The 72,089-nt window shown below is 32.2% G+C and overlaps 3 protein-coding genes and 1 pseudogene across 4 annotated transcripts; 2 read left to right on the plus strand and 2 right to left on the minus strand.

Moving 5' to 3' along the window:
• Positions 1 to 5,975: 5,975 nt before the first annotated feature.
• Positions 5,976 to 7,120, plus strand: LOC123198098 (annotated as a pseudogene).
• A 5,790-nt stretch (positions 7,121 to 12,910) lies between these two features.
• LOC123197334 (condensin complex subunit 1-like) lies at positions 12,911 to 20,532 on the plus strand. Of its 2 annotated transcripts, XM_044611584.1 has the most exons (17): positions 12,911 to 13,166; positions 13,270 to 13,592; positions 13,717 to 13,877; positions 13,976 to 15,164; positions 15,323 to 15,514; positions 16,167 to 16,829; positions 16,934 to 17,110; positions 17,810 to 17,877; positions 17,976 to 18,198; positions 18,283 to 18,382; positions 18,484 to 18,599; positions 18,671 to 18,728; positions 18,983 to 19,134; positions 19,217 to 19,418; positions 19,696 to 19,860; positions 19,933 to 20,023; positions 20,401 to 20,532. In XM_044611584.1, the coding sequence occupies exons 1-16, from the start codon at positions 13,022 to 13,024 to the stop codon at positions 20,019 to 20,021; spliced, it is 4,023 nt and encodes a 1,340-aa protein (XP_044467519.1). In that variant the 5' UTR covers positions 12,911 to 13,021; the 3' UTR covers positions 20,022 to 20,023; positions 20,401 to 20,532. The 2 variants fall into 2 exon arrangements, with proteins under 2 accessions (XP_044467519.1, XP_044467520.1); XM_044611585.1 differs by lacking the exon at positions 20,401 to 20,532 and having other exon boundaries at positions 19,916 to 20,026.
• Positions 20,533 to 20,718: 186 nt separating this feature from the next.
• LOC123197218 (mitochondrial fission 1 protein A-like) lies at positions 20,719 to 30,703 on the minus strand. Its single transcript, XM_044611404.1, has 5 exons — positions 30,499 to 30,703; positions 25,593 to 25,731; positions 21,337 to 21,458; positions 21,190 to 21,253; positions 20,719 to 21,096 (listed from the first exon to the last, which is right to left on the minus strand). The coding sequence occupies exons 1-5, from the start codon at positions 30,589 to 30,591 to the stop codon at positions 21,011 to 21,013; spliced, it is 504 nt and encodes a 167-aa protein (XP_044467339.1). The 5' UTR covers positions 30,592 to 30,703; the 3' UTR covers positions 20,719 to 21,010.
• A 35,592-nt stretch (positions 30,704 to 66,295) lies between these two features.
• On the minus strand, positions 66,296 to 71,955 carry LOC123197463 (glycosyltransferase-like At3g57200). Its single transcript, XM_044611779.1, has 11 exons — positions 71,446 to 71,955; positions 70,521 to 70,670; positions 70,334 to 70,386; positions 69,649 to 69,757; positions 69,414 to 69,548; positions 69,249 to 69,293; positions 68,751 to 68,938; positions 67,972 to 68,113; positions 67,425 to 67,471; positions 67,125 to 67,212; positions 66,296 to 66,980 (listed from the first exon to the last, which is right to left on the minus strand). The coding sequence occupies exons 1-11, from the start codon at positions 71,779 to 71,781 to the stop codon at positions 66,681 to 66,683; spliced, it is 1,593 nt and encodes a 530-aa protein (XP_044467714.1). The 5' UTR covers positions 71,782 to 71,955; the 3' UTR covers positions 66,296 to 66,680.
• Between the last annotated feature and the right edge of the window lie 134 nt (positions 71,956 to 72,089).

The raw sequence follows: 72,089 nt of genomic DNA on the forward strand, positions 1-72,089 counted from the left end.
GAAGGATAACCATCCTTTTACACATTCTGACTTCGACAAGTTTGAATTAGATGTCCAACGGTCAAATTTTTGAAATGCACTATTCGAGGGATGGACATCCATTTTTCTAAGATAGGCATCCCACCTTGCACCTTTAGAATTTCACAATACTTCAAATGTGAAGGGATGGGTGTTCTAGTCATAGGGATAGGCATTCCAGTCATGGGGATGGTCGTCCTTATTCATTTGATAAAAATTCCCAAGAGCTCCAAACTTGCAAGGACTGACATGAGACAAGCAAAGGAATTGGAGTCTTATTAGGGATTAGTATCCCACATTTAAGGATGGGCATCTAGTATTTGAAAAGTTGAAAACATAAATTCTGCCCATCTTTCGATCATAAGAATTTTGCCACAGATTTAATTAGCTCATTAAATATTAATTAACAACTTTAAACTTAGTTTTGACATAACCGAAACACTAAGAGGTCCTACAATCTCTCTCTTTTTTATTAATGACAAAATTTAAGTTTAGGTATTGAAAAACAAGTAAAAAAGATTTGAAAAACTTTTGAAAGATTTGGAGCTCCCCCTTACTCAAATAATTAATTCAATTTGCCATTCATTAAAAAAATCTCCTCCTTTTTTCATTTTCATTTTATAAACCTATTTAAATTTAACATAAATAAAAAACAATAATAAAAAAAATAAAGTAAAGCTCAATTTTTTTCAATTGATTTCCAATTTAAGGCTAAAATAATATCAATTTGAAAACTTTCTCCTCCTTAGTCAATGTCTATATACTTTCCCTTACTTTAACATATTTTAATAAACATAATGACCAAGTTTTTGTGTTAAAGCAAGTTCATATGATAAGATTTTAGAAAACTTTTGGCATGGTGTCCTTATATTTTTTATAAATCTTTTTTTCAATCAACAACAAATACATTTCAATATACGCATTTATACCATCCAAACTTCTTTCCAACCCCAAGCTACAATCAAGCAAGCAACGTAATTTCAAATGCAATTACCTTAATATCAATATCCCATAAAAACATTATGTATCATCATCAACCAATTCAATTCCAATATCCAAATGAACACAAGGTGTTAAAGCAATTTTCAACTTCATTCAACCTTAAATCCATTCATCAAACATTCGGTCCAAAATAATATTAATCAATTCATCATAATTTAATACAATCAAACAACTCAATGTCCCAAAAAAAAATTATTTTTGCAAAAGCTATGTCATCTAAAAAAAAAAATCCAATAAATCAACATGATTAATATTAATAGTAAAGTAAAATATCATCAATATGTCACAAGCATCAACAAAATGTCATAAGTTATGCCAAGTAGGTATCTATACACAATTTTAAAAAATATACCTAAACATTAATATCATCCACAAATATAAATATAATAATCAATTAAACATGATAACCAATATGAGAATAAATTTGAGTACTATAAAAAAGAACATGTTTCTTAAAGAGTCATGATATGCAAAAATTTAAATTTAAGAAACCATTAGCATTTTGCATAAAATAATTGGCTAAAAAAAATCATGAATAAATATCTATGTAAAAAGACACATGATTTTTAAAAAATTTTAAGTTGAAAAACAATGCTATGTGCATTAAATCAAAACATCATAAGAGACAAATCTTAGATATTTTAAACCATTTTTTAGGAATATTTACATAAATCAAGTCATGATCAACTTTGAACATAATTTTGGATCGATTTGACTTGATTTTTTAATAAGCATTAAACACATTTAGATACTCATGCTTATATCACATATTATGTATATATATTCCTTTCAACTATGTTAATCAAGTAATATGCAAATATGTAAAATATATCCAAAGCATCACATATTAATCAAAATGCACATGAAAACCTTGAATCAATTTAAATGCATCATTCAAATATTATCAACATCATATTAATCAGCATTCAACCAAAAGTATATCAAAAAATATATAGTCATGTGAACATGTCAATTTACCTATAACATATACAAAATTTAAAACATTCCATAAAACATATTGATCAAATATCAAAAGAATGTATCAAAGATCAAACCTTAAGAGCAAAATTTGATTTAACTTTTAATTTCAATAAATCAACCAAGCTTAAATACACATATTCAACTAGCCAACCAATAGTCAAATTCAAATCATATTGGTATTGAATTTAAAGGAGAGTTTAAGTATTTACTTAATGTCCCAAGCTTTTAACTTGAAGAAATTTAAACTTTCAAAGTACCTTGGTGCTCCCATCTCCATTACCCAAATATCGGCCTTGCATAACCATTTATTTTGCATCATTTGATTCTAATGCTACAGGGTACACCTACAAAGAAATTCAAGCTTTCTTTGTTACCTAACTGGTTTTGGGTCTATTAAGATTAGTCTTCAATGTCCCTTTAGAAACCTAAAACTTCTTTATTTTAAATACTTTGTTAATCCAAATTGAACACTTTCTAATATTATGATCAATAAAAACACAAAATTTGTATTTTAAATGCAATGAATGATCATTTTATAAAAAGATTATTTCTATTATACCATAGACCTTCTTTATTTAATGTACATCTTTGAGATTCAAGCATCTCATTTAATCTTTTTGTGTCTATTTTGAATTTATCCAAAATCTCATTTGAGTTAGATATTTCCACATGTAATGCAATTTTCACTTTTGAGTTTTTCTAACTCATTTGATGCTAAAATCTTTTCATTTTTAGCTAATTCAAGTTCTTTCTTCATCTTGGCATGCTCATTCATGAGATTTTCATAATAATTTTAATGCATGTCAATTGTTTTTTCAAGGATTTATTTTTAGCACACATGCATTTGTATTCATCCATGAGAGAATCAAATATTTCTTGTAATTCATTAAAAGAGTAAGAGTTAGTGTTGTTACCCTTTTCTTTTGATTCACTCATGGCTATGAAGCATTAATTGACTCTTTTGTGCTCTAACTCGGTTTCATCACTTAAATTGTTGCTTTTACTCCAAGTGATTGTAAGCACAATCTTTTTAAGCTTCTTCTTCTTCCTCTTCTTCATGATTTAGGACATTCTTATCAAATGTGACTGGGCCTCTTGCATTTGTAGCATATAACTTCATCATCACTATCCTTCTGTTTTTTTTTATTTGGAGAAGTTTTTGCCTTTGTTTCCTGAAAGGAATTTTTTCAATTTCCTTGCAAAAAGATTCACATCTTTTTCATTCGTTGAAGAATTATCATTATCATTTTTTATCTTCAAGGTAGTATTCTTCTTTGGTTTGGTTTCCTCTTCCTTAGGCTTTTTCTTCATCTCAAATGTCAATAGGATTCCAATAAGCTTACCCATGCCCATTTGCTCAAGTTTGTTGATCCTTCAATATCAGTCACTTTTATGTTCCATGATTCTAGCAATGATTGAAGAATCTTCTTCACTAGCTTAACAGTCTCAAACTTTTTTGCAAGTTCTCTAAGATCATTTACCAAGTTTGAGAACCACTTATACATGTCAGTTATATTTTCTCCCAAATTCATTTCGAGTAACTCATATTCCCACAAGAGAAGCTCAATTTTGGACTCCTTTATTTGACTTGTACCTTCACATGAGGAAACACGATTAAATTTGATTGAGTCTAATGCACAAAACAACATACTCATAGACCTTGTATTTAAACTCATCAAATTTTCATCTTTCTCATTAAAATCTTTTTCATTCTTAGGTAAATTTTGGACTCCTTTATTTTGGCGCCATTTAATGATTTTTCACTATTTATAATCTATTGATTGAATGTGAAGTTTCATCCTAATTTTTTATTAAGTGTAATTTAACCTACAAAACAATAGTGGTCTAGTAATGTTATGTTCTTCGCCAAACATAGTGATAGATGCACTAGCTATTTTAAAACCAATATTAAACTCTAAAAAATGTTAGATTTTATAACTTAGAGTTCAAGCTCTAATACCAATTGAAAAACACCAAACAACTAATAATCCTAAAGAGAGTGAATAGGATTATTTAAAACTTTTTAACCCAAAAAAATTCTATTAAACAAATTTATAAACAATCACAACCAAATAAGTAAATTCAATGATATGATCAAACAATTAAGCAAAAACTATATTAAAAAACTTATCAAGCATACAACATATATGTAAGCATAACGTAAAGAAAATAGGGAAAGAAAATGTTTAAGATTTATAGTAGTTCCGAGTTTTCTCTTCTAAGCCTGTTATGTCCGCTTCTTTAACTAAACCACTTGAAGTTCCACTAGTAAAGGATCTTTCTTTATAATAGTTTTTTGGAATTTTACCTAGTACACTAGTTGATTTGGGATTACGACCACCATAATAGATTATTTGAGATTTTGTTCAAAAGAGTTTGAATACAAGAAATAATGTTTGTCAATGTCTCTACAAGGCTGATACAAGAAAATGAGCACAAATGTGTCTCTTAAGAATTTGAGTTATAAGCTCGTGACAGAAATTAAAAAAGAAAATGAGTATAAGATTTTATATATATGATCTCTAACCTATTATTTATCAAAGAGTCTTCAATTTATAGTATTTGATGGCTGAAATAGCTTAAATGACTGTTGATTGAGATAATATATCTATTGAGCTTTGATAATGATGTTTTGGCCTTGAAAACATGAGGGGACGGGTGTCCAATTTTGAGGGACAAGTGTCTTCTTACATATTTTGATTTTAGTGGCTTTGAATTAGATATCCAATGGTCAAATTTTTGAAATGAACCACTCAAGAGATGGGTATCCTATCTTACATTTTTAAAATTTCAGAATACTTCAAATGTGAAGGGATAAGTATCCCATGAAAGGGGATGGGCATTCCAGTTATAGGGATAGATGTCTTTGTTCATTTGGCAAAAATTTTCAAGAGCTCTAAACTTGCAAGGATGGACATGAGACGTAGAGACTAGCAAAAGAACCAATGTCCCATAAGGGACAGGCATGTGGATTTTACTGGCCTATTATATTCCAAGACACTTAGAGGTTTATGAGTAAATGTGATCAACGCCAAAGATTTGGAACTATAAAGAGGAGAAATGAGATGCCCCTAAGTACAATACTAGATGTTAAGTTATTTGATATATAGGGGATAGATTTTATAGGACCATTTCTAGCCTCCTACGAGAATCATTACATACTCATTGTAGTTGATTATGTATCCAAATATGTTAAAGCACTTGCAGACCCTACCAATAATGCTCAAGTGCTTGTAAAATTTTTGAAGAGGTTTATCTTTGGAAGGTTTGAAACTTTAAGGGCAATAATAAGCGATGACGGGTTATATTTCTACAACCATCTTTTTTAGAAAGTTTTGAAGAAATATAAAGTCATGCATAAAGTTGCAACATCATACCATCCACAAACAAGTAAACAGGTTTAGATATTGAATCTAGAAATATAAAGCATCATAAAGAAGACAATAAATTCATTACGAAAAGACTGGATTATTCAGCTAGATGACGTTCTATAGGCATATCAGACTGCATATAAGATCTCTTTTGGTATTTCTCTTTATCGGCTCATATATGGGAAATCTTATCCCTTACTAGTTGAATTAGGACACAAAGCTTACTAGGCCATTATATTCCTCACATTTGTTCTCAAGAAAGCAAGAGAAAAAGTCATGAATGAAGGAAGAGTTTGAAAACAATGACAACCTTTACAGGTTACGCTAATTAATGCTAAAAAATTTAGAAGATTTAGGGTGGGTTGGCCCACTTTTATTCTCTTTCAATTTTGTTTTAATATTACAACATTTTAATTTAAAGCATAATGAACAAGAATATCTAATGACATGAATGCCAATACACACACATTCTTTCATCTTTTAATCACATTTTAATTGGGTGAAAGAATAAGCATATATTGGTTATATATGAACCAAAAAACTAACCTAACATAACATAACATGTGTAAGCAACATCTCAAACTAGAATTAGTTGGCAGATGAATGGATAGGCATGAGAGGCAAATGTTAAAAGGAATCAATCAATGAAAATTGGTGAGTGAGTGTCATGACTTTCCACTTACCCAAGATATGGTAAGCTCCCACATGATTTAATGTTAAGAAAAAAAAAAGCCAACTTTGCTTACATCACTTATATCTCTTGTGAGGATTTTGTGTGCTTAGTTGCCCCTTTCTTTTTTAAAATCCTCATTTACATTTCTTTCTTTCTTTTGTTTAATTTCTCCATTGGTTCCTTTCTAATTCAATCTCAATCACCTTTGACAAATTAATTTCCCATCTTTATCTTGAAACTTTTATTAGAAATTTTTTTTTGCATTCCTTTGGTTTTGGAATTTGGTCCAATAAGAGTTACAACAGTAGCTAACCTTAACTTTCATGTTTTAACAGTTGATAATAGTATCATAGATGGGAAACTTATTGAAAGGCTACTCAAGACCTCTTCATATCAAGGTGGAGATGATATATTTTTCTATTCTTTCTAGTTTTACTCACTTCTCACTCTTCCATTTGATTGCAATTATTATTGTTGATTTTGGGAGTAAGGCTCTTGAATTTCTAACAATTAACCTAAACAATCATTAGGTTTGCTTAATATGTTTCCATGTGTTTTCTTTTATCAATTTTAAAAATTCCCTCTAAATTTTTTTTTTCAAATCTTACAACAGGAAATGGGTGTAAATCTTATTATTACAAACTGTCATATGCTTGACGTGATAAATTATTATTTGCTCAAGAAAATGAAGGTATGCATTGTTAATTTATGATGATTGGGTCGAAAATCTACATTGGTTTGGTTAGAATTGAGTGGTTTATTTTGTGATGAATTGTAGGAATCCTTATTGTTAAGAAATATTCCAACATTCATCACGTCCTCTGAGAATGTTCTTTCAAGAATTAGCAAATGCCCAAAAGATGGAGCAGAAGAATTCTTTTTTAAGCCACTCCAACTTTCACATTTGAATAAGTTTAAACCTTATATCTTGAAAACTAAGATTAAACAACAAGGAGAAGAAAAATCAGCAACACAACAACCTAACAACAATAAGAGAAACCAAGGCATCAAAGAAGGGCTATCACCCGACAGAGTAGTTAGACCTATATATAATGACATCAACATTCTAGTCTAACAACATTTTCCACAAATCATTTTGTTTCTTTTTGTGAAAATGAAAAATCCAAATAGTATGATCCTAATTATCAATTTTCTTTTATAGATTGTAGTGGTGGCTAATAGTAATAGTAATACATAGAAATTAGAGTTGTTTAATGTATAAAGTTAGTCAATTTAAAATTGAAGACAAATTGTATTTGAAACAACCAAAAATCCTAACAAGGGAGTGAGTTGGTTTCATGATTGGTAATTGTTGTTTAGATAAGATTAGCATAAATGAGTTGGAAGTTGAATAAGTTGTTAATGGAAATGTGTCACCACTCCAATATGTAATTTTCCTAGTTTTGTTACTGTCTAATGTTATAAATATTTTTACAATGTTGTAGGTTATTTGGTTGCATTGTCTATTTTTTATAAAAGATCTTATTAGTTAGATAAGCATTTGTCCCAAACAAACAAACAAATCTTTAGTAGGAAGAAATCACCTACCATATCAATTATGAAATAAACAATGAGCACAATTTTGTATTTAGGCTTTTGAACCATAAAAGGTTTTATGCTTGGAGATTGAAGTAATCTCATCTATAGGACTTTGAGAGTGATAAATCCACCTATTTTTTTAGTTGTGTTATTGGAACTAACATTTTTATCTTGCTTGTCATCAGATCTAAATTTACTCTATTAAGGATTTTTAATGGATTATTAATTAAAATAACCATTTTTAAAGGTTTTTGTAATTGGTCTAATGGTTTTGAAGGTCAACTTACATTATATAATAATAATAATAAATAATAAAGTGTGTGTAGGTTATGCAGAATTTGAAGAGTCATAACTTATTTAATTAATTTTTGATAAAATTTAATAATTACTCATAAAATGCAATTTTAAATTTGCACCCTTGTTATCTCTCTTTTGGACTTTTAGGTTTGACACATAAAGGAAGTACAAATTGCACATTAAAAGAATTTGTATTTCTTGCTTATGTAAATCAAAGAAAAAATATCATATTTTTCTTTGGTCTTTGATTTATCTCTAGATATTATCAAGATTATCAAAGATTTATTTTAAAAATTATTTGAAGGGCTATTTCTCTTATATTAATTTATAATTGCAAAGTATTATTAGGTTTTAGTTAGGGAAATAATTTGGGTATTTCTTAACTATTATCTCAAGTTCATAATTAACTTAAAAGTGATTATGACTAATTTTTCTTGATAATATATTTAATTTAGAATTTTACAGTAGGGTTTTTCACATAAATCATGTATTGTTGATTATGGTTGATTTGCTTCGTTTCCTACATGTGATTGATTTTTTCTGTGATTGAATGACTTAATTAATTTGTATAATTAGATTTAGCATTTGTGACCCCAACATTTATGTGAATATAAGCAACATTTCAATCATATGCCAATGTAACCAACTTGATTAAAAAATATGGCTTTCATCCCTAACTTTCTATCAAAATTGCTTTGAACCTAAAACAATTCAAGTTGAAACTCATTTGCAACATTTTCTCATACTTCAAACCCAAAATCAAGTAGAAAACATTTTTACTTTCAAGTATGAAGATCAATCTTAACTTTAGATTGTGTTAGACCCAAGGAGTACACACATTATTGGATGTTCATGGATTGTTATTGTTAAGATTTGCTACATGTATGTTTTTATACTATTAATGTATGAAATTTTAGAGGTTTATGGATTGTTATAAGGTGTAATATGTGTTATATGAAAATCGTATACGATTTACAAGATTTAGGGATGTATAAAATCAAATTCAAACATCCTAAAAAATATATATTCCAAGTCGTGTATTTCTTCCTTTGGGGGATATGTGTAACTTTTACACAACTAAGTGTAATTGTAATTTTCTTACCTGAATGGGGGTAAAGTGACTGCAGAGGTAAATGCAAATTTTTTAGGTAAGTTGAGAATAAATTTAATTTTTCAAGCTAATATGGAAATGGTTTATTTAATTATTTTATTTAGGAAATTAACTACTTATTTTGAATTCATGCTAGTGTGTGTATGTTGAATCAATTACACTTGGAAAGTCAATTATGAGGCATTCAAAATGCAAGGTCTTAAAAGACATATTAAATTGTAAAATTGACTTCTAGCATCATTGATTTGGTACTATTAGTACCAAACAAATGTTTCATTGATTCATGGTCTCATCAAATAGTCTAATTGCATATTCTATCAATTTCACCTTATAAATAATGATTAACAAGAAAAAGGTTAGTTAACCTTTGGAAGAACTCAATGAATATATTGTATCAATGAATACTTTGTTGCAACAGAAGTAATGATGGGCACATACGATCGTCTGATGTTGTTTACATGGATGATTGGCTACAATACAAGTGGGAGATTGTTGGGGTCAGTGCTTTAGAGTTAATCCCTATGAGTATACAAATTCATTGATAAAGGTCATAGTTGACATTTCATGTGACATTCTTTGTCCATAAAACATATTAATATATTCTAAAACAAATGCCCTAAGACTAGTTGAACAATAATAAGGTGATCAGTGATTGGTACTTGATCGTGAGAACCTTATTTGCACGTTAGGTGATTGTTCTTAAAATGTTTATAACTTTGATATTACCATAACCAAAGACATGAGTAATAGTGATAGAGTTATCATAGTATTAAATGTTAAAATAATGCCTTAGTCAATTGTCACTATTAATGTTTGATATAATCTTTTATATTTAAATAATAAAATGACATTTATATTATTTGTATTTAGTTTAAAATAGATAATTTCCTTGAGAATAGTTGAATCGTGATGAAGGTATTAATACTCAACACCTAATGGTAAGAACTTTATATGCATATTAAATGGTTATTCTTAAAATGTTCATAACTTTGATATCACCATGATAAAAAGCACAAGTAATAATGATAAAATTATCATAGTATTGAATGACCTCATTGTAAGATGATGATAGTTCTCATGTGTCAAAGGTATTTGTTGACAACTTAGTACAACACATAGGTGTACGTTGTAGACATGTCCTTTAGACTAACCACCAAGAAAATTCTATATTAATGATTGCTCTAATGTTTATGAAAAAATATCCTTTTAGTGAATTAAGGCACATGTGATCTTTAGACTTGAGGTCATATAACCGTTTTTTACAAGGATCGCTATGATTTGACACTAACTTAATATAGTCCGATAAGAGGATTGTCAAAAAGATAACAATTGACCATATCGACATTTGTATGAAGACCATATTGGATCAATAAATGATTTATCACTCCCAAGCATGTGAGATGTTATCTCAGTTAAGGTCGACTAATGGTTGTTAATGATCAATTAAATTTGTGGCTATAGTGAAATTGAACTAATACTCGATTCAATATTATTTGATTATTGACATAAGTCAACTTATGTAATTCGAGCAAACTTGAAAGAGACGCTTAATCTGTACCTTAGCCTTTAAGAGATATCATATGATGAAAAAATCGAATTATATAAGTGACCAGATCATTAATAGGTTAAAAGAAGTTACATGTTGACCTCTACTAATTGAGTGAGCATGATGTCTTGTTAGATGATAATCTTAGTCTATGTTTGAATAGATATTGGGTCAAGAGTTTAACATGAATCCAGTCGCCATAAACTTAATGGAGAGTTTATGAGTTACACATAAAAGGAGTTAATAAACTCTAGAGGTGTGGGGATTGTTTGAGTTAGATTTAGTCTGAATTTTAGATAGAAAATTTAGAGTTAGGGTTTTATGAAATAAGACTATGTCTAAACTTTTCATGAAGCACACCTTTATATGTTGTTTAAATACACATCATGACTGGCTTAATCATAAGACATGGTTGACTCTCTCTTTTCCAAGGTGCACGACCGATTCCATGCAAATGGAACGAGTGGTACCTTCTTTGACATATGTATAGTTGTGCACTTGGTCAACAAAAGCTTAACTAGGTTTTCTATCCAATAGAATAAGTCTAATACATTTATGGTCTCTCACTTGTTCATAAACACCAGGATTATTAGTAAATTACCCTTGCCTCTGAGTTCGAATTAACTATTTTATGCATATGACCTAATAGCTCTTCATTGAGCTAACAGTGTTTAAATTCAAAGTGAATCTACACACAAACCAAGATTGACCTCTAGTAAGACATCGTAATTACCTAGATAATATAATGTCAAACGATATCTCATAAGCCATTATAACATCATAGTTACGTGTAATTCAATTATTTCTTCAACTAATATCTTTCGAGGTAGAGACATAAAAATGTATCTATTTTAGTGGCTTATCAATATGAACTGATGCACATCAATAACCAATACGGATCAAGCTACGACCTAATCTCATTGTGGCCATAAATTCAAACAATCATGAATGTCGTTCAATATTCTTTTTTTTTTTTGTGTTTGAGAGTGACAAATCTTTTTTTGTGTTTGAGAGTAATGAATCTTTTATTGTGGCCACAAATTCAATCTTTTTTTGTGTTTGGGAGTGACAAATCTTTTATTGATCAACCATAGTTTTTATGTGTCTTACGATATGACTAATCACTAAATTTATGGAAACACTAGTTACAACGATATGTTGGATAGTGTCAAATCATACCAATTCTTACACAAGACAGTCTATAGACTTTAAGTTAAAATATTACATGCATCTGTGGTATTCAAAGGATATATTTTATAGACACTAGAATAACTATTCATATGGATATTCCTTGGTATAATTGGTCTGGGAAACATATCTATAATGTGCACCCATGTGTTACACTAAATTATCTATAAATAGTTTCAACACAAGAGAATTGCACCATCTTTCAATGGAGTCGATCAACACTATAATAATCTCATTATTATCATACGTGCCCTTGTTCATTATAATGTCAGGATTATGGACTTTTTAGAATGACCACTAAATGTGTGTATAAGGTTCCCGTGTCAATTATCTAATATCCTCATTATAGTTCTACTATTTTAAACACATATTATTTGTGCAATCATATAATTAGTAGACATATAAATTGAATAATAATAATCATTTTATTAAGAATTAATATAAAATCGCAATTACAAATGTTAAATACGATTGACTCTAGAACATCCACCCTAACCCCTAATGCTCAAACAAATTTCATAAAACCTCCAAAGAGGAATGGTAAAAATTTGATGTTGTTACATATTATATGTATGATTCAAGTTAAGAATCTTTGACAATATATTCTCCAACATTTGTTTTGAGATTATAGCCAAATGAAAATGAAAAAGCTAAACAAAGAACAAAATGTCAAATTAAGCCTGAGATTGATAGTGAATGGATACAAGTTTAAGACTATTTTTTCTTAGACAAGGGATTACTAGATTCTGAAAAACCTCCTTCGATATTTTTCAAAAAGATGAATATACTAATTTTAATAGAAAATTTAGATGATATCTCAGTAAGTTTCGATGATGATTTCATGTTATGCATATAAAACGTTGATAATTATTTTTAGGAACATACTTTGCCATTGGATTGACACTCAGTGATAGAGATATTTTGTCTCAAGTTGTTTATCTTCATAGATGATGGAAGCTCTTGTCAAGGGTAAATTAGTAATTTATCTTGAAAACTAACATAAGATACTAATAAAAATGGATGATGGATAGGTATTTGGATTTTTCAAACTTAACAGGTGAAAATTACTACTTTAGCAAACCTTGGGTGGGAAAGAGTATTTTGGTCTCAAAGATTACTTCATACTAAATGGCCCTATCATATACCACCCATAGAGAATTAGGATCAACCCAGATGAGCTCAGCCCGGATGCAATAGTCCGATAATTATCCCGCTTCTTCTGAAAAGATTGAAAATTTGAATTTGCCAGAAGACTTAAAACAAAAGTTTCAAAGTCTGTTTTTCTCACAGACAAAATGACTCTGTCTCGGCACTTCGTTTTTCCGCATAACTTCCGAGCCCTGGAAGCCGTAGAAGAACAAGATGACAATCTTCTTTCCGTCCAGAACCCTTTCAACATCTCCTCGATGCGCCCTTCTCAGCTTGAAGAATTCGTCAAAGGTCACTTCTCGCCCTCTCACTTTCGAAACCCTAGAAAGAAATTGTTGAATTACTTTTTAATCTACTTAGGATTCAAAATCTCACTATTTAAATTGCTTAGCAGGTGTATCTTTTGACCTATCCGACAAAGAGCTCTTCTGTGTTGAGGAGCAAAATGTGTTTGATCGTGTTTATTCATTGGTTGGGGGCTTTTCTAGTCTCAGCCCGTCTTGTAAAATCAATCTTGTAGAGAGTCTTCGGTCCAATTTCAGTGTCCTCCTCCCAAATATAGATTCCCTATCTCGTGTCTCTGAGGGTGAGGATGATGAATCGCCAGTAATAGAACGCCTTACTTCACATCGTAATGCTTTTAAAATATACACTTTCTTCCTCTTTAGTATCATTTTTGCCGAAGATTCGAATATATCCCCCAACAACAATGCAAAGGTACTTATTATAGCTAATTTTCTTTACTGAATGTGTACATGTTGTTTCTTTTTCGGTAGATGTGTTTATGTTGTTTTTGGATTGATGTTGCTGTATTCTTGAAGCTTTTGGGTTATTGGTTTAGGTTACAACAACTGCAAGGAAGAAACAAATGGCAAACTCATGGAATTGGGAGTTACAAAGGGGTAGAATGCTTAATTTAATTGCCAATTCGCTCGACATCAACCTTTCCTTGCTTTTTGGTTCATCAGACCCAGATGAAAACTATTTATCTTTTGTTGTAAAGTATGTCAGATAATTGGTGTGATATATTTAGGCTTATTTTTATATTTATTTCTTTGGATTTATTCAAACTCATAACTTTATTATTTGGGTTTTTGTAGAAATGCATTTTCTCTGTTTGAGAATGCAGTGCTTTTGAGAGATACAGACACAAAAGATGCTTTGTGTCGTATAATTGGGGCTTGTGCTACAAAATACCACTACACTGCTCAGTCTTGTGCTTCAATCTTGCACCTGATTCACAAATATGATTTTGTTGTCATCCACATGGCAGATGCTGTTGCTGGGGCTGAAAAGAAGTATGCTGATGGAACTTTGGCAAGTTATCTCATCAGAGAGATTGGGAGAACTAATCCTAAAGCCTATGTTAAGGATACCATGGGGGCAGAAAATATTGGACGTTTTCTGGTGGAGCTTGCTGATCGGCTGCCAAAGTTGGTTTCAACCAACATTGGACTTCTAGTGCCACACTTTGGTGGGGAGTCTTATAAGATAAGGAATGCTCTTGTTGGGGTTTTGGGAAGGTTGGTTGCAAAGGCATTTAAGGACGTTGATGGAGAAGTGAGTTCTAAATCTGTCCGTCTTAGAACCAAGCAAGCCATGATGGAGATTTTGCTTGAACGGTGTCGAGATGTTTCAGCTTACACTAGGAGTCGGGTTCTACAGGTTTGGGCTGAATTATGTGAAGAGCATTCTGTTTCAATTGGATTGTGGAATGAGGTTGCCGAAGTTGCTGCTGGGAGGTTGGAGGATAGGAGTGCTATTGTTAGAAAATCTGCATTAAATTTGCTCATCGTGATGTTGCAACATAATCCTTTTGGTCCACAACTTCGAATAGTTTCATTTGATGCAACATTAGAGCAGTACAAGAGGAAGCTAAGCGAGTTTGAGTCCAATATTCCTTCAGAAAGTGTTGAACATGTTTTGCCATCTGAAAATGATACTTACTACGGAAATAGCGAAATTGATGATGTAAATGCTGAGGAGGTGGTCAAGGAGCAGCAAGAGAGTTTGGCTGATAGTTATTTGCCTCATAGCGAAGAAGGGATTGCTGAGAAGGATACTTCTTTGCCAGATGTTGGGAACTTGGAGCAGACCAGGGCATTGGTTGCTTCACTTGAGGCTGGCTTGAGATTTTCCAAGTGTGTATCTGCCACAATGCCAACTCTTGTTCAATTGATGGCTTCATCTTCTTCAAGTGATGTTGAGAACACGATTCTTTTGTTGATGAGGTGCAAACAGTTCCAAATTGATGGTGCTGAAGCTTGCCTCCATAAGATGTTGCCACTAGTAAGCCATTTCTTCTAGAATACCATAAACATTGTGAAGTATAAATTTTTATTTTACTCTCGAGACAAGTTGATGCTTTCTGTGGTTGAGGTTATCATGAAATTGGATTTAGTTTTAAAATAAAGCTGACATTAATAGTATGAACTGGCCTTTTTTAGGTATTTTCTCAAGATAAATCTATCTATGAAGCTGTGGAGAATGCTTTCATTACTATTTATATAAAGAAAAACCCAGTGGAAACTGCTAAAAATCTTTTGAATCTCGCGATAGATTCAAATATAGGAGATCAAGCAGCCATGGAGTTTATTATTTCTGCCTTGGTGTCCAAAGGAGATATATCTACGAGTATGGTATGTTCTCTTTATTTTTTCTAGATTAACTTGGTGAGTTTTGATTGATATTATTATTTATTTGATGTGAAAACTCAGGATGCTGACTAAAGCTTATATACCTATATATTCTGTTAGTAGATGAAATAGATATTTATATATTGCAGTGGTAAATGTGACAGCCATTGAAATTTGCATATTGTTCATAGATATATCAGGATGTGGAATTAGATTTTATATATATATTTGATATCTCTGATCCCATTTTGTTAATGGTGGTGAATCTGTTGATCACTTGATGTTTGGGTGCAAAATTTAATAGTTAATCCATTATTCTTGAGAGGTTGAGCTATATGTTTTTTCTCAAGTTATAATAGAAAATTGGCTGTTTTAAACTGAATAGACATGCTCGAATATTATGAAGAGAGGTATTTATATTTCGCTTATAATTGAATTCAGTAAAAGACAATGAAGGAACTGTACAAAACAATTGGCAGACAATGCGAGTGTTATTTAGTTGACTGTGGACCATGGAATATGTCATCTATTGTTTGATTTTGCCTTTTATTACTACAGTTTGAAATCGTCAGGTAAAGCCAACAAGTATGAAATTCTTTTATACTTTCGGCTTGATATAAACAGTAAAATTCTTATTTAGCATTTTCATTCACAGATATCAGCATTATGGGATTTTTTTTGCTTTAATGTTAGTGGAACCACAGCAGAGAAAAGTCGTGGTGCTCTGTCTGTCCTTTGCATGGCTGCAAAATCATCCAATATGATTCTTGGATCTCACTTACAAGATATTATTGATATTGGATTTGGTCGTTGGGCTAAAGAAGAACCTCTGCTTGCTAGGACAGCATGTATTGCTTTTCAGAGATTGTGTGAAGAAGATAAGAAGAAACTTTTGCTTAGTAATGGCAGCCGGGTGTTTGGTATTCTAGAAAGCTTAATTACTGGCTTTTGGCTTCCAGATAATATATGGTTTGCTGCTGCTGATAAAGCAATAAGTGCCATTTATAGTACTCATCCAGCTCCGGAAGCCAAAGCTGCTGATCTTGTTAAGAAGTCTATTAACTCTGTCTTTCATTCTAATGGGGGAGATAAGCTGCAGAAGGACATAGACAATGGTAACGATAGCATGCTAACCACAGTTCAAGTTGGAAAACTTGGTAGGTGTTTATTTGTTGTAAGTCATGTGGCCATGAACCAACTGGTATATATCGAGTCTTGCGCTCGGAAAATCCAGAAACAGAAAATCAGAAAGGATAAAATGTTTGATGATCATCAAAATGTGCATGATAATGGCTCCATGAACACTAATGTACCAATGGTAAGATCTTATGAATATTTTATCATTAGAAGAACCAGGCATTGTTATTTTCATTTTACGGGATTTTTGTTTTTATTTCAAAATGTTTTCTTCTGGCCAAGCAGGACAGTAGTATCAATGCTGAATTAGGTCTTGCTGCCTCTGAAGAGGCAATACTTGATACACTAACTGAAAGGGCAGAAAAAGAAATTGTTTCTGGTGCTTCCAATGATAAGAATTTGATTGGACAATGTGGACAGTTCCTATCAAGGCTTTGTAGAAATTTTTCTCTGATGCAAAAGGTTGGTGCCTGATTTCATATATTTGTTTTTTCTCTGATGCATAAGGATTAGAGTAGAAATTTTTGTCAAATACCAAGTATCTGGTACGCCAGATAGTATTGGAGTCGTCTATTTTGTTTTTCTGACATTACAACATTTGAATTCAGTGGTGTGAAGCTCCCAAACAAACTTTATAGGCACTTTTATAATTAATCATACCCCAGTTAGTTATAAAAATATCTAAGGACACTTCCATAAATCTTAAAGTAAGAGAGAGAGAAAACTTAAACAATGCTAAAAATGATTGCATATATCTTAGGATTGACATGGGGAAGAATTTTCAGTCCTTGATTAAAATTCTAACTGCTCAGAAAACAAGGTTTCAGCTGTCATTGGTACAGATGGACACTAATTTAAAATTGAAATTCTATGTAAAATAAAAAGGGAAAAATGATAAGTTATAGATTATACTTAATAATTTGGTGTTCAATGAATTTCTTATAATTTAGTTGTAAAAGGCATGATTTTTTTAACAATTGTTTTGAAATGTTTCTTGGTTATCTATGTTACAGTTTGCCAAAGCTAATTGGAGTATTGATCTAATTGTGAATTATAGAGTTGTACAGTTGATTTAATACAATAAGATGCAGAACTTTCTGTATTTTTCTGATTATCGTTCAAACCTTAGATAGTCTGCTTATGGATTCTGTATTTTTTCAGTATCCTGATTTACAGGCATCTGCAGTCCTTGCTCTGTGTCGATTTATGATTATTGATGCAAACTATTGGTGAGATACTCTCATCCTATCTCTCTCTATTGTCACTCAGTATCTCTTCATCATAGATAAGACAAACTTATTGTTTAAACTTCATTGAAAATCACCAGTGAAGCAAATCTTCAACTTCTGTTCACGGTTGTGGAGAGTGCACCCTCAGAAATTGTTCGTTCCAATTGCACCATCGCTCTTGGAGATTTGGCTGTCCGCTTTCCTAATCTGTTAGAACCTTGGACTGAGAAAATGTATTCCCGCCTACAAGACCCATCTGTTTCTGTCCGGAAAAATGCTGTTCTGGTGCTTTCGCATCTCATATTAAATGACATGATGAAGGTCTTGAGGATTGGCTGTCTGTTGCATGTTCCCTTTCTTAGTTTATAATATGTTTGGTCTTATGTTGGTTATTGGCTTGACCAGGTGAAAGGGTACATAAATGAGATGGCTATACGAGTAGAAGATGATAATGAGAGGATTTCAAACCTGGCTAAACTATTTTTCCATGAGCTGTCTAAGAAAGGTTAATATGTGATAACTGACTGGTAGTGATACTATTAAGACAGACTTAATTCTTCCTTTTCTCAAAATAAATGAACAATTCCTTTTTCAATAATGCTGCAGGAAGCAATCCTATATATAATTTACTTCCTGATATACTCGGCAAATTATCTAACCAGAACTTGAGGTGGGAATCTTTTTGCAACATCATGCAACTCTTGATTGGTTCCATCAAGAAGGTATAGATTGCTTAGCCTAGTTAAAGTGACATTAATTTGTTTAAAATGACATCATTTGCATTCATTTCCAGGATAAACAAATGGAAGCTCTTGTTGAGAAACTTTGCAATAGGTTTAGTGGGGTGACAGGTGTGGGTTCTTATTTCCCTTTAAATTGTTTTCTTTAATTAGTCATTTGCTAAACTATACTTCTTATCATGCTAGTTTGGAGCTTATGGCTCTGTAACACAAATTAAGATGTAAAAGCATGAATTATTTGTGGTGTCAATATTTCCCTTATTCTGGGGGAAAATTTGATCCAAACTAATTGCAATATTTAGATATTAAGCAAGGGGAATGTATATTCTGTTCTTATAAGCTATTGAGAGTCATCTTTGCTACAGATATTAGACAATGGGAATATATTTCCTATTGTCTTTCTCAGCTTGCATTTACTGAAAAGGGAATGAAAAAGCTCATGGAGGCATTCAAGATCTATGAGCATGCCCTGTCAGAGGATTCTGTCATGGAGCATTTTAGAAGTATAATTAACAAGGTATCACATTTTCTCTAGTTCTTGTACAACTGCTCTGTCACCACTTAAAGATATGCATATCGTTTATGTTCTTTTCAAACAGGGTAAGAAATTTGTAAAACCAGAACTCAAAGTGTGCATCGAGGAGTTTGAGGAAAAGCTTAATAAATTCCACATTGAAAAGAAGGAGCAAGAATTGGCAACAAGAAATGCTCAAATTCATAGGCAAAAAGTTGGTACGATGGAAAAGTTTGTGGAGGACTGCAATTCTAGAGGAGAGAGTGCAGAATCTGATACTTCTGAAGGTTGATGAACTAAATTTAAGCTATTGTTTTACTTAATTTCCTACTACTTCCCACTCCATCATTGATAGTTTTAGGTCTCCTTTAGAAGATTTGAAGTAAGCAAGGCAAAATTTTTCTTATAGTTTGAGAACTTATTGGAATAGCTAGACAGTGGTTTACTTTATCAGAAATTACTCAAGGGAGTAACTATAAAATCATGAGAAGAGTACCTGAGTAACATAGATAAGGTTGTATGTTGTGGAAATTGACAGCATTTTATATCTTGTGATTTATTCAGATGGTGAAGTTGTTGATCCATGTTTGGAAGGGGTGACCCAATGTTTGGATGATGTATCAAGTTTAGAATCTGGCAACTCAAAAGAACATTCTGGTATGTCTAGTGAGGTGGTAGAGTCTGAAACAGATGATGTTGAAGTTCAATCCTCAAAAATTGACATGAAAGGTAATTGAACTTGAATTTTTATTTATTTATTTAGATATTTATGATATTAGTATAGTGTGCAATCATTTATAGGGGCATCCAAATCAAGAGTTAAGAAAAGCAACATCAAGGATGTAAACGGCAACATTTCTGCATCAAATAGAAATAGCAAGTCGAAATGACGGTATGACTTTTCTCATTTTTTTTGACCATCTTTATATAGTCACGCAAGAATAAAATTTACACTATTAGAACATTGCATAGAAAAGAGGTGAATGTTTTGTGTTTGGTGAATTGTTGATTGACTACACTGAAGTCTCACTCTTATTCCCTTGAAAGCACCTGGTGGAGGATTTTTCAATCATGTTTAGAATAATGTTTTTCACTTGATAGACCTTAGATTTTTCTCAATCATTTTGATTTTTTTTTGGTTGAACCAAGACCATGTTTTTCTTTCTTTCCCTTTTTCTATTATTATCATTAGATTGTAATCTTCAAGAGCTTGACTCTTATGAAATGTAATCCTAATTTGGGAAAATGTATTTATATGATATTGTGCAGGTAGAACAAATTGGAGTTGAGAGTTTTGCTGGTATTGGCTCTCAAGGTTTTCGTGCTGTGGTTTATGTCATTTTGTTGTCAAACGCAATACATGATTTATTTATTTATTTATAAATATATCTTCCCATTCAAGCTCTCTATGGTTTGTCTGTACATCAAGGAATAACTCTAATTAAATTTAGTACCCAACCGACATGTTGATGTCATAGTTAGGCTTTTCAGGGATTGAGATAAGTTTGAATTTTATTCCATTCATATAATTAAATAATTTTAAATTAAAAATTAAAAATATTTAATTATATATATAACATCATATAATATTTTATATTTTAATATTATATTGAAATTGGACGAACAATATTATTCATTTTACAACAACTAATTTTTTTCATAATAAGTGAACAAATATTTCACGTTTTCAAGACTTCAACAGGGAGAAATAAGTCAATTAGAATGAACCAAAACTCCTACTAAAGCCAGCAAGCCAAAACTAGTCACTCCGATTTATATGAATATCCCAACGAAGACAGTATTACTTTAAATATTAATCCAAGTTTTATATATATATATATATATATATATATATATATATAGAGGCAACTGAGGTTTATCAGTTCCTGCGAGCCAATGCTGCAGCAATTCCTCCAGCTATAAGTCCAACAGCAGTTGCAGTAATACCAATTCCAATAACACCATCTGCAATTCAAATGCATCATCATCGTTTACAACTCCATCACTATGAACATTACAAAATACAAAGGTGCTCAATAAACTTCAACACTTATTCACCTTTCGCAATTCGATCTTCAATGGTCTTCTTAAGGGCCAGAGCTTGCCTCCAATCAGGTGCAATCTAGAGATTTTAATATAATCAATTTAATAGTATACAGCTTTCCTTTCTGATAACAAAAAAAAAAACAAAAAAAAAAGACTGACCTCCAAACATTGCTCCACAAGCTGCCGACTCCTTGAATAATCACCACTTCTATAGTATCCAACAGCCAGAAGATAAAATTTCTCTCTCTGCTGCAAAGGAGCGCTACTATTGGCTAGTGATGCTGCAAGTCAATATTTTTCAAGTTTACACAATGACTACTTGAATTTATGCAGTCAAAGCAAAGACTTATTTATTCAATTAAATAAAAGAATTACATCCTCATTATCCAACATATAAGAGATTTCATTTACAGAATTATCCACAATACTACTCAACTTCATGTCCAACTTTCCTTTATCCTCAATATTTCTCGTTTGCGTTTGTGTGCATAGAAGCAAGAAATTGAATTGCTTCATGTCAGAGGACGTATGAGAGAAAAAATAATTTAAGAAGTAAGCCTTAACAATATTGCAATGTTGTGCTTCAAAGATACAAGAGATAAAGAAATCATCTCACAACATAATAACTTTCAAGAAGAATGCAGCTTTGGAAAGACTAACAATTGTTAAATTAACATTTCATAGAAAGCCACACGGAGAGAGAGAAGATTGGTCATACTGAGACACTACACACACTTCTTGGTAAATTTTGTGCAATGATTGTTCAAGAGGGAAAATGATGTAAAAAACTTGCCAATAAATTAACTTCATTGTATAGGCCACACATTCCCAGCAAGCTATAAAACATTTAGCCAACAGTGCGGATGCCTCCAACTGAGAGTAGGTTGTGTAAACAAAACTCAAGATAAATTAGGACAGAAAGTTACGATGAATGCTTAAAAAAATGATAACAGAATCGTAAATTAAATCATGTTGAAAATTCTAGATAGATCTATAGGGTTGCCCAAGAGGTATGGAAACCAAATAAAAAATCCATAAGATCAAGGCAATAGATAAAGATACCTATAACAAAAATATCAAAGGAAAATCAATACAGACAAAAAGAATGAGATAAACAGAAAAGGGAGGAGTGAGGATGATAAAGAAGATCGATGACATAAGAGCACCTTAGAATGGGCAACTCAACTTTACGTGACCAAGAAACCAAACATTAATAAGAAGCCAAACTGCCAGTCAGATCAACCCACAGAAAGATCTGATATAAAGACTAGAAGGAATAAGAACCATAAATGGACTAGAATAAAATCATCATACCCTAGATTCTGACTGATTAACTTTTTTGATGGAAAAGTAGAATTAACTCATCCAGTTAGGTAAAGCATTTATTCTCCACAGTATTGACAAAGGCATCTGAAGGAAAGCAGGAATTCATTTTTGCGAGCAGAAATAGTTGGCAGAGGAATGCTAGGGAAATCAACTTATCTACACCAAAGTGTGTTAAAAGTTTCAAGTTACAGGAATAAAAGTGTTTAGTAAACATTTTTTAAAATAGATTAGTTTTAAGCTGATTATAAAATAACAATAAAACAATGTCTACAAATAATGATATGTCACCATGTGATTAGTTATTTCTAATTTCAAATTACTCAATCAAATGGTGACATATCATTATTTGTGCACAAAATTATGCACATTTTTTGTACATATAGCATTACTCATAGGGCTGGATTCCAAGTGAGCTTATTCGTGTTCAAAACGAGCTTTGCTTGAATGAGGCCGAGCCGAGCCGAGCCGAGCCGAGCCGAGCGTCCCTTAAATGAACCCGAATACAAATGCTAGCCTAGATTTTAAGCGAAAAACGAACATGAACCCGAACATGGTTGAGCAAGTCGAGCTTAACTAGCGAGCCACTCACTTAAATGAAAAAATATTTTAAGTTGGAATAAACTACACTGTTTATTCCTTAAAATACGAGCTTGAAGCCAAGCTTTTGAGATTGAAATGCGAGTTCGAGCTCGAACCTGAACTCGAGCCAAAGTTTGGGCTCATCGAAAACAAGTCGAAAATGAGCCGGGTCCTGTTCGGGCTCGGTTCGGCTTGTATCCAGCCCCAATTACTCATAAAATAATAGGATTTATAACAGGATTATAAAGGCTACCTACGATAGCTTTCCAAATCAAATTATTTAAAAATTGATTTTGTATGCGTAAATGATAGATATATCCGTATGTAATAAATTAGAGTAAAACATTATAACTATATTAAATTTTAGCTAATTAAATAAATTAATTTGAATAACTACTTTTAAAATGAAAAAACACTGGGCACATTGTAGCTACTGAGTCAGTTGCTGGATTGCATTGCCAGAACAACCATCAAAAGCATGGGCACATTTGTTCTGTAGAGCGTCTAACTACCCCGATGGGATCAGCTTTGGCATCATTCTACGGAAATCTCAGTAGCATAAAGCCATAGAAGAATGCTAGATGTTTTTGCCCTCCAATGACTAAATGTTGAGCAATTTTGCAATGTAATTGACATATGATAGATTGGCATGTGGTAATTATTTAGATGCTAGCTGTGTGACCTAACATGCCACCTGAGCGTGGCTGTAGGCAACACCTTCAATGGTGGCCCAATGACATGTTGACACTGTTCCAACAGTCCACTTTTTTATTTTTTACAAAAAGTTATTTGTTCTTAATATTTATTTTAAGAAGCTTTGGAAATTCTTGTTTTGTCTTAATACATATCATCACAATTTGAAAAATCTACTTTAGCAAACATAACATTATAGATTGAAAAAATTAAGACAATTTTAAGAATTTCCAGTACTAAACACTTTGAAAATTATTTCCAAAGAATCAAATTTCAAAGTTATGCAGAAGTTTATTAAAATTAAATTTACAACAATCCCAAACTAATCCTAAATTTGTGACCATCTACAAGTCTTTGATGCTCTTCTCAATGAAATATTAGAGTTGGAATATTGACTGCAAAGGAATTAGAAAGAAGGGCAGATTTTGAAATTCTAAACTCCAAAGACTAAAATTTTTATTTTATTATAAGAAAACTTGGAAGCTGATAGGATCATAGGTGCACAAGAATAAATATGAGGCTCAAACCAGAGAATCAAGGCTATGTGGTGAAGTGGAAAAGTTGTTATTGAAGCATAATCAGAGGCAACATGGGAAGGTGAGGAAAAGGGGTGGAATGGGGACCATGTAGTAGTACAAAAAGGAGCCTAGAGAAGAGGAGAGGATATTTTCTAGAAAATTCTGGACAGCTCCGACTGAGTTAGGGAGAGCAACTAGCCTCTCTAAAGCTAGGAATTTCAAGTAGAGCTTTGACCTCTTGAACAACCATACTTTTTGTTGATTTTTTCTGTTCCATTGTAATGGAAAACTGATCTGGATATAGTTCGAATTTGATTAATGAAGGTTGTTGAGTTCACTTATTAATCTGTGTATTTGTGTTGTGGAAACTAATTATTATCATACTATCATTTGTGTATCTGGTTGTGGTTGAGAAAAGGATACTGCAAGACAGAGAAGAAGAAAGAAACTGCTGCTGTTGTGGAGGAAGAAACCAGGTCTGTATCAGAAGCACAATTCTTCATGATGCTACTCCTATATACATCATGTAGATATCTTCAAAAAATAAAATAAAATTCAATGTTGACTTCAAATGTCTACACATGGATTGGTAAGCTCATCTTCCCCTTAAAATAAAGTTATTTTTACTGTGCTTTAGTTCTAGGAAGAACCAGTACAACAGAAGCTATGCACAAAGAGCAATTAATTATGAACTTATTCTCTTCTTAGAGTGCTTTTGTGCAAATAAAATCTTCAGACAAGAGACCATCTCTATATTTTCCAGTGGCTTCACTTTTTGCACTAAAGCTTGTAAGGAAGCTAACTTCCAGCAGGCTAAACCAAGATCATTGTCTTCCTCTTAGCAGAAAGTCATTGTACTTTTGGTAAAAGAAAAGAAAAAAAACTAGGACCTGATGGACGTCTTTGATACTAATGCTTTTAGCAATTTGGTGTGAAAGAATAGCAGGATTCTTGTCGTTAAAAGGTAAAGATGGTGGAGCATGACTACAGACTTCAGTGTCAAGAAGTTTAAGACACCTCCCTTTTATAGGGTTCTGGCAAATTCTGTTTTAGGGGTTTCTTTCCATATAAACCTTATGACTAATCTGTCTTTTTACACAACCTATACAGAGTTTTTGGGTTCTTTTTATTTTAGTAAAATTGCTTTCCTCCTCCAAGGGGTGATCTGGCAATAATGGATATTTGTCTTCTTTAATATCTTTATCTTTGTAATGATAAAATTCCTATACACGTTTAAAAACATAAAAAAGAATCAAAAAGAGAAAAGGGTTTTTAAGCACTTGATTTTATGTGGTTTACCTTCTAACATAGCTATCCCACGCTGCACATCTTCTGCTTGTCTAGAATGAACAAGAGCCCATGACAGCCGCATAATGCTTTCACTTTTCAATTTATCTGAGTCACCTTTAGCAGCTTCTGCAACCTCTCTCTCACAGCCCTGTCAGCGAATATCAGAGCTTAAACCGTAGACTAACAGATGTAAGAATAAAAGCAAATCTAAAATACATATGTCAAAGTACAAAAATCAATATAGTTATGTGAGAAATTAATGATTTGTTTCCACTATTTTTCATTGCCATCCATCAATAGTCACAATCTAAATAATATATAGAAAACACCCCCCATAATGAACCGGCAGCCAAATAAGTGACCTGACAATGTTCACACCTGACATTATTCAGGTTGGACACTATTCATACCCAACACAATATATGCGAGTAGCTGATCTATGCTTTATTTCCACAATCTACAACAGACACTGGCTCTTCCACACTTCCCTTGTCAGTGGAGTAAATGGTTTTCATGGGCTGAATTCTGGTTTAATACCACTTAGCAGGGCTCCACAGGTATTACTCCCATCTAAAGCATTATATGGTCGCACTTTTATGCTTGGCTGATGAACTTAACTTGAATGAAGATGTGAACATTCAAATTTGAGAACACAACCTTATATTAAATGAATTGAAAGAAAACTTTCTAAGAGCCCAAAATAGAATGAAGATATAAATTGACACTAATAGGAGGGAAGTGCAATTCCAAGTTGGCAATTGAGTGTTCCTTCAGCTCCAACCTTATTGCTTGCGTTCATTGGCAAGTTGTCTTAGTGATAAACTCAGCCCTAGGTTCTATGGCCCTTATGAGGTGATTGAGCATGTGGGAAATGTTGCCTATCAACCAATCCTTCTAGCATATGCGAAAATCCACCCAGTATTCCATGTATCTCAACTTAAAAAGGTGAATGGAAAGCAATGGAAAAGCCAACCCTTGCCTCATTGTCTTTCCACCGATACGGAATTGTAGCTCTAATCAGCTCATGTAAAAGATGTTAGGGAGATGGCAAATGCTTCACCACAGGTTCTTATACAATTGCAAAGGCTTCCTCACTTCAAAAACTTTTGGAAAGATTTTGCACTTTTTCATGAACGATTCTCGGATTTTCACCTAGAGGACAAGGTGAAACCATTGGGTGGAGTATTGATAGACCCCTCGACGTTTATTATAGAAGGAAAATGAAAAGAACACATCAGCAAGCAGCAAAAATGGATGGGAAAGATTCAATGCAACAAAATATGGGCAAAGAAGATTCAGCTAATAGGCAATGAGCAAAAGTGCTGGGTATCTTCGATATAAAAACAGCCAGATATTTTTGTTATAGGGAGAAAAAGAATATATTTTGAGTAAAGATAGGGTGAGCATGATTTATGATGACTGAAATAACAGGATTTGTGATATTTGTTGTTGGGAAATTCAGGAGTCTGGTGTGAGCAACCAATGTTTGCTCTATTTTGCGTAATTGAATAAACAATTCAGTTTATCCTTTTCACTCTGTTTCTCTCTTGATTGCATTGTGTGGTGGATTTGGGCTGTTGTGGTTGGTCTTTTGATGGTGAATCTCCACTAAAGGGTAATTATGGACGAGAGCTAGCAGATAAGTCCTCAACAGAATTCTTACATAAAAGCATCAAACCTGATTTAACAAAAATAAGGAAACTGCTTTGAATTACAGATGAAGAATTAGCAAAATTTGTGTCATGCCATAAAAGACAAGGAACTCTCTCTTAAGAGAAAAACCAGATAAAAAAAGGACCAACAAATTATTAGAGGCATATATGGACTCAAAACTACTTTACTAATTCAATATAGTTGGAAAGTTAAAATAACAACATGGTTGAACCCTTATTAGAAGATCCTAGCAAAAGCCATATCCTGAGAGTGTCTTTCTTATCCTAAAAAGTCTATTAGCTTTTGAACTTAAAAAATTTCTTCTCAAAATGTGTGCAACGTGTCAAAATATTACCTTCTCACTTATTATAATTTTGAGAAAAAATCTCAACAATACAAGTCATAATGATTTTGTGAAAAAATCTCAAACATACAAGTCATAATTAGATAATAGCTTTGAAATAAGACTTGCTTAGAATATTGACAAGGTTATCTCTTTTATACTCTCTTTTGATAAACCTTTACCCTTTTCTTGGGTCTAAACTTTGAAATCAGATGAAATATGCTCCCAATTGCTGATCTTAGAAAGGAGATGCTTTCATTCATTGAAATTGATCATGAAAGCTAATCAACATGTGCTTCTTTGAAATTAACTATATCAAAGTAAAAATAATTCTTTGCCTAATTTTCTAAGCCTCATTATGTTGAAGGACAATGCTCCTCTTCACAATCTAATAACCCATATCTAGAAGAGTCTCCTTATGAAAAATTGTCATAAAGATAGAGATAAATAATTATTTACTATAATCACCCATATAGAGATGGCAATGGGGAGGGGCGGGGAGGGGATATCAATCCCCATTCCCATCCCCATCCCCGTCCCCGCCTCGTCCCTGTTACGGGGATAACAAAGAATCCCAGTCCCCTCCCCGCGAAGGAAAATCCACTCCCCGTCCCCGCGGAGAAAAATCTCCTCTCCATCCCCACCCCGTCCCCGTGGGAATCCCCTCCCCATCCCCGCCCCGTCCCCGCGGGAAAAAGTCCCCTCCCCATACCCGTAAATATAAATTTTAATTATTTTATGTATTTCAATAAATAAAATAAATTATATTTTCCCAAAATATCACTTGCTACAAGAGCTACAAGATATTCATTGTAATTTTAGTTCAAATACAAAGTTTTCACAAAATCTAACAATATACAATAATCAATTTCTTCATTAGTAGCTCTTCATGTATGTGATTTAGGGTAATTTTGTAATAACATTAAATTTAACACTTTTCATTTACTTCAATTGATTTTATCAAGTTTATAATTTGTATTTTTTTTTTTTTGTAAAACCTAGTAGATTGACTGACTAAGTTTTGAAGTTGAAATATAATTAATTTGGTGCATTTGCATTTTATGATAATGAGATTCTAGGGTTTTTTTAATATATTAGATTAATAATTCAGAAATTAGTAAAAGTTGATAATTGATAATTCAAAAATTAGTAAAATTAAAGTTATAATTTTAATAAATTATAATGTAAAAGTTTCTAGAACTTAATAGTTCAAAAATTATTATATTAATATATTAGATTCAGGGGGTGGGGCGGGGCGGGGAGGGGAAGGGAGGGGCGGGGACATATGTATCCCCGTCCCCGATTACGGGAATTTTTTTTGTCCCCATCCCCGCCCCTTTCCCAGTTTTTATCGGGGAATCCTCGACCCTAATCCCTAAAGTCGGGCCTAAATTGTTATCCCTACACCCATATAAAAGTGTTTTCTAATTAGCATAAATACTTCCAAAAAACAAAAAACTTTTCTGTTACAAGATTCTAACATAAACAAAATCCATCATGCTATTCTTAATTTCAAAAGGCATAATATTGACCTCTTTTAAAACCCCAAATTCAAAGAATTGTAACTAGCTCTAAATAGGGTACTAATCTTCTAAATACCAAAGCCTGAATGAACAAAGCTGTTTTCCCTAAGACATAATTTTTATGATTAGGTATAACCTTTTGAGAATGTTCTTTCAAACAAAAATCATAAGCTAGTACAGAATTGATTATTCAATTCAAATTGATTGATATGCTGATTATTTCACAAATAGTTTAAAGATTAGTTTTTCCTTGGGATTTATTCAATGAAAAAAGTCTTAAAGAGGGCCAAAACTCCTTTGAGAAGTTCAGCAAAGTTAATCACTCAGTGATAACTCTAAAGATGATACCTTCCTCTGCTTTAGAACACTTTGCAGCTTTCTATGAGATTCCCAGGATTGTGAAGTGAGTGATTTTATATAACCTAATCATATAAAGGTTCCTCACTTCTAAAGGATCTTAAAGGTGATTCTCAATTATGGTCTATATAATGTTGATTTTTTTGCAAAACTTTACTAATTGAAAAGAAAATATTTTCCATCTAACTGCTGCACCTTTTTTCTTTTATGAATACAAGCTCAAGAACTAGTAGATTTTTCAAGGAAAGGTAAATTCCAAACTCAACATACTATTGTTACCACAACATTAGATTTCATGTCTCCTCATAGTAGTCAAGGTAACTAAATCAATTTTTGACCGGGTCTAAGAGACCATGAAACAGTACAAATAAGAAATTCCAACCACTGAATCCTAGATGGTCAGCATAGTAAAGCGCCCAGATTAAAATCAATCCAACATCCTAAATCTAATTAAAATAAACAAATAAAAAATAAAACTTTATAGCCATTATTCAGCAAAATTCCATTGCAAATAAATGCCATAAAAAACTTCAGCTATAGTATTTAGTTAAAAACAGGGAAACCTAGGACTGAAAAAGGAAACAAAAAACAGAAGTTGTGTTGTGGACCTAAGACGAGCCTCAGATCAATAAACGTTCTTGATTCCAAGACAATGAATTTAGACAGACTCAAGTATGGGACCTCAAATCCTCGGCATGAAGCCTCAAGTTTCAATTTAGCATGTATAAAAAGGGTTAAAGAAAATGAGAGAAAGAACTGTATCTCCACAAAAAAAAAAAAAAAACCCTTCTATCCCTCCTACAAAATGCCAAATACCAACTTCAGCCCGAGCTCCTCCTCTTTTTTATGATAATAAGTTTACCAAACAGAAACAGCAGAACCAGGAATAGGATGCTTGAACAGAAAATCATAAGAACAAAATACAATTTTAGATGTAATCCTTATTAATTTAACGACATGCAACATCAACAATCGGCCTCTATTAATCATTCAAATATGTTAAAAATGAATGTTATTTAGAGAAAAAACATGTACATACGACGACGATGTCACGATCGCACCACGGGATTTGATCTCCTCCTCCGAAGAAGGAGCCGATGGAATCGAAGAACTTACTGATCTTTGCTTCCATTCAAATTTGATGTTTATTGAATTTAATTTCAAGAAGCTTCTTCCTTCTATAAGCTTTCAGATTTTGCCGATTGGAAAGGGCGAGATAAACAGTGGGCAGCGAATTCGCTTAAAAATTAGGGAAAGTATATTAAATGGCCAAATTATCCATCCATAAAACAAAAATGCCTAATTTTCCAATTCTTAAACAAAAATATCTAATTTTTCTATTTTAAAGCAAAAATACCGGGAAATTAAAATAAATGTCCTTTTTGAAAAATTTATCCCAAATTTTGGGGTTAAAGTAAATACCCTTAAATAAAAATATTTAACCGAAAATGTCCCAAATATCTCCTTAAATACCAAAACTACCCTTCTAATTTAAATTACTAATTTATTTAAGGGTAATAAACAAATTTACCATAAATTTTGGAGTTAAAGATAAATACCCTTAAATTAAAGTATTTAAACAAAAATACCCCAAAATAATACCAAAACTACCCTTCCTTTATTTCTATATAAACCACATATCTTCCTTCATTTTTAACATATCTGAGAGAGATTTCTGAAGAGAGAAAATAAGTTCGTGTTCAAGATTTCGGGCGTAAAGAGAAAAATTCGTCATTACGAGGTATTTATCCCTGTCATTACTTTAATCGTTATTATTTTATTAATAATGCAATTATATGTGATATTTTATATAATAAATTATAGTTGTATGTAATATGTAAAATAATAAAAATTAGATAGGTTATGTTTTAAATATTATAGTAGTATAGGATAACATGATATTACTTCAATCGTTATTATTTTATTAATAATGTAATTATATGTGATATTTTATATAATAAATTATAGTTGTGTATAATAAGTAAAATAATAAAAATTAGTAGGCTATGTTTAATAATATTATTTTGTCAAATTGAAGTATGAAATAGGTATAATTGTGTAATAGACATCTGTAAATACTATTTTCAGTCGTATTATTTATGTTGATTATATATTTGATTAGGGCAATATACAATTTACCCCTAAATTTAAGGAGTTAAGCAAAAATACCCTTATATTAAAGTATTTAAACAAAAATGCCCCAAATATCCTCTTAAATACTAAAACTACCCTTTTAAATTAAATTATTATTTTTTAAAGGGTAATACCAAAACATGATATATTTAAGTAGTCACAATATATAATTGAATTATGGAATAGGTATAATTATGTAATAGACATCTGTAAATATTATTTTCAGTCGTATTATTTATGTTGATTATATATTTTATTGTAGGATTAATCTAAAAGGCTGGATATGCTTCAATTAGATATGAGGGAAATTAGATAGAAAAGGGTGATAATGTTATAAAATATGTTGGAGGTAATAGGAAATTGATTAAAATTCCAGAACACACATCATTCGAAGAATTAATCGAAATAGTGAACGACAAGTGTAATATAGATCGACGGATATTTAACATTCAGTTGAGCATGAAACAGAGGCATCTCGACGACGGTGCTCCGATAGAAATTTTGAATGATGAGGATGTTGAGGTTCTCAACGGTCTATCTAACCTCTTCAAAGAATGTGTTCCAATTTTTGTTATAACTATAGTTACTGATGATAGTTATGAGACTCAACAAGCAAATAAAAATTTTCAAGGTGGTGAGTCGAGCAATTATCCAGAAAATCAAACTATTGGTGTAGAAGAGATTCAAAATATCGAGATCAATCCAAAACAAGAATTCTTAGAGGAAGATTTTGTACATATAAATAAAGTTAACGTTGATGCATTGTATCGCACAGAAGAATTCCTTAATGGGGACGAAGCAACTTTTCCAGACTAGAGTGAATTTAATGAAAAGGTTGAACATGATATTCCAATCGAAGAACCAGAGATTGAAGAGAAGACTTATGGTAATAACGATATTGGAGGTATGAGTTATTTTCCAGAAATAAATCCTGCTGGTGGGAATGTTCTTACTGATGCATTTCATTGGTTACCACCTTTTCCTGATCAACCATCTACATCTAGAAACTCTAAAGCATCGATCGATACTGATTCTCCAAAAGTTGGTACATTATTTCCTAGTAAACAATATGTCATTGATGTGATAACTCAAGACGCGCTTCGTAGGGGATATCAATTTTTTGTGGAAAAATCAGACACGCTTAGATGGGTTCTTAAATGTTGTAACAAAGAATGTAAATGGCGTGCACGCGCAGCTAGGGTGGGAGAAAATGATAGCTTTGAATTACGTCGTATGGATAGCTGTCACACATGTTACAGAAATCAGATATTACCTCATCATAGGCAAGCAGGTGCTCGAGCTTTGGGGTAGATTTTGAGGACCAAATTCATTTTAGTTGATCTTGTTTATCGACCGAAGGAGATCATTGCTGATATCGCCGACCGATATAAAATTGATATATCATACGCACAAGCATGGCGGGCGAGAAATTGGACGCTTCAATCATTGAGGGGGACACCAGAAGAGTCGTTTATGTTGCTGTCAGAGTATTGCCTCAATTTAGAGCGTTGTAATCCGGGGACGGTGACACATATACTAACGAATTAGGAAGATCGATTTAAATACTTTTACATGACATTCGGTTGTAGTATCCGTGCATTTCAGTAACATTGCGACCGGTTATTTGTATTGATGCTGCTTTCTTAAAAGGTCGATATTTGGGTCAACTATTTATTGCTGTCGCATTAGATGAGAATAATCAAATATATCCACTTGCTTTTGGGATTGGTCCTAGGGAAGATCATGACACATGGTGCTGGTTTTTAATAAAGCTAAGGGATTGTATTGGTGAGGTACCTCATTTGGCCATCATTTCAGATCGACATGTCAACATATTTTCTGCATTGGCTGAAGTTTTCCCTGGTGTGCATCACGGTTATTGTTGTCACCATCTCCATTGTAACATGCGGTCCAAGTACAAAAAGAATGCTAAAGTCGCATGGATGTACTGGAAAGCAGTCAAGGCGTACATTGAATTTGAATTCCAACAGGTCATGAAGTCACTGTCCCGTTTGCACCTTGAGGCAACTGCATACCTTTGTGAAGTGGGTTTTGATCGATGGGCACGAGCATATTTTCCAAGCCATAGGTACAATGTAATGACTATCAATATTGCTGAGTCATTTAATGTCTTGGTCAGACACGCTCGAGGTTTACCTATTACTATGCTGATCGAGTTCATTAAAGGTACATTGCAGCGATGGTTTTATGAAAGAAGAAATCATGCCAGTAAGTTCATATTCACTGTTATACTATGTTATAAATGTGTGTTACTAAACTTATACTTGGTTACTAACTAGATGAATTTATATTTATATGATTTACAGATGCTTGTACCAGTCCAGTCACACCTTGGGTTGAAGATAAGATCGCAAAACATATATAGAAGTCTTTGAACTTAGAAGTGCATCCTATAACAACTGAGCGATACCAGGTTCTTGGTAGTGGCCAATATGATGCCCTGGTAGACCTGACGGAGCATACATGTACTTGTAGAAAATTTCAATTATCAAAGATTCCCTGTATGCACGTTATTGTTGTAGCCAGATATATGAAGCTTAAAACCTGCCTTCAATAGGTGCATTCATACTACAGCACAGCTTTTTATCGAACAGTTTATGCGAACGCAGTCAATCCATTGGGAGATTAATTAGAGTGGCTTCATCCAGAGGAGGCAACTGTTATCCACCCACCATATGTGCATCGTCGTCGTGCAGGGCGTCCAGCAAATAAAAACAGACGTCCTTTTCAAGGAGAAGTTGTTGAACAACTTATCTGTAGCCAATGTCATCAACCTGGACATACAAGACAGAACTACAAAAGCCCTATTCCAGTACCTAGTTCTATACCATCAAGTTCAGGATGAAAGAAGAAAGATGGGAAATAAATGCACTTGTTATTTGTACTTGTTAATTTTAATATAAATGTTGTTTTTGTATTTGTTTTTGTAATTCTAATGTTCGTGGATGTTAATTTTAATATAAATGTTGTACTTGTACTTGTTTCTGTAAACCTAATGTTTGTGATTGTTACTGCGAATATTATCTTTTTATATTGGTTTTTTTCCATTATATTTGTCACTTACGGTAACTATATAAAATGTAAATGCGTATAAATGAATCAATATATGGATAAATATATATACAAATGAATAAATAAACATATATACAAATACAAATAACATATACAATAACTGTCAATTAATATCCTGAAAATATAGCTGCGTGCCTAAACGAGTGCGTAGGCGTAACGAGTCCTCCCCCTCAAAGCATAACGAGTGGTGAAGTGCTAAACACTCGATGTATCGTAACATAAACACCCCACAGTCACCTGATAGGGGCACCTGTTGCGGTATATCCACCACCCTATGCAATGCAAATGGATCGTCCCGTGGACTCCAATGCGAAACGGCCCAAAATGATGTCGCAGCTAGCACATGTGGTATCATCGACGTATATCCCAACATCTTTCGACTAAATAGCTTCGGGTCAGCTATGAAACTCTATAAGGAGCATAAACCGTAATCTTCCACTCCTTCAAATCCAACACCCCTGCTACCCAATGAGCATTTTCAAAGTTTATTGGGATAAAACCTGCACACGTTGATATAATTGTAATTAGATCTTAATCGATTATTCTTCAAAATGTACTTGAGATTCGATTACTAACCTCATCGATCATACCCCAAGGTTGCAAATACAACTCAGGTGGGAAATCTGCATCCATCATATGTGTAAAGAGTGGAGGGAACTGGTAGCTATTCGGATCTCTCGTCTAGGCCGCATACTTATGAGGGATGTATCCAACAAAACAACTCAAAACCGTCGTCCAATTCTGCCTAACATTCGTAGTATCGTCATGCTGACGTCGACATAATAACCCCAAAAACGAATCAACATGCTGAAAAAACGAATCATCAGGTCATAAAAGGATTATCTAACCAAAATACGAAATTCATTTATTAAAGTGTACTCACCTCGTCAGATAACCATCCGGAGGTGTTCGTGAGTGTACCCCAAAATGCAATTTTGGTCATCTCACCTGTCATACACATGACGTTTCTCGAACAAGTTCGACTCTGCATACCACTTCTTGAATACCTCCTCACGTTCGGTTTTCGATAACTGCACAGACGGTCTCGTTCGTTGGCCACGTGGTTTTAGAGGATTCGTGTATGGACTACGAATCAGGGGTCCCTTCTTGACAATCCTACGACGAACTGTGCGAAAATACTATACCAAAACAAATAAAACATTAGGTAAAATGAATAATAAATTATTCCAAGCGAACGTAATAAATTTATGAAAAATCTAAACTTTTTAATACCTTCTGCATCGCTGGAGTCATACTGGAGAATCCGCAAGTGAAGCTATATCGAATATATTTTCTTTCGAGACCGACTGTATTCAAATACATGAATTGACTAAATAGAATGATAAATTATTTCATTGAAAATAAGTTATTAAACTTCTTGAAAATTCAATTACCTGCTCCTGGTCCTCGTGTGTAGTGATCTCAACAACATCATCAGTGACCTCATCATCCTGGGAAACAATATCGATCACCTGTTTTCCTTTGCTTGGAGTGTTGAGATAGATCAAACGAAGATCCTATTGTAATAGGATAGAAAGGTTAAACAACTGTTGAAATTAACAAATGTAACATTTGATAGAAGAAATTTCTGGCACTTCACTTCAACCTCCTCCCAAAGCGATACTGGAGCATCCGCATGTGGTGATCGATCGACATCGGTAATATCCTATGACAATATTAACATTTAATATTAGTAAATCAAACTATTGAACAAAAAAATAACAAAGTATTCATTATACAATGTACGTACCTCTAATGTCAAAACAGACGTCACAATGGGATCTGTAATCAGAGCATCCGCATGTGGTGATCGATCGACATCGGTAATATCTTATGACACTATTAACATTTAATATTAGTAAATCAAACTATTGAAGAAAAAATAACAAAGTATTCATTATGCAATGTACGTACCTCTAATGTCGAAACAGACATCACAATGAGATCCGTAATCGGAACATCCGCATATGGTGATCGATCGACATCGGTAATATCCTATGACAATATTAACACTTAATATTAGTAAATCAAACTATTGAACAAAAAAATAACAAAGTATTCATTATACAATGTACATACCTCTAATGTCGAAACAGACGTCACAATGGGATCTATAATCGATGCACCCACATAAACATCAGGTCGCTGTCACAAAGGACGATATTAACAAGTTTAGAAAAAATCAAACCATAGATGTGTAAATGAGATATAATATTGTATATCTATGTTAGACTAACCGGAATAATCACAGAAGGTGTCGACGGAAAAGACCGCATGTGAAGTGATCCATCATCGCCGACATCCTGTATCAGTATTAGCAATTAATATTAATTAATCGAAGAGTTATATTTAACGGGATTAATAGATGTATAATCAAATAATTCAGATATAACATTTATTTCAAAATGATGTTCTAATTACCTGAACCATTGTATGAGGTGCCATCAAGAAAACCTCATGCGATGATATATAATCGCTAATATCAACAGTCAATATCATATCTTCTCGGGATGGTCTCTCATCAAATAACCGACGCTGTAATAATTTTAACATGCTAAAATTTATTTCAAAAGTAACATTCTTAAAATACTAGAAGCAGTTAACACTCACATCGACAACAGGTGGAGACGGGAACGTGAAAGCCCCTGTCGATAGTCTGTCACCATCGTCCCGAGAAGGCTCTAATATAATTTATAATTATTATAAGATTACAGATGATTGCGTATATAAATAGATGAAATATCTTATAAAATATTAACTTTTTTACCTGTCCGACAGTATCTGTATGGTAATGAGAGTGTCCGACCTCCGTACGAGTCATTGTATCCACTATACGACTCAATCTATCCTCCATAAGAGTCATCCTATCCTCGATGCGACTAAACCTATCCTTCATCCTAGCCTCTAATCCAGTAAGTCGAGCTAAGATAAGATTTTCCCATCGAGCCAATGCAGCATCAAAATGATGAATGGAGAAATCTGATCAAGTGGTAGGAGGATCATTTGATATCTGCTCAGTAGTAGGGGGCATAGGCATGAGATTCGGTGATATGTGCTCGGTGGTAGGGGGCCTAGGCACGGGATCCGATGATATGTGCTCCTCGATAGGGTCACTAATCGGGCATGTGGGAGGAGGCTGAACACAAGCATCAACAGGATGAGGGGCAACGATCGAAGAACTAACGTCACGAGGACTTGATGGTGCATCTCCTGACGCCGAAGGAGATCGACTATCCAACACCCCTGTATATCGGACAATATCCTCATACCACTCCGTATCTCTCTCAATCGGAGATAAATCTAATGGAAAATTAACATCATCCTACAAAATATTTATTTTCAGTATTCATTATTGTTATATCTAGAGTATATGTTAATACTTAATAAATTAGTATTTACTAAATCTCCAGTGAAGATAGCTGAGATAGAATCCCATCCTGGAATGTCCTTCGTGTGCCATCTCAACATCCGGGCGGCTCCCACATACGGTGACATATCTACCCATCGAAATAAAGAGTCCAACGTCTCGTAAATCCAAAACTGCAATATCAATATAAATTGATTATTGTATATATTTACAATCATATTAAACTAATTTTATTTTAAACTTTCATTTTTTGTTTGAATTAATAAATATCATAATTACCTGAAATGCTAATGGAAATCCCATGATGCCATACTACTTAAGCTGATTTTCCTTTTTCTTTTTCGGACCGAAATCCATAGAAATTTGAGAGATGTTATCGCATATAGAGCGATATGTCATCTGCCACACTTGTACTCCCCACGGGTATGCATTAAACCCATCCAGATGATCAGCTAATTGTAATATCTTCTGGGGAATTGTTTTCCTCAAGTCACTCCTTAACAACCCCATGTGAAGATAAAACAATAGTGCTAACTTAACTGCATCAGCGTCATCCTCCCCCCACGGTCTCTGCTGGAAAACACGACTCAGATCAGTATATGTAACTGATTTACACCCGTGAAAATATGTCTGGAGGATCCGATCTGTGGCCTTCGATGGAATGTAGAGGTCGACATCTACCAAATGACTGAATCGAAGGTCTGTCATAATAGCAAACTCATATGCACTGAATCTGACATCCACGTCATTAACTCGAAACCATAACTCCTCTCCCGAAGTCACCTTATTTACCGCTCGAAGGATGAAGGAATGTATTAGGACCTACTAAATCAACTATCCTTCAACTCTAGGAAGTGTCCGAAACATGTACGTCGAAACATTTGTAATTGTCTCTCTGTTAATAATTTTTTTATCACGGCTCCAACATCTCTATATCTACGTGTAGTAACTTGAGCCTTGAAGTGTTTTTCGAAAGGAAATCGCAGTTCATCTCTGCTTTCGTCTCTTTTTCTCTTTTGTACAACTCTCTGTATGAAAATTAAATTACAATTATATTAAATTTATATAAATTTGAGGGAATAAATTATTCAATTCTATACATAGAGGCCTTATTCGAAAAAAAAAGATATCAAATTCGAATTCTACACGTCAAAAAACCTTAAGATGGTTAAATTTTAATTTCATCCCATATGAAAAATATCAAAAAAGCCCTAAAATTTAATAGAATTGCATTCTGCCCCCCTGATTCCAACCAGAGGAAACGCATGCTAGATAACTCTAGAAAACCGCAATTTGCCCCACCACGTGAATTCGCACGTCAACTTCGCGAATTCGTGAGTCAACCGCACGAATTCGGGGGGTTGACCGTGATTTTGCCAGCCCACAAAGTTTTCCAATTTCTACTATGCCCCACCACACGATGAAAACGTGCATTTTCACCCCCAACCACACGATTCCGTGTAGTCCACGAAGTTTGAAAAGTTCAAAACACCTCCCCGTCTACACGAATTCTGACCACACGAATTCGTGTGGTCACTGCGCCATTCGCGTGGTGACTGCCGAATTCGTGTGGCCACATTTCACCTTCCAAACTTCGTTTTTCAAACTCCATTTCAACAATAATCAACTCTACACCTAATCTAACATAAAAGCCCTAACATAATTCATCAAAATCAGCAAACAATCAAGCATTTTCTTCAAAAATTTCAAACCCTAAACCCTAACGCAAAATACCCAAATTTCACATCAAATCGCTCAAATCATGAAATGAAATGCATAAAGAGATGACAAGGGTTGTTTTACTAACCTTTTTGTCCATCGTCGTTATCGGAAACGTCGAAAAAATCGTCGGATGAAATCGGAGTTGCCGAGTGCGCGAATCGTGTGTTCAAAATTTTCAGTTTCGTGTGTTTGGTTATTGTGCACATGGTTATGGACGATTTTGAGTGGAAGGGCATTTTCGTCTCTTCACAATTTTGGGGCATTTTCGTTTAATGTTAAGATTTAGGGGTAATTTCGTTTTAGCCCTTAATCTTTGGGCAATTATTTTAATTTCCCAAAAATACCTTAAACTTTTTTAAAATACTAAAATTATCCTTCACCACATCTATATAAACCCTATTTCTCACTTTTATTACACACACTTATCATCTCACTCAAACACTCACTCTCACTCTCATTTTTATTCAATATCAATTAATACAGATTGGTTCAGATGGAAGGTGTTCATATTTTTAAATTCGACGAAAAAAACTATTCATAAAAAAAAGATATTTATACGAATTTTAACCTAAAAACTTAATTTTATTTATTAAATCTAGTTTATATGTCATGTAGAGGACGTACTTAAATATTAGATAATAATATAGGGGTTAAAAAATATTAGAGAAATATGTGGGGTATTTTGATATTATACAATATATAAAGGATTTAAATAACATGTTAAGAATAGATAAGTATATTTTGATACAAGACAATATATAAAAGTGTCAAATAAAGTGTTAGATAATTATGGGGGATTAAATGAAATGTTATAAAAATATGAAGGACATTTTGATATTAAACATTGTAAGAGCATTATAAATAAAATTTTAGGAATAGATAGGTGTATTTTGATATGAGACAACATACAAAGGTGGTAAATGCAATGTTAGGTAATTATAGGGGTAAAATTAAATATTAAAAAAATATAGGAGGCATTTTGAAATTACATAATACATGAAGGATTTAAATAATAGGTTAAAGATAGATAGATGTTTTTTGATACAAGAGAACGTAAAATGGTGTTAAATAAAATATTAGATAATTATAAGGGGTTATATGGGGGTATTTTGATATTTCATAATATATGAAGGATTTAAAAATATGTTAAGAATGAATAGATGTATTTTGATAATAGAAAATATACGAGGGTATTAAATGAAATATTAGATAAGTATGAGGGGTTAAATAGAATATTAGATAAGTATGGGGGGTTAAATGAAATATTAAAAATATAGGGGGTATTTTGATATTAAACATTGTAAGAACGTTTTAAATGAAATGTTAAGAATAGATAGATACATTTTGATACAAGGTAACAGAAAAGGTTGTTAAAAAATTGTTAGATAATTATAGGAGGTTAAATGAAATATTAGGAAAATATAAGGGGTATTTTAATATTAAACATTGTAAGAATGTTTTTAATGAAATATTAAGAATAGATAGATATATTTTGATACAAGATATTATACAAGAGTGTTAAATAAAATATTAGATAATTATAGAGGGTTAAATAAAATATTAAAAAATATAGGGGGTATTTTGATAGTAAACATTGTAAAAATGTTTTAAATGGAATGTTAAGAACAAATAGATGCATCTTGATACAAGATAATATACGAGGGTGTTACATAAATTATTAAATAATTATACAAGGTAAATGAAATATTAGAAAAATATGAGAGGTTTTTTATATTAATAATTATAAGACTGTTTTACATAGTTATTACAGATTTTTTGTTATAAATGAATAATTATTTTCAAAAACTTGTCATTGCAAGATTGATAATTAAAATGGATGGTTATGCATCGGTTCGTTACCAAGGAGAATGGATTCAAAGTGGCGATAACATAATAAAATATGTTGGAGGATCTAAACAATTGATTAAAATTCCTTATGTAACAACATTTGAGGGATTTATTGAGTTTTTGAAGGAGTTTTGCAGTATTGATCCAATGAAAAACTACCTTCAATTATCAATAAAGTCAAGAAAAATTGAGTTCAACTGCCCCGTACAGATCCAAAATGATGAAAATGTACAAGGTCTTATTGATATGTCTCAATACTTATATGATTGTATTCCTGTTTTTGTTACATGTACCCTAATTGAAGGACAGGAGGAAGAAGATGAAGAAGAAATTAGTGGGGTGAAAAAAGAATATGATTTAAAAACTTGATTGATTTCAGTAATGATCCATTGTACATTGTAAACTCATGGGTTTATGGAGAAAAAGATAGGGTTCCTGATTGGGGTGACTTTGATGGAAATGATATGTCCGATATTCCTTCTGAAGAGGTAGAGCTCGAGTATATCCCACTAGTTACCGAGGGTATAGATAGTTTGCAGCTTGAAGATCCTATTTCAGGTGGTGAAAATTATTCTAGGCCATTTTTTTGACAATGTCCCCATTGATCCGTTTAGGTGGTTTCTTGATTTTCCTTTACAGCCATCAACATCATTAGGTGGTATCAGATCGATCTGAGAGGAGAATAGTGTAAAGGTTGGTGATATTTTTCATAATAAAGTACAATTGAAAGATGTTGTGAAGCAATTTACTTTACTTAAAGGATTTCAATTCATGATCAACTGAGCATGTATGGGTTAGATTCATTTGGTTGATTTGAAACACTTCACCGACTTTGGACTTGCTTGCATGTATATATCACTCACAATTTTTAGCCTTGCACTTAATATCCCATCGTGCTCTATCAGACTTCTTGACCATGAATTAAAATCCTTTCAGTAAGGCAAATTGGTTCACAACATCTTTCAATTGTACTTTATTATGGAAAATATCATCAAACTTTATACCATTCTCCTCTTGAATCAATCTTATACCATTTGATGATGTTGATGGCTGTGGAGGAAAATTAGGAAACCATCTAAATGGATCAGTGGAGACCTTGTCAAAAAATGGCCCAGAATAATTTTCACCACCTAAAATAGGATCTTCAAGCTATAAATTATCCATACCCTTGGTAATAGGTGGCATATACTCCGGCTCTACCTCTTTAGAAGGAATATCGGACATATCATTTTTATCAAAGTCACCCCAATAAGGAACCCTATCTTTCTCTCCATGATTTCATGAGTTTGCAATGTACAATGGGTTATTACTGAAATCAATCAAGTTTTTCAAATCATATTATTTTTTCATCCCACTAATTTCTTCTTCATCTTCATCTTTATCTTATTCCTCATATCCTTCAATTGGGGTACATGTAACAAAAACAGGAATACATTCCTGTAAGTACTGAGACATATCAATAAGACCCTAGACATTTTCATCATTTTGGATCTGTACGGGGTAGTTGAACTCAATTTTTCTTGGCTTCATTGATAGTTGAAAGTAGTTTTTCATTAGATCAATACCACAAGAATCCTTCGAAAGCTGAATAAATCCTTTAAATGTTATTCTATAAGGAATTTTAATTAATTGTTTGGAACTTCTAACATATTTCATTGTGTTGTAGTCACCTTGAATCCATTCTCTTTGGTAACGAAATGATACATAACCATCCATTTTAATTATCAATCCTACAATAACAAGTTTTTGAAAAACATTATTCATTTGTAACAAAAAATCTATAATAACTATTTAAAACAGTCTTACAATTATTAATATAAAAAAACCCCTCATATTTTTCTAATATTTCATTTAACCCTCTATAATTATTTAACAATTTATATAACACCCTTGTATGTTATCTTGTATCAAAATGCATCTATCTATTCTTAATATTCTATTTAAAACGTTTTTATAATGTTTAATATCAACATACCCCATATATTTTTTTAATATTTCATTTAACCCTTTATAATTATTTAATATTTTATTTAACACCTTTGTATAATATCTTGTATCAAAATGTATCTATATGTTCTTAATATTTCATTAAAAACGTTTTTATAATGTTTAATATCAAATTACCCTTATATTTTCATAATATTTCATTTAACTCCATATTATTATCTAACAATTTATTTAACAACCTTGTATGTTCCCTTATATCAAAATGTATCATCTATTCTTAATATTTCATTTAAAACATTCTTACAATGTTTAATATCAAAATATCCTTATATTTTTTTAACATTTCATTTAACCTCCCATACTTATTTAATATTTCATTTAATACCCTCGTATGTTTCCTATTATCAAAATACGTCTATTCATTCTTAACATGTTATTTAAATCTTTCATATATTATGTAATATTAAAATATCTCCATATTTTTCTTAACATTTCATTTAACCCCCTATAATTATTTAACCTTTCATTTAACACCATTTTATGTTGTCTTATATCAAAATACATTTATCTATTTTTAACATATTATTTAAATCTTTCATGTATTATGTAATATCAAAATACCCCATATATTTTTTTAATATTTAATTTACGCTTATAATTATCTAACATTGCATTTAACACCCTTGTATGTTGTCTTTTATCAAAATACATCTATTTATTCTTAAAATTTCATTTATAATGCTCTTACAATGTTTAATATCAAAATGCCCCTCATATTTTTATAACATTTTTTTGACCCCCCTAATTATCTAACACTTTATTTAACACCTTTGTATGTTGTCTTGTATCAAAATATACCTATCTATTCTTAACATGTTATTTAAATCCTTTATATATATCGTATAATATCAAAATACCCCTCATATTTCTCTAACATTGCATTTAACCCCTATATTATTATCTAATATTCAAGTACCCCCTTTACATGACATATAAACTATATTTAATAAATAAAATTAAGTTTTTAGATTAAGATTCGTATAAATATCTTTTTTTCATAAACTGACTTTTTTCAATTCGAATTCAGAAATACAAACTTCTTCCATTCGAATGAACCCGTACTAATTGATATTGAGTAAAAATGAGAGTGAAAGTGAGTGTTTGGGTGATATAAGAAGTGTGTGTAATAAGAGTGAGTGAGAAGGTTTATATAGATGTGATGAAGGGTAATTTTAGTATTTTAAAAAAAGTTTAGGGCAATTTTGTTAGGAATAGGGAAATTGGACATTTTTGCTTAATGGAGGGGTAAAAAGGGTATTTAATATAATTTCCCTAGAAGTAAAGTCTATCATTTTTTAAAATAATTTAATAAATTAAAATTTTATTTTTTATCTCCTATTGATTTAAAAAATTAGGGAAGATTATAATTTTTTTGGAAAAAGGACTATTTCCCACCCAAATTTTTAGCTAAAATTTAAAAACACATCAACGATAGTTAAAAAACCTAAATTTTCACTTATAACTCAACTTCTATTAACTTTTCCTATTAGAATTAAGAGTAAAATGTTCATTTTACTATTTATATTAAAAAGGTATAAAACTTGTTCTTTTTTCCTTCCAGGTTTTAGAAATTAACACTTTCACTGTTGCCTAAAGTTTTCAAACTTTTAAAACCAACTTTTTCACCCCCAAACCTTGGGTTTTCATATTTTTCAAACTACAGTCACCCTCCAAAACTTTCAAAAATAGTAGTTTTACCTATACTCTTTAATTACAACTTCTGACATCCCTTCTAGCATCCTCTCCGACCTCCTCCTTCTCTTGAGCTGACCGTTGGTGGTGTGACGAAGAGGTGAATCGATGAATCGATGAATTATGCAATGTCGTGTCCTTTTCTTTCACTCACTTTGTCTCTCTGGCATTGTCTGACATCATCCCGTCATCGTCATTACTGAATCACGTAATATCGCTCGAGTGTCATTCGAATGTGATAAATGTGTGGCCATCCAAGTGTTGAAAGAAAAATGTGTGGTTGCCCTTCTTTCTTCTTCTGTCGTTGACGAAAGATGGCTAGGATACGCCGATTTTGATCGTTAGAGAAAAAACCTTAAAAATTTAAAACCTTATGGGGGAAATGGTGACCTTTCAAAGTTGATGTATAGGGTGAAAGTCAATTTTCAAAACTTTGGGAGGGGGGGGATGAAATAAAATAATATATTTTTTAATATTATTGTTAAAATAACGGTTTTACCCTTGTCTTTAATAGAAAATTCTAACATAAGTTAGTTTATAGGTGGGTATTTGGATTTTTTATCTATTGTGGGCGTGTTTTTGAATTTCGACTAAAATTTGGGTGGAAAATTCTAACAGAAATCACAAAGTTCTTCATCTTCCAAAGCTTCTCTGATGTCGATCAGACGTCCAAATGGGAGGAAAGAGATCGTCAGAAAGAGATGATGCTTCGGGAGGGAAAGACTGCCGGCAATGGAGCCGGAGATGTCGCCAGAGATTTCAAAACTAAACCCTAGGGTGAAACTGCCATTTTTTAAAACTTAGGCTGGGGGAAACTTTTAGTTTTTAAAGTTTAGGGGGGCAAAAAGAGATAAAATTTTAAAGGGTTAGAGTTCCGTTAATTTTAACTGTTCATGGGTAGGTATTTGGTATTATCAAAGATAAAGGGTGGAAACTTGAAATTGCAGCATACCTTGGGTGGGAAATAGTCCTTTGGCCGTTTTCCAAATGTCAAAGCAACCTAATGTTGTGACTTCATGTTACAAGGTCGATATTATAGATAAGTGCTTGAAGAAGGTATCTAACAAGAAATGTCCAAAAGACATACTAGAAGTATGGATTGTACATGATGCTACAATAAAGGATGATAAATGTCTTCTTTAATTGGATGAACTAGATGAATTTAAACTAAATGCCTAAGAAAATGCTAAAGTCTACAATGAAGGAACGAAAAGATAACATGATAAGTATATTTTGAAGAGGGAATTTAGGAAGGGGACCAAGTGTTAGTGTTTAACTCAAGATCGAAACTTTTTCCAAGCAAGTTGAGGTCTAAATGGTTGGGCCTTTTCAAGGTTTTAAAAGTGTTTCCTATGAAGCTATCGAGGTGTGGAATCAAAATTCTAAAGCATTTAAAGTAAATGCACAAAGATTAAAGCCTTATCTTAATGGTGAACTTATTGACATTGGTGTCTTTCATCCACTATATGATCATCCACCTTGATTTTTATAAATGAGGGTCAAGCTAAGGACCATAAATTAGCATTTTTGAGAGGCAACCCAAATTTTTCTTTCTTTACACTATTTTATTTAAGTTTATTGATAAATAATTCTTCCTACATTTAGTTAAACTTGTTTTTTTTATTTATATCAAGTTAGTTTTAGGATGCAAAGCGATTAAAGGATAAGCTTGGGCATGAGGAGTATTTTCAAACGACAAGTGGGTACATTTAAATCATACTAAAATTAATGCTTTCACTGGTTATGATTTATGTGAATTATTGTGTTTTCACTATTGATTGCATTAATTGGATTGATTGATTTATTTGTGGTGTTGAATTGGTTAGTTGAGAGTGTGAAATTTGAATTTATACGAAGCTTGAATTTTGAATTTGTGGACCAATAATTATGGGTGCAAAATATGACCACAAGAATGTTTATATTCTAGCTTTGGAATGAAATGAGTTGGGGTGTTTTATTCTTACTCTTTTTTTTTTTAATTATATATATATATATATATATATATATATTTTTTTTTGTAAACCCTAGCCCTTCAATTTTTTCCTCCAGCCGCTAACTCTTCTCCAAACACAGTGCACACTTCTCCTCTCTAATAGTAGAGCCTCTCATTCCATTTCTTTCCAAACTACACTGTATTTCAGCCTTATTTTCCAACACAAAGTAGCTTGTAGCACCCAATGGTAAGCCTAAAGGCATTTTAGTCCTTTTTCCTAGTTTTAAATTCTACGATTAATGACTTTCAAAGATACATGCTTGTGTATAGAGGTATACATGGTCATGTACGGTCAACAAAAGTAAATTAGTAGATCAGATTATGATTGCGACAAAATAAGAAGTTTCCTTAGTTATGCAATTAAATACACGATCGTGTATGGTTTATACATGCATGTGTATTGCATCTTGGAGATAAAATAAAAATGCTATCAACCCTAATTCTTTTACATTCTTTTGTTTTTCAACTACTTAAAAGTGAGAAAAAAAGAGTGAGAAAGAAGTCTATGGTCGCTTGATGAGTCTTTGTTGACCACTGAAAGTTACTAGTTTCAAGGAAAGTGCATTGTCAAGCATAAAATGACAAGTAAATGGTGCTTCAGACTTGACTTTAGTTTATTAAGCCTAATTCACTGTTGTAGGAATGTTTAGAAAAATTTCTTGTATGATTCATGACCTAAAAATGTTGTTTTATGATTTGTGTGGCCAGAACATTTGATGTTTGGATGAGATCATGGAATCCTTTCATTATAGAATCTTATCTAGGGATTTTTTGAGTTGAATGACCACTACCCTTGCATTTGATTATATTCTGAATATTTATATGATTCTTTGGGATGATTATTAGCTATAAAACACTACGGATATGCATGTGAATGTTTGTAGTGATGTATGACATGATTGATGTTCTAATTGGATGAAAGCATGCTTGAATGTTTACTATTCTTAGATTTAATGCCATGAAATTATGTATATATGCATTATGATTAAAAGAATGGTGGAAACAATATGTTTAGGATGCTTAGAGACGGTTGTTTGTACATTGGTTGTGTGAGTATTGCCAAAATCGAAATTAGAGAAGTGTAGAAACCTTAGGACATAATTTCTAAATCGTGACACACGACCGTGTACGGTCCTATACACACTTGGATTTCGTTTAAAAAATTTTGAAAGTCTAAAGATCTCGTACTCGTTCTGAGGGAAGATATACATAACTATATAGTGTAAAATAATGCTTGTGTATAACTTTCCAAAAGTGGATGACGTGCATCAAAAGGCATGTGACTTACACATATGAATCATCGTGCATGAGAGTGTGTCCAAGTCAACTCCCCGTGTGCATCTGCTTTATGCACAACTATGTGTTTAGTGACACATGCCCGTGTATATGGGTTTAAAGGCATATGGGTATGCATGAAGAATCACACATTTGTGTACCTATAGATAAAGATAAAAGATGATTATATCCCTAGGCTATGTGTATAGAAAAAGAGAGTTAAGTAAAAAGAATAATAAGTTATTAGAAGACAAGGAATTCAAGAAAGACATAGGTGAGGTACTCGACTGTGTACAATAATGACATAAAATCAGATTAAGTCGAATTCAAGTTTAAAGTCAACAACCTTAAGGCTAGTGTCACACAACTAGATAATCACTAGCTATGTGCATAAGTGATAAAAATTGTGGAAGCAATAAGGGTGGATAACCATGAGATGTATCATACACTCGACGCTAAGACGTATAACCACCTAGTTCAAGTTCAAGTGTATATGGTAAGGATGTTACTTTTAGATATTCCTTATGTAATCAGCAGGATGCACCACATATGTACTTAAGGTAGGCGTCATATCCATATGGTTAGTCAACAATTCCAATTAACTTATATGGTAAGGGAAAAAGTTGTTATCAAAGATTTTTCATATGATCAAATTATCCCAATTAGATAACCTAATAGGTTATTTGGCATATGTGCAAGACACAATAGTAGCTTTCACTAGGACATCAAATATGCTAATTTTAGTTTGGGATTTCATAAATTTCGTGGACATCCCATGTTAGGGTACAAAGGTGGCATAATGTGACCATGTTTGACTTACAAATGGAACACAAGTTTAATCATCAGTTTTTTATAATAGTTTTGGTGTCAAAAGGTCACCTCTTACTGAGTTTTACTCACGTGTTTCCTTTTGTATGTTTACAGATAGAGGTAAGTAGCAGGGTAGATGAGCGATTTAACATTCCAGCTAGTAGTTGCACGAGGAGAAGGGTCTTTTGTTATTCAGTTTTTATCAGACATATAATATTTATTATTATTATTATTATTGTTTTTGTTATCGTCATTGTTACTAGTATTTTCAGACACATAGTACCCTATGAGTATTGATTAATAACTGTTTTTATTACATCATATTTTTGCATGTTTTGTAATGATGATCATGCATTAAAATTTTCAAATAATCTAGTTATATATGTCTCTTTTGATATATTTTCATCAAGGGTATATATCTAGAGAAAAGTATTACATTTGTGGTATCAGAGCATGATCTTGGTACTCAAAAAGATGAAAAGTTTATGTGTTTGAAAAATGCATATAGAGTTATATAAGAAAGTAGCCCCTTGTGCAATGTCAACCGCCCTCGCTTGCTTATTGTTATAAGTATAATATACTTGCTTTCAAAATAAAAGTAATATATGCCTAAAGGTTGTTGTGATTTCAGGATGAGAAGATCCAAAAGGTTAATCAGAGATGCCCTAGAAGTCCTTATTCAATAGATGAGCCAAACAAAGGCTCGAGGACAAGCTTCTGGCATGCCAGTTATGCCCTCTATTAATAGTGTTGTCATTCGCTAGATTGTGGAAGAGGTTCTAAGACAAAACAAAGAGGTATCGGCTAGTATAAGACATTTAACATTGGCCTTACTAATGTTAGAGCAATATTCAAATACGAAAGCACCCTCTCAACAAAGTATAAGAAGTATAGGAGTACCTCGAGTAGAGATTGAAGGTAGAAGTAGAAGACATATGCATCTTATTTATAACCTATCTAGTCATCATTGACGTTTAGATTTTAGAGGTAATGTAGTGTTAAGAGGATTACCAACTGAGGAGTGGTTGAAGGTAGTAGACGATGTTATAAGGATATACAATGATAAATATTGATAAGATACAATACGCCAATCTTTTATTGAAAAATTGTGCTAAGGTTTGGGGATAGATATTGTGTAAGACCCATTGAGTATCAGAGATTTCATAGGTAGATTTCAGGCAGGCCTTTGAGTTAGAGTATGTTTCAGTTGATATTAAGTATGCGAAGGCCTAAAAGTTCCTTTATTTAAGGTAAAAGAACATGTTGATCAGGGATTTCTTGACTAAATGGTACTCGTTGGCCAAGTATGATTGTAATATGGCTAATTCAAAGAGAGCCAAGTCAGATGTGTTCATGGGAGGGCTAAGGCTAGACATAGCCAATAATGTGATAATAGGAGATAATCCTCCCAAGACTTTTTCAAAGGCTTTCAATTGAACACTGAGATCTAAGACTATGAAGCAGTGCATGACTAGGGATAGAGAGTTGTTAGAGAGGCTTATACTACTAACCTTGGTATGGAGGTAGAGTCAACCGATTATTGGTGGTAACCAAAATGAGGTAACAAAGATGGTCCTGGTAGAGACAATAGTGGTAAGAGGCCCTTCTAGCTTAAGAAAAAAAACTGAGGGGTAATAAACAGTAGAAAAGTGGAGCAACCCATTCGTAATGATTCTCTCACATTTCATAGATGTGACAAGAGGTACACTGGCGAGTGTTTGGCCAGAGAGAGGTTGTGCTATAGATGTAAGTAGTAAAGATATTTTAATAGGCAATGTACAACCCCAGTAATGATGCCAACCCTAATAGAGTGGATAGTTGGGGGATGACAGGCCCGAGTATTCATAGCTATTTAAACATAGATGAATGCTAGCCCTACAATTGTGATAGGTCAATTATAGTTTCATACTCCAGTTATTGTTTCGTAGTTTAATATTGGTAAGAGAGATAATTTTCCTAAGAGGTCATGCAATGGTCATGGATCTAATAACCATAGACATGCCAGACTTCAATGTGATACTAGGCATGAACTTCTTAAGTAAGTATGAAGCTAAAATAGACTATAGAAAGAAGAAAGTTAGATTCAATATGGATGATGGTGAACATTTCATATTTAAGGAAGGTTAAATCCTCAGCATGACAGTTAGCAGTATCAAGGCTAAGAAGGTGCTAAGTACAAGGTGTATGACATATTTGGTTCATATAGTTCAAAAATTAGTAGAGACAGTTTCGGGCATAAAAGATACTCCAGTGGTGTAAGAATTTCTAGATATATTCCTTGACAACCTTCCAAGGTTAACACTAGAGAGAAAGTTAGAGTTTAAAATTGAGTTGGCCTCGAGAATAACCCCAATTTCTAAAGCCCTTTATAGAATGGCTCTAATTGAATTATATGAATTAAAGAAATAGTCACAGAAACTATTGGATAGTGGATTCATCAGACTAAACCACTCATCATAGGGTGCAACAATCCTCTTTATAAAGAAAAAGATGGATCGATGAGGATGTGCATTGACTACAAGAGTTGAAAAAAATGACGATGAAGAATAAGTATCTATTCCCAAGGATTGATGATTTATTTGACCAGCTCAAGAGTGCCTCAGTGTTCTCTGAGATAGTTTTGAGGTTAGGGTATCACAAAGTCAAAGTAGTAGAGCAAGATATACCCAAGACCACTTTTAAAACTAGATATGGGCACTATAAGTTTATAGTCATATCCTTCGGATTAACCAATACTTTGACAGTATTTATGGATTTTATGAATAGGGTAGTCTAGGATTGTTTGGATAAAGTTTGGTGGTATTCATTAACAACATCTTAGTTTACTCCAAACTCAAGAAAAGATAAACAATACTTAAGATATGTGCTCTAAAGGTTGAGGGAGAGGCAATTGTTCATAAAGTTCTTTAAATGTGAGTTTTGGCTAGATAGAGTGACATTTTTGGGTCATGTGGTTTCAACAAATGACATATCAATGGACCCTAACAAAATTGAGTTAGTGCTAGAGTGGTAGAGACCTAAGATAGATGTTTTGTCGAAGAATATTCTAGGTTTGCCTAACTCCTTATAGAGAAATTTTTTTTAGATGTTTAGAGGCCTGCAAATAGAGTTTCTAGGAATTGAAAAGAAGATTGACCTCAACTCCTATCCTTGCCTTGCTAGTAGAGGGTAAGGACTATGATTTATATACTGATGCCTCATATTAAGGTTAGGGAGCAGTGCTAATGTAGAAATGAAAGGTGATAAACTATGCTTCCCTTTAATTAAAGGAATATAAGACTAAATACCCTACTTACAATCTTGAGTTAGTAATTGTGGTGTTTGCATTTAAGATGTAACAATACTACCTATTACGGTATTAACAACTATCTTAATCTAACTGAACTCTATAGACAATAAGTTGAGAGTATAGTAGACAATATAATTGTCATTAAGGGGTATATTATAATTTTTCAACAATCTTTAGATAAACTCTCTAACCTATTTATTCTCTATCATTTCTGGATTCCAATAGACTATTAAAAAGATACTCAGGAATGGTCCTTCTCAAAGCAACAATATTGAGTTTGTAAGATCTTTCCCGTTTAGCATGATACTTTTTCTCAGCAGTGGAACTCTCATTAATGGGTCTTAGAGGTTCATCGACTCACAAGATTGTACAAATATCAACAATACTTAGTGCAAATTCTATATCAGGCCTTTATCTCTTAAAATCACCACTAGTCAGGAGTTTAATAATAGCATTGTTATTGCTCACTGTAATAGCAATTGAATTCACAATTTAACAATGCAATTGATGGGTAATATAGATAATTAACTAATTAAAATACCCCTAAAACTTTGTGAGGTATTCTAAATTGGGATTACTATTAATAACCATAAACTTTCTTTTAGGTAAAGAAAATGACCAGTTATTAGAATCCTAAAGCATAAGGTTATAAGACCATATGAGGATCTTATGAACAACTGATTTTTGAAAAAAAATCTCTTTTGTGAAGATAAACTTTCAAGACCAATATTCATCTTTTTTTAAAAAAAGACATATGTCAATTGAATATATACAACCACCTTTGGGGTGTATTGTATTTATTGATAAACACAAACACAGTATTTCATATTATTGACCTTATGCTACCATTAATCTTAATACATATAATAACACCCCTCTTTAGTTAGGAAATCATATGCATTAACACTAAAAAATATATCATTACCATATGAAATATTTCATGACTCTCAATGAATGTACCGTTGTGGTGGTTAAACATTGTGACAAGTCATTAATTTATTCCTATGATACTAAACAAAATTGTCCCATCAATGATTTCATAAGATATTGACCATTATTATTTATGACAATCTTTTAAAACAAAGTTGCATTAAACATAGTGAACAAAACAACTAAATACAATAAAACAAGCATATGAACTTTCAATAAGTAAATAAATATTGGAACATATCAAACTAAGTAGAAAAACCACATTCACACGCCTTAAAATGATGTGAGGCATCAAAAAACAATGCTTACACTCTCGAAAATGGCAACATGTATCCACACGCACTAAAAAAACTTGCATGTGTCGCCATATGCCTATATACACCAAGAGGAAATCTTATACACCCACACTAGTGGACCCATGGTTGGATTAAGTTAACCTAGTTTTTGAGTCAATAGACTTATTGACCTACTCAGGTTGACCCATTGACTGGTCAATGTGCTGACTATTAAACATGGGTTCGGGTGACTCATTGACTTGAGTAATTGGGTTTTCCCAACTTGATTACAATCGACGGGTCATGAAGAACCCTAACCACTCTTCTTTGCTATCGTTGTCCAATTCACCTGCTCTGGTTGATGATCGGCCCAACAATCATGGGGTAAATGATCGCTAGAAGTTAACAACTACAATGGTAGTATTTTCAACGGGTGACAACGAGCATATCAGTCAGAATAGGTACTTTATTGAGATGGTTACCTAACCTATTCTAGACTAATTTTGATCTATTTTCGATCAAATTTTTGTTTTGTAAACATGTATAAGGGCATGTGTAATCATCAACAAACATAAACATATCAACATCATGCCAATTTCAACCAATTTGACAAAAAATCAATCAAACCCAATTCGGGAATCAAGCCAAAGTTATCTAATTTTAACAAAATTAAAAGGTTTAATAACCTAAATGTGTCACTTTTATACCAAATGTAAGCATAGAACAAAAAATATAACACAAATATCAACATTACAGTTTATTGTAATTTTGCCAAATTTCACAAAATTTTCACACTAGGGCATAAAACACTGTAATTAATAAATTTAAGAGATTAGAAGAACTTGTTTAAGTCATATTGGTGATGCAAAGAAGATTGATTTTCAATCTCAAAATAGTGTCTTCCTTCCCAAGTTTCCAGTATGTGTTTGTAGTGAATGCATGAGATGCCAAATAAAGTTACAAGTTAATATTCTATGGGGAAGGGACCTTGTTTGTTCCCTTTTATTACTAAAAGGGTAAAAGGGTCAATTGGGCTCTCCCAAAAAAAGCCTAATAACCTTATATCAACCCACACTTACATCTCAAAATTAATAATTACAACATGAAGTGTATCAGCCCGTTTCTGGATAATCACATTGGACCCATAAAATGAAATCTTTCTAGACTACACATTCACTTAGTTTTATTAAATAATAAAAATATTTAATCAATGTATGCCTATATTATTCCAACACAACAACTTTGTCATTAAATTTGGCATTATTAATTATAATAAATAATATTAATTAATTAATTTTATATTCATTAAATATATTAGCGAATGTTTTATAAACAGTTACACGAGAATAAGGATATTCTAACATTCTAAATACAATAACTTTTTTACATAAATGTCAATAAGAATTAATATAATCAGTAGTTGCTTAAATATATCATAATTTTAGTTACTAGTTGTTCATAAATTAGAAGTCATAGAGATAACATCATAAAAATTAATTAGTTTTTTCATAATTTTAAATACTATTAATTCATAATTTCTGACTATGTTAGATCTTAATGTTGACCTAGAAATTCTTTTGAAAACAGGCTGAACACTATTTTACATAATCTATTCTAAGATTGTATTCTCAATGTAAGACAAATGTTGATAAAAAGGAACAACATATTTGGTCATTTGGTCTATCATAACTTGTTGATTGAACTTGAAGTTCGACAATTCTCCAATGACAGAATTGACTAGATGACTTGAAAAAGATTTGTGCACTAATTTTGATCTTGTGAAGACAATATGTTGTTGCCCACTAATGTTAAAGTATTTTTGTTTTTATAATATTCATCTATATAGGGATGAAGATGTCTTGTGCCCCTCAAACTAGCATATGTTAAATAAGAACCACAATGTTTGGTGAACTAATTTTCCATTTATAGCTTCTTTAATTTCATCAAAGTGCTCCCACATCTTTAATTATTACTTTTTTTTTTGCCAAGGGTGTTGAAGTTGCTGGCTCTTGTGATTGAGGTTTTTCATTAACATATTGATTTTCTTCTTCATCAAAGTAATCAAAACGACTGAATTGATATGAATGAAATTAAAATAATAAATGAAAATTTTCTAAAAAGAAATGGAAACGAATTAATTTGATAGAATTAAAAATTGGTTAACAAAGTATAACACTTGAGAATTGATATAGATATGTTGAGGAAGGGGTATCTGCAAGAAATTTTAAAAAAGGAAGAAAAAAACTATGGAAAAAATCAATGTTTTTAATTGATGGACAGTGACAGGTCATTCCAAACATGATTTTCATAACCCATAAACCTAACACAATTCGTAATTTTGTAAGCAATGCCAAAACAAAGGGTTTAGGTTAAGTAATGCGTGTAAGGTGTTATAGCATGAAAACAAAGGCAACAATAATGGAATAACCATTTAAAATTTCATACGAGTCTCAAAATGCCATAATCCCAACTAGGATTTATTTATAGCTATTATGTTACAAACATGACAAACAACCATAAAGGGTTTGATCAATACATACTAGCGTGTGCCAATCATCTTTATTAGTCGTTAGAATATGCCAATCGTGCTCTTAGTTCAAAGACATATATGGTCATTCCTTAGTAAAATTATGGTTACAACTATCATGATGGAACATTCATCCTAAGGACATATATGTTCATTTCTACTTTGTCAAATATGTTGTGATGAAAACCCATATTGAAGTATATTATGACTATTCATATAGAAAAAGAATAAAATAGTCTAAGGCAGATAAACAATAATGAAGGAAATAATAATGAACATTCAGGGTAAAAATAGTGAATGCCACCTAAAGCAGTGAACAATCTTTCTTCAAGACATAAGTATGAAAACTCATTTTCCATAAGTAAACACCCATTCTAGTAGTTGTCCTATAAGTTTTTTTTTTTTAAGAGACATTAAAGGTACTTAATAGTGCCAATACATGCCTACGATAGTTTATAAAAGGCCAAAAGACTTATTCTCACCTAAGGTTTAGTCCATTCCTAAACGTCCACCTATTAAGTTTTAAAAACCTAAATACCTATCTATTAGCCATTAAAGTTGATAAAATCCATTAAATCTAAGGGCAAAGATGTCACTTAACCAATAATATTTAAAAAAATAAAATTTGATCTCATTTCTCTGTTTAGTTTAAAACGAACAATTTCTTTCACTCAAAAGTTTGAAAAGTTAATTTTTTTGCTTAAGGTTTCTTCTTCCTTCTTTAATGACCAGAATTTGGTCAATCGACTTCGTCTTCCCATATATGCATTCATTAACTCTCTTTCTCTCTCTCCTTTTTCTAGTTTCATTATATCAAAATTGATTGAAACTAAACAAGGTTTGTCTACTCTGGTTTCACTCAAATCAAGAATAAACCAATAACAATCGACACTCTAGTTTCATTGACAGAAGAGTAGACAAATGCTTCACTCTTGATTCAAACAAAGAGCAAATGTTTGGGGGAAGAGTGTTGACTGATGAATTGTTTGAAGAAAGAATGTTATTCGATTTCGACCAATTTTGATTCAATGAAATTGAAGACGAAGAGAGAGAGAGCCAATGAACGCATTGGTGCGAAGATGAAGTCAACTAGACAAATTTTGGTCATTGGAGAAGGAAAAAAAAAAAACTCCAAGGGAAAAAGTTAACTTTTCAGGAAATTGTTAGTTTTTTAAGCTAAGGGCAGAAAATTAGATAAAATTTTATTTTTTTAAGTGTTACTAGTTAAATGACATTTTTACCATTATATTCACTAGATTTTGTTAATTTGAATAATTGATAGATGAGTACTTAGATTTTTGAAACTTAATATATGAGAGTTTAACAATGGACTAAACCTTGGGTGGGAACAAGTCTTTTGGCCTTTATAAAATAAGGCCTAAGTCATAATTGTGTTTGTAAGTGGTGAAAGTAAAAGAAAGCCTAAGAAACGTTTATAAGGGGTTTGAGTTTGAGTTCGAGTTCATAGTTTTCATGCAAACATATCATAGTTTTTATGCATAAGACCAATTAAATGTTTTACATGTTTTTTAAGTCCCTTAGGGTGTATACAAGTGGATCTAGCATTTTGAGACCTTACACATTGTCTGTTGGACCTCTAACTGTTTTGATTATATCAAAACTAAGTTTAAAGTTGTTGATTTATATTTGTTGAGCTAATTAAGTCCATGACATAAAATTCTTATGACCGAAAGATGGGCAAAATTTATGTTTTCAAATTTTCAGACATGGGCCTCTTGTCCCCAAATGTGGGATGTCTATCCTATATAGGACACCCATTCTTTTGCTAGTCTCATGCTCATCCTTACAAGTTTGGAGCTTTCAAAATTTTTTTCCAAATTAATAGGGACACCCATTCCTAGATCAAAGATGTTTATTCCCATGATGGGGACACCCATTCCTCTGGTTTTTTCCTAAATGAATTGAATTATGAATGCGTAAAAAAGGATGCCCATCTCTAGAGTGGTGCATTTCAAAAATTTGATCATTAGATGACAATTTTGAAGCCACCAAAGGCAGAATGTGCAAGAGTCAACCTGTCCCATCGTATTTTCAAGGCCAAAACATCATTATCAAAACTCAACGAATACATTATCCAAACCCATAGTCATTTGAGTCATTCTAACTATCCAAGACTATAAATTGAAGACTTTTTAATTGGGAATAGGTTAGAGAATATAATGTAAAAAGCTAAAACTCATTTCTTCTTTAATTTCTCACATAATCTCGTAACACAAAATTTTTGAGAGATGCATTTATGCTTATTTTTTTGTATCAACCTTACAGAGACATTTACAAATATTATTTTCTATATTTGAACACTTGAGTGAAATCTCGGATAAACTATTGATAATTTGTTGAATATTGATTTTTTTCTAAGAATGCTTAAATGATTAATTTTAATTAAATATTTGTTTGAAGGATTTTACATTTATATATTTGGTTGAGCTTGTTTATAAATTTGTTCAAAAGTCTTGATTTGGTCAAAGTTTTTTAAATAATCCTATTCACCCCTCTTTAGGATTATTAGCCATTTGAGGTTTTTCAATTGGTATCAGAGCTTGAACTCTAAGTTTATAAATTCCAATGAATTTAAGAGTTTAAGATCTAATTTAGAATGGTTAGTATATCAACCCTTATTTTTGGTTAGTAAATTTGTTTTGTGGGTCAAACTACACTCAATGGAAAATTAGAATGAAACTTCACATTCAATCCATAGATTATAAGTTATAGAAAATCATTGAAAATGGTGATTTTATGCCTAGAGATCCTAAAACAAATTTGCCTAAGAATGAAGAAGATTTCAATGAGGAAGATGAAAATTTGACAAGTTTAAATGCAAGAGCTTTGAATATGTTATTTTGTGCATTAGACTCAACCAAATTTAATCGTGTTTCCTTATGTGATTCAATGTAAGAGGTATGGACTATCTTTCAAACCATTCATGAAGGTACAAATCAAGTGAAATAGTCTAAAATCGAACTTCTCTTCCAAGGAGTATGCATGGTTCAAAATGAAGTTAGAAGAGAATGAAACTAATACGTATAAGAGGTTCTCAAACTTGGTAAATAATCTTAGAGGATTTGGAAAAAAGTTTGAGACCATTGAGTTTGTGAAGAAGATGTTTCGATCATTGCTAGAATCATAGAGCATAAAGGTGATCGTCATCGAAGAATGAAAAGATCTAAGCAAAATAGGCATGGATGAACTTATTGGAAGTCTGTTAACATTTGAGATGAAAAGAAAGCCCAAGGAGGAAGAGACCAAACCAAAGAAGAATATTGCCTTGAAGGTAGAAAATGATGGTAATGATTCATCAACAAATGAGGAAGGTGTGCACATTAGGAAATTCAGCAAATTTCTGTCAAGAGGTAAATGCAAAAAATTCTCCAAATCAAAATACAAGGAAAATAGTGACGATAAAGTGATATACTATAAATGCAAGAAGCGCAGTCACATCTAATAAGAATGTCCTGAACTTATAAAGAGAAGAAAGGAGAAGAAACTCAAAAAGAAAGTGTTTGTAGCCACTTGGAGTGGGAGTGACAATTCAAGTGATGAAAGTGAGTTGGAGCATGAAAAATCCAATCTATGCTTTATGGCAATGAGTGAATTAGAGGAAGAGGGTAATCACTCTAACTCTTACTCTTTTAATGAATTGCAAGAAGCATTTGATTGTTTAATGGATGAATATAAATGCATATGTGCTTAAAATAATCTTTGAAAAAACAATTGATATGTATTAAGAATGTTCATGAAAATCTCATTAGTGAGCATGCTAAAACCAAGGAAGAACTTGAATAAGTTAAAAATAAAAAGATTTTAGCATCAAATGAGTTAGAAAAGCTTAGAAGTGAAAATGATGCATTGCTTAAAAAGGTGACTAACTCAAATAAGATTTTAGAAAAATTCAAAATAGGCACAAAAAGAATAAATGAGATGCTTGCATCTTAAATATGTGCATTAAACAAAGAAAGCCTAGGGTATAATGGAAATAATCATTTTGTTAAATCATATAAGTCATTAAAGAATGATCATTCATTGCATTTAAAATACAAATTTTATGCTTTTATTGGTCATGATGTTGGAAAATTTCCAATTAGGAATGACAACTTATTTAAAGTAAAAAAGGTTTGGATTCCTAAAGGGACATTAAAGACTAACCTTGATGGACCTAAAACAATTTGGGTACCAAAGATGTCTTGAATTCCTTTGTAGGTGTACCTTGTAGCATTAGAATCAAATGGTGCAAAATGAATGGCTATGCAAGGCATATATCCGAGTAATGGAGATGGGAGCACCAAGGTACTTGGAAAGTTTAAATTTTTTCAATTTAAAAGCTTGGGACATCAAGTAAGTACTTAAACTCTCCTTTAAATTCAATAAACATATGATTTGAATTTGAGTATTGGTTGGCTGTTTGAATATATATTCCTTGATATATTTTTGGTTGAATCCTTATTAATGTGATGATGATAATGTTTGAATAATATATTTGAATTTATTGAATGATTTCATTTGTATCTTGGTAAATATGTGATGATATAGATATAATTTTCAATTGGTATCTATGTAACATTTGATAGAAGCTTGAGCATCTAAATGTGTTTAATGTTTATTACAAAATCAAGTCGAATCAATGCGAACTTGTGTTCAAAATTGATTATGACTTGATTTATGTAAATTCTCCTCAAAGAAGATTAAAATATCTGAGATTTGTATCTTGTGGTATTTTGATTTAATGCATAATTCATGTGTTTCATTACATTGTTTTTCAACTTAAAATTCTTGAAAAATCATGTGTCTCTTTATATAAATGTCTATTTATTATTATTTTTTTTGGACAATCATTTTATGCAAAATGTTAATGGTTTTTCAAATTTAAGTTTTTGCATATCATAACTCTTTGAGGAACATGTTTTTTTTATAATACTCAAACTTATTCTCATGTTGGTTATCATGTTTAGTTAAGTATCATATTTATATTTATTGATGATGACTGATTAAATAGCTTTTGGAATCATAATTTTAAACATTGAGTTGTGATGAATTGACTATTGATAAATTTTTGGATATGTGTTATTTGAATATTGCATGTTTGATGGATAGATATAAAGGTAAATGGATAATATCTCTTATTGATTCCCTCTTGATCAATTGATTTTAGTGCCTTTTGTTCATGTTGATTATCTTGAAATTGAATTGATGAACTTGATGTGATATTTGTGGATTGAAATTGAGGTGAATTCTTGAGATTAATTGATAGTGTTTAGAAAAAATTTGGATGGATTGAATGGATTTTATTGGAATGTATTCTTTTATATTTGTTGTTGATTGAAAAAGGGATTTAGAAAAAATATAGAGGACATCATACCAAATTTTTACAAAAACCTTATCATATGAACTTGCTTTAACACCAAAGCTTGGTAAATATTTGTTGTTAAAGTAAGGGGGAGCATATAGACATTGACTAAGGGTGAGAAGTTTCCAAATTAGTATTGTGCTTTAATTTATCTTTCCTTTATTATTGTTTTTTATTTATGATAAAAATGGGAAGAGATTGCTTTAAGTTTAATTGGATTTATAAAATGAAAATGAAAAAAAAAAGAGATGCCAAATTGAAATGTATTATTTAAGTAATGGAAAGTCTTTCAAGTGAGAGGGAGTTCTAAACTCTTTCAAACTCTTTAAATGGCTTTTTCAATACTTAAACTTAAGTTTTGTCATCAATCAAAAAAGGCGAGATTGTTAGACCCTTAGATGTTTTGATTATACTGAAACTAAGTTTAAAGTTATTAATTTATATTTATTGAGCTAATTAAGTCCATAGCATAAAATTCATATAACCGAAAGATAGAATAAATTTATGTTTTCAACTTTTCAGACATGGGACTCCCATCCCCAAATGTGGGATGCCCATTCCTTTGCTAGTCCCATACCCATCTTTGCAAGTTTGGAGCTCTCGAAAATTTTTGCCAAATGAACAAGAATGCCTGTCCCTAAAATAGGAACACCCATTCTTAGATTAGAGATGCCCATTCCTATGATAGGGATGCTTATTCCCATGCCTAGGATTTTAATTCCTCTAGTAGTCCCCTATTAGTCCCTTTTTATTAGAAGGTGCAAAAAAGGATACCAGTCCCTAGAGTGGCTGTAACATCCTTCCCCAAAATTACTACCCTCCGAAGGAGAAATGTTATAAATTAATATCCGGAGTGGCTGCCCCCTCATAGTTCATAGCATGTATGCATGTGTTATATTTTACTAATCTTGCTTCCATCTAAAACTATCCACAACCCACTAGACCATACTCTTTCCTTTCATTTCTTTCTTTTCTTCCTTCTCTTTTTCTCCTCCTTTTCTGTCTTTCCAAAACTGTAAATCACTGTTCACGAGACTATTCACTTGGTAGAGTAGTATTTTTCTTCATGCAATCTAATAGTTAAAATGGTCTCTAATTCATATAAATTATATATCATTGAAAAGAGGATTCAAAGAGCTTTCCAACAAGCTATAACAATACTCATAATTCATCAAATACGATAGTCAAAACGTAGGATGAAATCAGTGACAAAAAACTGTATTTACTATTTATTTGGTAAGATAGTCTTTTTGTTGTCTCTAATTCATACAAGTTATATATCATTGAAAAGATGATTCAAAGATCTTTCCAACAAGCTATAATAGCACTCATGATTCATCAGATAAGACAGTCAAAACGTGGGATGAAATCAGTGGCAAAAAACTATATTCACTGTTTATTTGGTAAGACAATCTTTTTGTTCATGCAATTTAATAGTCCAAGTGGTCTTTAATTCATATAAACTATATATCATTGAAAAGAGGATTTAAAGATCTTTCCAACAAGCTAAAATAACACTTATGATTCATCAGATAAGACAGTCAAAACGTGGGGCAAATTTAATAGCAAAATGGTAAATATTATTCAACTCTCTGTCATGAACAAACTAACACACATAAATACCCCAAATGGAAAAACAATATTTCTCAACTTCAAAATCATCATTTATAATATAGAGCTAAAGAACCAAAAATATAAAACATGAAACATACCAAGAATAATATCTCTTACCTTATTTCAAACTAATCTTTACTAAATTGGCTCTCTCCATTTTGTCTTCCTTCTTTGATCACCAAAACCACCTTAAATCAACACCAAAACAACTAACATATTCATATAATATGCATCTAATATATAAAAACATAGGAAAAGGGGAAAATAAAGAGATCTTTTGGTTACCAAGACTTCAAAAGTGTTTCCTCTTCTTTTCTTTCCTTACTTTTCTTTCAAAACCCTTCAAATCATCCACTTTCCTTCTAAAAACAAAGAAAAAACATGAAGAAGGATGCTTTTTCTAGAAGAGATGGAGAAGATGATGGAAAAAGGTATAAGTTTCATTTTTTTTGACTTTTCTCTCTTTATATATATATATATATATATATTTGGTTTTTTTTTTTGTAATTGCTTTGTATATATCTATAGATAAATATAAACACATATACATTTGAACATATATATTTAAAACTAGAAATATCTCAAAGTAAGGGTAAAAGACATAAATGCCTCTAGAACGTATCTGAGGATATTACAGTGGCATATTTCAAGAATTCGATTGTTGGACAACAATTTTGAAGCCACCAAAGTCAAAATGTGTAAGAGAATGCCTATCTTTCAAAATAGGACACCTATCCCATCGTGTTTTCAAGGCCAAAATATCATTATCAAAACTCAACGGATGCATTATCCCAATCAATAGTCATTTGATTTATTCTAACCATCCAAGACTATAAATTGAAGAATCTTTGATGGGAAATAGGTTAGAGAATATAATGTAAAAAACTTAAACTCATTTCTTCTCTAATTTCTCACATAAGCTTATAACTCAAAATTTTTGAGAAACACATTTGTGCTCATTTTCTTGTATTAGCCTTGTAGAGGCATTCACTAATATTATTTTCTATGTTCAAACACTTAGGCAAAATCTCAAATAAACTATTGTGGTGGATGCAATCCTAGAGAACTAGTATACGTGGGTGAAATCTCGAAGACTATTGTAAAGAGACAATATTTTTACAAGTGAAACTTCAAACAAGTTGCTTGAAGAAGTGGTTGTAGGAGACTTGAAAGAGAAAGCTCTGAACCACTATAAACTATTGAACATTTCTATCTCTTCTCTTTATCCTAAGTTCTATATATATGTGTTGTGATAATTCATTGAATATTGATTTTGTTTGATTGTCCTTGTTAACATTGCTTAAGTAATTGATTTTGATTAAATATTTGTTTGAAAGATTTTACATTTATATGTTTGGTTAAGCTTGTTTATAAATTTGTTCAAAAGTCTTGATTTAGTTAAAGTTTTTTAAATAATCCTATTCACCCCTTCTAAGATTATTAGCTATTTGGGGTTTTTTAATGTTAAAGTACACAGAAGGACAATGAAAGTAACAAAAAAAAAAAACATTTTATAAAACATAATATTCATAGATTGTTATAGATACCTTGTTAGAGGCTGCTTCATCTTTAGTCAACATAATAACCTAGGTTGGCACTAAGGTATCCAAATAAGGCACTCAAACAAGAAAGAGGCAAGGAAAGGCTTTAAGGGTCTGCTAGAACCATTAGGTAACGATATATATAGAAAGTGTTTGTATAACTTGACAAAAGTAAAATAAGTTGCAACATGATTTTTTTTTTGTATAAACTCATAAACGGTAGTTTATTAGTGACATACGACCGTTCATACGAATCACACCAATTTGCATCACATATGCATTTTGATCTTAGGGATATGTAATAAAATCATTGGTTAAGGTCAACACGGGATAACATATGCTTGTTCATTCAAATCGTTCATGTGACCTAAGCACTTATTCAATATTTAAACCTTTTTTATCCAAAATGGATAAATTTAACTCTTTCAATATTCAATTCTATCCCATCCATTTCTGGGCTATTTAAGTGTGCTCCCTTAAGTAAAGAAAGTCATTGAAGTCCAACTATTCTAAGGAGCTTGAAGTTGTCATCCCAGATTTCAAGTAGAATTCATTCTGTATAGTCTAAGGCCTCTAGATTTTGTGATTTACACTGTTGTGTATAATCCATAGACTCTTTATCATATTGATAGTAAACAAATTTATCACGAATTTTTTAGTTTTGTAATATAGAAAATGATTATTTCCCACTTATTTTTTGCCCCAAAACCCCAACTAGACCTAGTAAGGTCTTGTTGAACGAGGCATGAACCAAGGGTTATGGGTCATGCCCTAGGTCTTGGTTTTGCAATGGGCTCGCCTTTTGGTTGGCAGAAATTAAAATGTGGCATGACATACCACACAAAATTAGGCATGGTATGGCCCTCCCAGCCTCATAGGTAGGTTTAGCCCAACTCTAACTTTGACCAATGTCAAACTCATAATCACATTAATTACAATTAAAATTAAGATTGAGATCACACTATTTCAATGTAATTTTGACAAAATTTACATCATCATTTCAATGCAATTCTAATTGTTGTTTGCTACATTCATCACCAATAACTTTTTTAACTTTTTAAATTTGATTTTTTTTATAATTATTAATCCTCAAATTAATATAAATTAAGAGTGAAATTTTTTAAATAAAATTGGTGAAATGTTGTTTACCTTCATTAGACATTAAAAATTTTAAAAACAGAAATTTGTCTTTTTAATATATCTAACCGAGAAATTTACCAATTTCTCTACCATCATTACTTAATAGAAGATACATAATATGGCTCCATAAAATATGGTTTCATTGGATGGCCAAAAAGAAAAAAAAGTTGAAAAATAGCCTTCTCCTTATAGTTATTGCACATTGATGCACCACCTACTCACAGTAAGACAACTTACATATGAAGAATATGGCCTCAACAATGTAATATTACCATTCCAGTGTGGTTAAACTAATCTGACACAAAATATAACTTCAGATTACAAATGAAGGTTGTAACCCAAAGCACACTTACAAATATTACCATTACTCAATAAGAAACCAAAAAAAAAAAAATTAGCATCAGCAATCGAATCAAACCCCTCTTTACATCTGTAGCTCTATAAAACCTATAATCTACAGCTGAAATGTACACCAACGCTTGGGTAATGATCGGGAAGAGCTCCAAGAAACTTAAAAATGCAATGCCACATCAAATTACTCCCATGACTTCTCTCCTTTCCCAACATTTCAAACTTACACTGAAGCCGGGAAAGATTTTGGCATCACATGATTGTAGTCTGTAATGTTGTATCAAACTCAACGTCATCCAGGCCAGGAGGAGATTGTGGTGGAATTGCTGAAGCATAAATTTCATCATTAGAACACTCCAAGACCCTTCTTGCAGTTGCCTCAGATTCACTGTTATCACCCATCTTTCTTGATGACACTATTCCGCTTTTAACTCCTCTAGTAGTGTTACTACTTTCAATGGATGATAAAAATTTGTCCTTTGAGAGGCTCACCTCTGCCAGTGCAATTACTGAACTGAAGACCCCAGATTCCCTCATTGCTTGAATAATGGCCTGTGAACAGAGCATCACCATAAGGTCAGGAAACTGACACAAGCACATAAGCGTACACATTTTTTATTCTGCAGATCTAAGAACCATAACAATGCAGCCTTCAAGAATACAAAAAAAGAAAAATAAAAGGGCATTTTAACTTACCATTGGAGCATAAATGCGAGTCAAAATACCCTTCTTCAGAAGTTTCCCATTCAGGATTTTATCAGTCCAAACAATGTGCTCGCGATACCTATATAAACAGATGACATGCATTAGAGGGACCAATCATTTGTTATTATCTTAAGTAAATATTAGAATAAGAAATCCTACAGTAAATTCTATATACACAAAAAAGCAGCTTATTAATCTATAAGACACCCAAAAGCACCTATAGGTTCTCTTGTAACACATTAAAACCCTTAAAAATTGGTTCTTCAATATAGCTTTTTAATAAAATTTTACCAGTGCAACATCTCCTCCTCTGTTGCAGTTGAGGCAATTATAAATGCCTGCACAGAACACAACAAGAAAGTGACAATATTATCAATAAGTCTGAATAACAAGTGCACTTACAAATAAAAGGAAAGAGACAGGAAAATAAGACTGCCCAAATATTGATAACAGAAACTTTCTTGTCACAAAATAACCATCCATAAATAAAGGATATACCTATTAGTTTGTATAGAAAAATTCCAACCAGCTAGCCTTGAAAATTCTAGAGCTCATGCTTTAGCCAGAGAATGCATTTCATCTATATTTCCAAATTTTGTTGATACAGGCTTGTCCTTAGCATGAGTTAGATACTGTTCTTACACATTTATCTTGGACATATGGTCAACACCACAGCTTTGATATTGATTTATAGGGTGAAAAAATCATTATATAATAGTGCTATAAAAAAGGGTGGAAAAGGAATCACAGTGGCAGAAAATTAATCAGGCAAAACACAAATTTTGCACAAGAAGAAAAAGGATAAATACACATAAAAGACAAATAGACAACAACTCACAGCTCTGTCAAATTCCAGCATGAAGCATCTTTTAACATCCTCCTTCGTAGGCTTGCAGCCACACCGGTCACGTCTTGAAGTCAAATCAGAATATTTGGTATATGTATAATGCAGGACAGCAGCCTCATCCAATTTGATCTCACTGTCAAATATAACATAGTCATACAAAGTCCACAGATGAGAGAAAAATAAATTCTGTTCTTTAACACTAAATTTCATAATACCGACACTACAACAAAATAAGGAGAAGCAATATGATACATACATTCCAATAATGACCCGTCTAAAAACAGTTCACCTGATATCTTTAATTTTTTTTTATTAACCATATACTTAATATAGTAAAGGCCATATATAAACTCAAGTCTAATAGGCCCCATGTGAAACATAGATGATTTTACTTATAATGGATGCTAATCACTGCTGATCTGAGAAATTTGATCAAGTAAATTGAGAAATTAGGAATTCATACTTGACACCATTAGTGCTAATACCATGTTAAGTAACCACTTGAATAAAAATTAAAATTATTGCCTAAAGATCCAATATTAACACTTAACTCTTACCATTATAGTTTGCTTTTTGATAAGACTCAAGAACTTATTGGTAAATAGTAAAGGTAGCAAGTACATGAACAAACATACACGATAATCGTATGACAAAACAAAAGACTGTAAATATCACCAACAATGGAAATAGAAGACAAACATATATCAATACACACACACACACAAAAATACATACGCAAACGGTTTCAACATGAGACAAAATCACCATACCTTGGGTTCTTCATGTAGTTGTGCCATCTGTGAGCACCATTAGGACGAAGATGATCTTGAATACGAGCACCTGATTTCCCATTTCCATATGTTAGGAAGTAGTTTGGATTTCCACGTGTTGCATCTTTATAATTGCCAAAATATACGTCTTTGGGAAGATGGTCATAGTTCTTCTTGAACATAGATACCTATGGCAACATTATAAAACACGATCAGTAAAAATGTGGGGATGAGTCACTATCAATTGGACAATATAATTTATATCGCTTTTCAAGACTGCATTTCTACAGATAGTTGAATACCAGTCTTACAATTCCACACCCAGATAACAAAACAAGTAAGATAGCCTACAATTTCAAATTCCATATGAAGAAAACACATATGAAATCTCAAAGAAAGCAGCCAATGTCAACAATTTCCAGAGTATATTATATTATTTTATCCATCTCCATTGAACCCAAGTTAACATATAGAAAACCACAAAGAAAGAGATTCTACCTCACTGAAAGGTTCCTTGATATCATCTCGCTCAACACTACTCTCCTGAAAGAAATTATATTTTATGATCAACTCTGACTCTAAAAAGGACAGTGAAAAGAGATGTCAAGAATATCAACAATAAAATATGAACTGGATCTATGTAATAATTGCCGATCGACTCACATAATTCGGGAATACAACCATATCAATATGTTCAGGTATATCTAACAGCAACTGTCTCAAGGAGTATTCTCGAGCTCCTGCTGGGTGTATTAGCTCATCGGTGTCTAGATGAAAAATCCAATCCATGCCTGTTTCCTAAAGATCAATATCAAAAAAAGAACTGTCATTGTCACAATTCCATATATATTATCTACTAATTCTAAATTGTCCATAGATGAAAATGTAAAACACCTACCCTTGCCATGACAATAGCCATCTCCATATTCAGGGATTGCTTCACAAATAATTCATAATTACATGGTTTGTAGAAGAAGCTTGCCAGCCAACTCTCATTCCAGATGCGGCTAGAGCCAAAAATACATTAAAAAACAAATGGAAGAATAAATCATCATAATTGTTCCATTAGATTCATACACAACACCAAAAAAGGTTCCCAATCTCATAAGAATGAAATGGGTACAAAACTAGAACAATTCAAAACAGAAAGAATCATAAACAGTGATATCGACAAATATAGAAAGCAGAGGTTCTACATTCGATTAACCTCAACTTTGAAAAGCCAAACTTTCTATTCTCACGCTCAAGATCTCTCTACAGTATGTCATAGGTTTTTTTTATAAGCCCCCTAAAGACTGATAATTCATCTGCTAGAACCTTCTACTATGGATTTGTCAAAATGATATATAAAGAACAATACTAAGGATAATAGCAGCTTAAACATCAGAAGAGATTGATATTTTCAGCTGTACAACCTAATTAACTACCCTCCATCACAGTAGCATTTTTACATATCCATCGTTCCAAAAGTTTATAATTGAACAGAAGAAACTTGAATAAAGTAATTTTGCTTAATTCAAATTAAAGACTGGATAAAAGATAAGAAACAGGAAAAAAAAAAAAAACAATTATCATAAACTGACCTTTTAGCCTGTTGTTCCTCTAATTCTTTTGTTCTGAATATGACTTTCACCCCCTGAGATATACATGTTATTGTCCATGCAACAGAAATTTCAGGATATATGCAAGAAAAGTGAAACCAGTTGACAGTAAAGTGCCAGAAAGGTCTTAAATATTTCGTGTGAGAAGAAGAATAAAATCTGAACTCACTGGAATCGATTCCAAGACTTTTGATACATTAGCAGAGGCAGCCATCCCCTCCACAAAAAGAAAAAAATTTGAAACACCAATAGCCTTGTGATAAAAGATCCATGGTAAAGTCTGTTCTAGCCCTGCAGAAGTACTTGATGTAATACATATCTGGCGTGCAGAGAGAAGATAGAATGTTTATCAAATCAAGATTATCTCAGTAAAAAAAAAAAAAACAAACAAACCATTAAATCAAAGCCTAATTTAAACTGTATCATGTTTTTCTCTGCAAGTGTGCTAAACAATTGAAACTTCCCAACCCACATTAGAATTCAATAAAGAAAAAAAAATAAAAAAAATTAAATAGATGAATCATCAATGGAAGTGCACTTCAAATCGAAGTCTATGTCCGGCTTTTGCAAGTTTCAGGATTTATTGGACTAAGTTTGTTCAATATATACCAATTTAAAAAATAAATAGAATGAAATAACAGGTCAACATTAGTACGCTTCCGTAACTGGGTTTGTAATGCTTTCTTTCATTCTTTTTTTTTTTTTTTTTTTTTAAAGTACCGAACGCATCACTTGTAATTAATGCTTTAGATTCTTGCCAAAGCCAAATTCCAAATTCCAAAAACTAAATCAAATAATGATTATTATAAATAATAATAGTAATAATCACTCCTCAGCAAAAGCACTATTCATTCAAATGCAAGAAAATATGCATCAACCTCAATGCTCACTCACACCAATCTCGTAAAATACGAATGAATAGAATATTCAGTTTCTAAGTCTCATTAAATCATATCAGGGAATCCATAAAGGCAATAATATAATTCAAAAAACCAAAAATAATTAATAAACGGATCAAAAATTAAAACATAGCCATTATAATAATCCCACAAACATCAAGGAACCCAATTTTTTTTTAAACAAAAAATAGCCACCTTAGGCTTCAGATCCGACCCGAAATCAAACTTCCAGTCCCTAAAATAAGGGAACGAAGGAGAGTTGCTGCGACCCAGAGGATCAAAACAGCCCGACCTTGAATTCCGGATGGTAAGGTCAGTGAAAGTGTTGACCATGCCGGGGAATTCATGGTGATCGGGGAACCATCGGGCAACCGGGTCGGTCAATTCGCCCCGCCATTGAAGAACGAAAGCGAAGGAAGCGAGGGTGAGAGGAAGGAGAGTCAAGAGCAAGAGAAGACGAGAATTAATAGGGGCTTGAGATGAAGATGAAGAAGAGGCAATGGGTCTTGAAGAAGAATATAGACCCGCCATGATGATGATGATGAGAGGCTGCAGAGGAAGAAATGCATAAATGAATGAAGGGAAAAAAATGGAATGCGTGTTATGAAAATGTATTTGAATAAAAAATGTTAAGATAAAATTCGAGTTCGAAAATGGGAATGAACAAGAAGAGCGGAGAATGATACTAAGAAACCGTTTTGTTTTTTGTTGTGCCTCTGGATTCAACTGTTTGCCGTCTTCATATTTTTTATTTATTTTTTTAAACAAATTTCCCACCCAAGGTTTTTCCATATTACAATTAACACCACTTTAAATGCTTAAATTCGAATCACTAGAGA

Source organism: Mangifera indica, chromosome 15 (assembly GCF_011075055.1).
Source record: "Mangifera indica cultivar Alphonso chromosome 15, CATAS_Mindica_2.1, whole genome shotgun sequence".
NCBI classification, from domain to species: Eukaryota; Viridiplantae; Streptophyta; class Magnoliopsida; order Sapindales; family Anacardiaceae; genus Mangifera; species Mangifera indica.

Excerpts from the sequence above, each read along its gene's own strand:
- LOC123197334 (XM_044611584.1), top strand. The coding sequence starts at position 13,022 with ATGACTCTGTCTCGGCACTTCGTTTTTCCGCATAACTTCCGAGCCCTG. Across the intron at positions 18,199-18,282 it reads TATTAAATGACATGATGAAG|GTGAAAGGGTACATAAATGA; the intron begins GTCTTGAGGATT and ends TGGCTTGACCAG. Across the intron at positions 18,600-18,670 it reads TGATTGGTTCCATCAAGAAG|GATAAACAAATGGAAGCTCT; the intron begins GTATAGATTGCT and ends ATTCATTTCCAG.
- LOC123197463 (XM_044611779.1), bottom strand. The coding sequence starts at position 71,781 with ATGGCGGGTCTATATTCTTCTTCAAGACCCATTGCCTCTTCTTCATCT. Across the intron at positions 70,387-70,520 it reads AAGTCTTGGAATCGATTCCA|GGGGTGAAAGTCATATTCAG; the intron begins GTGAGTTCAGAT and ends TGTATATCTCAG. Across the intron at positions 69,758-70,333 it reads GAGGAACAACAGGCTAAAAG|CCGCATCTGGAATGAGAGTT; the intron begins GTCAGTTTATGA and ends TTTTGGCTCTAG.
- LOC123197218 (XM_044611404.1), bottom strand. The coding sequence starts at position 30,591 with ATGGAAGCAAAGATCAGTAAGTTCTTCGATTCCATCGGCTCCTTCTTC. Across the intron at positions 21,459-25,592 it reads TGGGATAGCTATGTTAGAAG|CATCACTAGCCAATAGTAGC; the intron begins GTAAACCACATA and ends ATTGACTTGCAG. Across the intron at positions 21,254-21,336 it reads TTGTGGAGCAATGTTTGGAG|ATTGCACCTGATTGGAGGCA; the intron begins GTCAGTCTTTTT and ends TAAAATCTCTAG.